The sequence below is a fragment of the Garra rufa genome, chromosome 1, assembly GCF_049309525.1.
Source record: "Garra rufa chromosome 1, GarRuf1.0, whole genome shotgun sequence".
Classification (NCBI taxonomy): domain Eukaryota; kingdom Metazoa; phylum Chordata; class Actinopteri; order Cypriniformes; family Cyprinidae; genus Garra; species Garra rufa.
In genome coordinates, this window is record NC_133361.1 from 11,222,879 (window position 1) to 11,293,987 (window position 71,109).

At 37.4% G+C, this 71,109-nt stretch overlaps 3 protein-coding genes across 3 annotated transcripts; all 3 read left to right on the top strand.

Moving 5' to 3' along the window:
* The first annotated feature begins 33,817 nt into the window (after window positions 1-33,817).
* LOC141347130 (uncharacterized) lies at window positions 33,818-35,809 on the top strand. The gene is made up of 3 exons (XM_073852157.1): window positions 33,818-34,076; window positions 34,784-34,842; window positions 34,972-35,809. The coding sequence occupies exons 1-3, from the start codon at window positions 33,818-33,820 to the stop codon at window positions 35,659-35,661; spliced, it is 1,008 nt and encodes a 335-aa protein (XP_073708258.1). The 3' UTR covers window positions 35,662-35,809.
* Window positions 35,810-38,205: 2,396 nt separating this feature from the next.
* Window positions 38,206-53,991, top strand: LOC141347225 (uncharacterized). Its single transcript, XM_073852265.1, has 8 exons — window positions 38,206-38,648; window positions 39,658-40,274; window positions 40,332-40,845; window positions 40,918-41,249; window positions 48,508-48,682; window positions 51,014-51,199; window positions 52,209-53,679; window positions 53,904-53,991. The coding sequence occupies exons 1-8, from the start codon at window positions 38,441-38,443 to the stop codon at window positions 53,989-53,991; spliced, it is 3,591 nt and encodes a 1,196-aa protein (XP_073708366.1). The 5' UTR covers window positions 38,206-38,440.
* A 594-nt stretch (window positions 53,992-54,585) lies between these two features.
* LOC141330689 (uncharacterized) lies at window positions 54,586-60,574 on the top strand. Its single transcript, XM_073835541.1, has 2 exons — window positions 54,586-55,100; window positions 57,776-60,574. The coding sequence occupies exons 1-2, from the start codon at window positions 54,785-54,787 to the stop codon at window positions 59,725-59,727; spliced, it is 2,268 nt and encodes a 755-aa protein (XP_073691642.1). The 5' UTR covers window positions 54,586-54,784; the 3' UTR covers window positions 59,728-60,574.
* The last annotated feature ends 10,535 nt before the right edge of the window (window positions 60,575-71,109 follow it).

Consider the following 71,109-nt stretch of genomic DNA (forward strand, 5'->3'; position numbering starts at 1 on the left):
ATTGAAAATCTGTGGGGTGATCTGAAGAGGGCTGTGCACAGGAGATGCCCTTGCAATCTGACAGATTTGGAGCGTTTTTAGAAAGAAGAGTGGGCAAATATTGCCATGTCAAGCTAGACCATGCCATGCTATGCTGATAGACTCATACCCAAAAACACTGAGTGCTGTAATATAATCAGAAGGTGCATCAACAAAGTATTAGTTTAAAGGTGTGCACACTTATGCAACCACATTATTTTTTTTATTTTTATTTTTTCAAAACTAAAAAATGTGAGTTTGTTTTTTTTATAAAATTTTACAGCTTATAGTTTTCATTAAAGGTTTTTTAATGATTTTTTTCAACACATAAACCTTGCATTTTAACAGAGGTTTGAACTTTTTAATACACTGTGTATACATACATTATATATATATATATATATATAAAATATTTTACACACATACTACTTAGCTTTAAGAGAAAAAAAAAGTACTATACAGATTTTTTTTAAGGTCTTGAGGACTTGAGAAAGTCTAGTCTTAAAGAGTTAATAGCTTTATGCCTATTTGCTTTATTCGCAGACAGATTTCCAAAATCTGAAGTAAAAAAAAAAAAAAAAAAAAAATGGATCACAGCCAAATTGGTAGTTATTGTGGTCGGCAATTAGTTTGATATTTTTTGCACAGATCACTTAAAACAGCAAATTTATCATTACCCTCCATTTCTGGTAGATTATCATATTCACTCTAATTTCTTGTGGAAATTAATGTGCAAACATTTTCCCACTGTTGATTGAGACTGCATCTTCACCAGATATCAGTGCATGCAAAAACAAATTAATCTGCATTACATGCTTAAAGTAACTTTTTTGCAACAAAATTGTAGCTGTATAATGCATAATTTATAATGTATAATTTATCTATGCTGGAGCAGCTGTAGTGACAAGAATGTCTGGTAAGCAGTTGAAGTGTTTTATTGAATGTAAGCGTAAACAAAACAGTCATTATTTACTCTGACATCTAAGCTGCAGAAGATGCAGTGGGTTCATTTAATTTTGTAAAAGAATGCACCACTGATCTTACATGCTGTTAACATTCACAGAAATAACCAGATGTGCCTATGTGAACTTTGTGTGTTTTTGACAGTTTAAGCACAACAATAAAACATGAAAGAGAAGTTTAATGCTCTCAAGATGTGCCATCTGACAGCTTATGGTGTGTGTCCTTCAGATGAGTGCACCAGTGGCATAGGCAGAATTTTATTTCAATCCAGCCCTTGGCAAAACTGAATGCACACTTTCTTTTAGGGTGCTATGGCATACATATTTCTTATAGCCAAAAGTATATTTTTATTTTTAAAATAAACTACAGTAGAAAACATATACAGTTTAAATCATGCATAGGGCAGTTTTTATAAAAGTTTTTAATATCAGTTATTTAAAAAAAAAAAAACTTAAATATCATTTATTTTATTAATTAATTAATCAAATTAATTAATAAACATTCAAACAAAACATTTAACAAACATTTAGATCACATAAGGCAGTTTTCATATCAAGTTTTCGGTAACACTTTACAATAAGGTTCATTAGTTAACCACATTAGTTAACATGAACTAATAATGAACTGCACTTATACAGCATCTATTAATCTTTGTTAATGTTAATTTCAACATTTACTTATACATTATTAAAATTTTGTTAACATTAATGCAGTGTGAACTAACATGAACAAACAATGAACAACTGTATTTCTGTTAACATCTCAGGTTACGTATGTAACCCTAGTTCCCGGACAAGAATGAGACGCTGCGTCGAAACGCTTTGGGAACGCCCCCAGTGTGACCACGCTGTGAATCACATGTGTAACTCGTCCAATGGAATCGCATGACGTCACCGGCATGATGACGTCACCAACCAGGAAGCTTAAAAGCACGTTCTGTGAGAACAATGCTAGCTTTCAAATGAAGCAAGCGCTGCAGGGATGCCGGAAGTATGGCCTCAAGACGCAGCATCTCGTTCCCTTCAGGGAACTAGGGTTACATACGTAACCTGAGACGTTCCCTTCCAGGTAACTCGAGCTGCGTCGAAACGCTTTGGAAACGAGAATGCCCACGCCGCCATACTAAAGAAGTGTCCCTGCCAATTAGAGTGAGAGAACGATGGAGCCAAGAGAGGCTCGGAGATCTAGGGCATAGAACCTAGCGAAGGTAGGGGCGTGGACCAACCCGCCGCATTAAAAATCTCTTCAGAAAGAACCGAGAAGAAAGCTTCGAGGCAGATACTGAACGGGTAGAGTGAGCCTTGATTCCCAAAGTGAGGGGAGACCAGAGGACTCAAGGCTAACGAAATGGCATCTACAATCCACCGGCTAAGGAAGGCTTAGTAGCAGAGTGGCCTCTCCTTGGAGGGCCGAACAGACCAAAGTTGGTCAGCCTTCCTCCACAGAGCAGTTCTGTGGACGTATGTGTCCAGTGCTCATAACCAGTGCGTGTCTACCCACTGAAGTGCTACGAGAGGGGCGTGGTAAGCAGCTATGGCCGCCACGGAAACCTTCAGGGTGGAGTGGTTTAACCCGGCGGAGAGACGGGCCTGTAAGAACTCCAGCACTGTACCAACTGGGCAGTTAACTGGGTCAAAACTGGCGGTCTCCGCACCAAGAAGTGAAGTTGCCTCCACTTCAAGGCATACAGTGTCCTCATAGAGGGAGATCTGGACTGGAGGATGGTCTCAACAACCTCAGTTGAGAGACCCGGAAGCTAAGAACTGTGCCCCCTCAGAGGCCACAGCACAACTTCCTTCCTGTGAGAGGAGATCCGTCCTGACAGGAATCTCCGTGGAGATCCATCAAGAAGGGATTTCAGGTCCGAGAAGAAACTCAGCCTGGCCAGTACGGGGCCGTAGACCTAAGTCGGACCCCGTCCCGGCACACTCTAGCCAGAACTCCCAGGAGCAGAACGATCAGAGAGGTTGTACAGATGTAGCCTCAGCCACATCTGTACCAAGGCATCCAGTCCCAGGGGGGCTGGATGACGCCGAGAGACAAAGTGCTCTCCAAATCTGCTTCACCGCATCAGGGTGTAGCATCAGTTCCCCGGGCCTCGGCCCCTGCCTCAACAGGATGTCAGCTCCTAAATTGAGATGCCCAGGGAAGTGAACTGCTCTCGGTGGAGGAGTTCCCCTGGAACCACACAGGAATCTGGTGTGCCACTATGCCAGGGGCGCAGACACAGACCTCCGTGAGAGACCACCGCTGTGTTGTCGGTGCTCTCCAACACATGGTGATCCCTTAGGTCTGGTAGAACATGTCTCAGAGCCTGAAACATGTCCAGCATCTCCAGGCTAAACAGTGCCACATGAGATGATGACCCCTCCGTAGACCAAAGGCTGAGCGGCCACTCATGACCGCTCATCAGCCAGTTTCCTCGCAACGCGGAGGAAACGTGTCGCTAATGGGTGTCTGCCCACTAAAGTGCCACCAAGAGAGGTGTGGTAAGCTGATATGGCCCCCAGGTAAACCTTCAGGGTGGAGTGGATTAACCCGGCTGAGAGACAGACCTGTAAGAACTCCAGCACTGTACCAACTGGGCAGTTAACTGGGTCAAACTGGCGGTCTCCGCACCAAGAAGTGAAGAGCCTCCACTTCAAGGCGTACAGTTTCCTCGTGGAGGGAGCTCTGGATTGGAGAATGGTCTCAACAGCCTCGATTGAGAGACTGGAAGCTATGAACTGTGCCCCGTCTGGGGCCACACCCACAACTTCCACAACTCTGGGCGGGGGTGGCAGAAAGACCTCCCGCCTGTTAGAGGAGATCCCTCCTGACCGGAATCTCCCAGGAGAAAATCAACAGCAGTACAGAGTATGAAAAGACAATGCAGAAAAGCTGAGCGGATGTGGCGGAAGACAAAACATTCGAAATTCACTATGACATCTATAAAGACAGCCTTCATGCTTTCAATGCTGAACTAGGTAAAGCTAGACAAACGTTCTTCTCAAACCTTATAAACAGGAACTTAAACAACAATCGCACTATTTTTTGCTACCGTTGAGAGACTAACAAACCCCCCTAGTCAGATCCCTAGTGAACTGCTCTCTGACAGCAAGTGCGATGAGTTTGCTTCCTTCTTTTCTGAGAAGATCAATAATATCAGAAAGACAATTAGCACACCCTCAAGTTATGCAGAGGTCAGACAGATTCGACCGCAATTTCAAAAAGAAGTCACTATGTCTACTTTTGAAGCAATCGATAGCAACATTTTGGAAGAAACAGTACAGCACCTCAAATCGTCAACCTGCCACCTTGACACACTTCCCACATCTTCTTTCAAAAGTGTGCTTAACTGTTTAGAAGCAGATCTCTTAGAAGTGGTGAACACCTCACTTCTTTCTGGAACTTTTCCAAACTCCCTGAAAACTGCAGCTGTTAAGCCCCTTCTGAAAAAGAAAAATCTCGATAACACCATATTGAGCAACTATAGACCAATATCAAATCTTCCTTTCATAGGCAAGATTATTGAAAAGGTTGTTTTCAATCAGCTGAACCACTACATAAACTCAAATGGATACCTGGACCATTTCCAATCTGGCTTCAGACAACATCTTAGCACAGAGACAGCACTCATAAAGATAATAAATGATATTCGCCTAAATTTAGATTCTGGCAAAATATTAGGAGAACATAAGTCTAAGTGGACGTCCATGACATGCGGAGTCCCACCAGGCTCAATTCTAGCGCCGCTGTTGTTCAGCCTGTATATGCTCCCACTAAGTCAAATAATGAGAAAGAACCAAATAGCATATCACAGCTATGCAGATGATACCCAGATCTACCTAGCCTTATCGCCAAATGACTACAGCCCCATTGACTCTCTCTGCCAATGCATTGATGAAATTAACAGTTGGATGTGCCAAAACTTTTTACAGTTAAACAAGGAGAAAACAGAAGTCATTGCATTTTGGAAACAAAGATGAAGTTCATAAGGTAAATATGTACCTTGACGCTAGGGGTCAAAAAACAAAAAAACAAGTCAAGAATCTTGGTGTGATTCTGGAGTCAGACCTCAGTTTCAGTAGCCATGTCAAAGCAGTAACTAAATCAGCATACTATCATCTTAAAAACATTGCAAGAATTAGATGGTTTGTTTCCCGTCAAGATTTGGAGAAATTTGTTCATGCCTTTATCACCAGCAGGTAGACTATTGTAATGGTCTCCTCACTGGCCTTCCCAAGAAGACCATTAGACAGCTGCAGCTCATACAGAATGCTGCTGCCAGGATTCTGACTAGAACCAGAAAATCAGAGCATATTACACCAGTCCTCAGGTCCTTACACTGGCTTCCATTTATGTTTAGGATAGATTTTAAAGTACTTTTACTTGTTTATAAAGCACTCAATGGCCTAGGACCTACATACATTGCAAATATGCTCACTTTATACAAACCTAACAGACAACTCAGATCACTAGGATCGAGTCAGTTAGTAATATCAAGGGTTCACACAAAACAAGGGGAATCCGCTTTTAGCTATTATGCCGCCCGCAGTTGGAATCAGCTTCCAGAAGAGATCAGATGTGCTAATACATTAGCCACATTTAAATGCAGACTCAAAACTCATCTGTTCAGTTGTGCATTTATTGAATGAGCACTGTGCTACGTCCGAACGTTTGCATTATTTTATGTATAATCATTTTACTGTATTAATTAATTTGAAATCATTTATTTATTTATTTTAAATCATCTTAAATGTTCTTAATTTTGTTTTTATTGTTGTGATTATTATTTTAAATTTTTATGATTTTTATGCTATTGTGATTTAAATTCCTTTTTATGTACAGCACTTTGAATTACCATTGTGTATGAAATGTGCTATATAAATAAACTTGCCTTGCCTTGCCTTGCCTTGCCTTGCCTTGCCTAGTAGTTCTTGGCTGCCAAATACCATGGATCCTGACAGACTCGCAGCAGATGTTTACATGATGCTATATGTGTTCATCTATAATCGATTGTTCATCTCTGAAATCTGTGCATTCAAAAAATGTTCCAGATCTGTCTGAGATCCATGTAACTTTTAACACGTGGAGTCTTCCCTGGTGTGCTACAGAATCTGAAAACTTATTGGTCAACATTAGCATACACAATGATGAGACATCCCACTCTGAAATGTCATGCTTGGTCATTAGTTTTCCAGAAAAGGTCATGACTGTTTTAAAAAGTTTTACAATTTCAGTTACTGAACCTGCTCTGGGGCTCCATTCTGAATTTCCAGAAAGATAGCATGTCTCTGAGTAGTGAATGTTTGCAGAGAGTTTAAAATGAAAAACAAAAAGTTATTAAATGTCCAGGTGGCTACCATGCTCAAAACCAGATTTAGTCTGTGAGAGCAGCAATGCACATGGATGGCAGGTCATATTTTGACAATTAATACATTTCTAGAACATTCCCTTTAATAAGGGAGTGTTTTTTTTTTGTTGTTGTTGTTGTTTGTTCTCTGACAGAAATATCTTAGTCTGTTTGTCTGTTTGTTCAGCTCCTTGCAATTCATTCAAAATCATCCCTTGGCTAATTGGCATGTTGCTTTCTCTGTATGCATCTGATGTACTCAGTACAACTGTGTGTTTTTCCACTAACATAACGTAGACATGAATTTCAGGACTGAAAGACCTTCAACGAGCATGTCTCATGAAGAAGTACTCAATTTGGCTACCAGCAAAGTGTCAGCACACCTTGCAAAATATTGCATCCCTGTCCTGGAATTTTTTGAGATGCAGTTGGATTGCCTTTTGATGTATTTCAGACAGATCTGAAGGCATGCCTTGTGACAGTGACCCACTTGCAGAGTCTTGTTGTTGGCTAAATATTGTGTACTAATTGATGGCTCAGAATCTAAGAATAGGTCTGTTGTGGTTGCTTCATCATCTTGCAAAAAGGGGCATACTCATACAAAAAGCCACAAAACATATTGTTTTGATTTAATTTTCCTTTTTAACTTCACAATCTGCTCTCATACCAAATCTTTTTTTTATGTTTTGTCTCTGTGTAGTTTTGACCATGGAGGACATTTCAGAATAACACCAGGACTGACAAAATGTAAGTCCTCTCATACACACTCTCCATATTTAATAATGTCATAGTTGTTCTGGGGTGCATCTCTAAAAGCATCTTTAGCCACCTACGGTTTACAAGTTCTTTTGAACTCTGTTGTTAACAACAGAACTTGCAACCATATTGCTTTTGGGAAATACACCCCTTTTCTGTTATTCTGTGTTCAGATGCCTGTGATCTCACACTGGATCCAAACACGACACACACACAACTCATTTTGTCAGAGGAAAACAAAAAGATCACCAAAGTGAAAGAGCATCAGCCGTATCCTGATCATCCAGAGAGATTTCAGAAACGGGAGCAGGTTCTGTGTAAAGAGAGTCTGACCGGACGCTGTTACTGGGAGGTTAAATGGAGTGGCTCAGGCAATGTAGCAGTGGCATATAAAGAAATTAGCAGGAAAAGTGGGACTGACTGTTGGTTTGGACTCAATGAAAAGTCCTGGAGTATGTTCTGTTCTGATATGAATTACACACTCTGGCACAACAATAAGAGAACTGAGATATCTGGACCTTCAGCTCGCTTAAACAGAGTAGGAGTGTATGTGGATGTGTCGGCCGGCATTCTGTCCTTCTACAGCGTCTCTGACACACGCACAATTACACACATATACACATTCAACACCACATTCACTGAACCACTCTATCCTGGATTCAGAGTGTATCAGTCCTCAATGTCTCTGTGTTAGATTAAACAACATGCTGTGTTGAGCCGCCGAGACACATATGGAAGCATATTTCCAGTTCAGAGTATGAAAAAAAGGTAATTGTTACGTGTCCCAGTGAGTGCTGGCCCTGTGTTTTTTTTTTGTTTTTTTTTGCATTTATTTTGGTTATGGGCGGGGGGGGGGGGTCATTATGGGCACGATTGAATACAAAACACACAGTGTGACCACACTGGCCTGAACTGCTGCTTTACTGTTTTGTTTTGCTGTTACAGTCCACTGCTATGCACACTTTCATTACTGACTAACACTGACTACTGGCTGTTTAAATACATTTGTTAATTGTGTTTTTTGTAAATAAACTACTTTTCTTTGCTACTTGCACATTCCGTGTTGATTATTATTTGTTACAACCAGCTAAAAAATTGCTAATAGTTGGTACATTGCTTATTGTATTCATCAGTTTGCACTTTGGATAAAAGCATCTGCCAATTGAAAAAATCTGACCTGTGCTGGCAAAATAAGTTACAATGAGTAAATTTTCAAAAATTTGATATTTTTATGTTCAAAATGATGTATGATTTGTTGGGGAAAAAAAAAACAAAACATATATATATATGTGACCCTGGACCACAAAACCACAAAACATAAGGTTTATACATCGTATGAAAGCTCAGTAAATAAGCTTTCTATTGATGTATGGTTTGTTAGGATAGGACAATATTTGACTGAGATACATCTATTTGAAATCAGAAATCTGAGGATGCAAAAAAAATCAAAAAGACTGAGAAAATCACCTTTAAAGTTGTCCAAATTAGGTTCTTAACAATGCATACTACAAATCAAAAATTACATTTTGATATGTTTACAGTAGGAATTTTACAAAAAAATCTTCATGGAACATGAGCTTTACTTAATTTCCTAATGATTTTTGGCATAAAAGAAAAATCAAAAATTTTGACCCATGCAATGTATTTTTGGCTATTGCTACAAATATACCCCAGCGACTTAAGACTGGTTTTGTGGTCCAGGGTCACACACACATCACAAATCACTCAGTTTCATATTTGCTATTGTCTTTTTTTTTTTTTTCATGAACTGTTTTGTAATTTCTGTGCCAATATCTATGAGCAGAACTAGATCAAATGTATGTGTTTTTTTTTTTTTCTTGCGGTTTTCTCACATTCGTCGTCCTTTACTATCAAAATGCCTGTTACGGATGCAAAAATGCAAAAAATTTAACCTTATCCGATTTTTTTTCGGAAGCAGTTTCTTTCGAAATTTTCGCAGATTAAAAAATAAATACAAATACAAAAATTAATTTTGCACATTTTATAACTGATTTAAAAATATAAAAATTGAGTTGCCTAAATAATCTATGTACTGTATTATATTATTATTATTAATTGAGGATTTTATCGACATGTATTAGGCATTAAACAAAATAAGTACCTTCGAAATTGTACAATACAATATCATATATTGAATATATTGCACTGGAAACACAAAGCCAAAGTCCCGCTACATGTTTAAACAAGACTGGAACTGATTAAACAAATGACCAATCACAGGTGGGAAGACAAAAGTCATTGCCCCGCCCTCAAAGTGTCAAAAGTCAACTTGAGCGAGCGAGCGCTCAAGTGCAGTTGTGCACGCTAGGCAGCAGGAGCTTGCGCCAGTATTCATTTCCGTTCCTAAATACTGTTCTGCGCGCTCGCGCGTTGTTTTTTTTCCTCTCGTGGGCCTGTTTTGCGCGCTTGCTTCATTCGCGTGCTCCTGGTTTTCGTGCGTGCGACTTTTGACTCTATTTAAACGCCATAAATTTCAGTAGGCCTATCCTGCATATTGATAGCGTGGAAAGTATATACAATATTAGAATGTTTGCGGGTGCGAGCGGAAAGAAAAAAATACGGAGCTCAACTGAATATCGCACCAATTTTGTGACTGGCTGTTAGGCTATGTAGTGTGGGGCTCGGGTGGGCCAAGCTTCTGATTGTGTGGGCCAGGCCTGTGTTGATAACGAAAGCAAACTTGACAGGAACTGCAGATAAGACTTAAAAACTAACATAAACATCACATTAAGGTAAGTTTAGTTATGTTCGTATTATTGTAGATGTGTTTTTCATTCGCGTCTCTGTTAATTACGATCTTAAAACATTAACACCATTAATGGAGTTGTGACGCATGTAAAGAAGCTGCACAAATTCATCCTCAGGACTATAATGATATCGAGCTCTAGAGATTCTGCATTTAGTTTAGATTTAGAATTTGAGGATTCATTACAATCGGAAATGTAGGCTATCAGAGGAGGAAATACACATTTAACGTTAAACAGAAAACAGAAGCGCTGTAGGCCGCGGTCTTTGGCAGACGATCAGCTTTAGTGAGAGTTGGGTTTTGACATACAGTGATCCGTGCTGGTAATTAGTCTGAATTCACACGATTAGTACAGTAAGCTAAGCTAACACGGGCTACAGGCAATACTAGGGAAACCAGTGTGGGTCAAATTCACAAAAATGAATTCATTAAGCCCCCGTCTAGCGATCTCAATGCTCAACACAGTGATTAAAAGTCTGAAATTATCTTTATTTGCATGCCCAGCAAGCAATTTTGTGTTAAAAAGACGTCTATTAGCCGTTCAAACACAGCCCTGACGTCTAGGCTAAAACAAGGCCAAATGTGCGGGCTGTCAGTGAAAATGTAATAAAGCTCAAGAATAGACTAGACATCAGTTAGACCATTATTGAACGACTACATGTATACGTCTAATAGACAGTGAATATGAGTCTAGGCTAAAACAAGACTGAATTTGGGCTGTCAGTGAAAATTTAATCGACATGTAAACAAAGCCCAAAAATAGACTAGTCATCAAATAGGCAGCTGATAAATGCCTACATACATCTCATTAGATATATATTTTTTTATCACCATTCAGTGTGTAAAAAAAGAAAGAAGCTCTCTGGTAAATGTTGTGTGTTGTATATACATACCTGTAATGACCGAGAACAGTGCAGTCTTTTAGAATGCCTACTTCTGCAACAGACCTCCCCCTTCATGTTGAATCTGGGCATGAGTGAATTTTTTAAAACCCTAAAATATAATACAGATTGAGGTGGTTAACAATTGTACATTTCTGATTTGTGTTGTAATTTATTAAGTATTGACGCAACAATATTTGATTAATGTTACATGTTTTGAAGGCTTTACCAGTCCAGCATCCTTCTGGCACTGTCTCTGGCACATGCCAATGTCAGGCAGGTAGTATTATATGCGTCAGTGTACAAATCTCCAAAATTGTCTGGTACAACTGTTTTCATAACAACACAGCTGCTGTAACTAAAAAGTACACAAATTAACCTCAAATGTATATGGCATAATAAGTTAACCCCTACCATATTTATTACATTGTTTTCTGATAGTAGCATTTAAGTAGGTTTTAATGCTGAGCCTTTTGCATTATTTTAATACTGCCGCAAACATTTTAGAATTTAATATTATATATTGCCATTTTTAATCATTTGCATTTTTTAAGATTTTGTATCAATTTGGATTACTGTGAAATTTACAGCAGCTTGCTGGCAGCAATTGGCTGTAATATATTCCACAGTATGCTGACTGCAAGTTTAATCACAGTAACTTACTGTACTACTGTAATTTTTATACAGTGAATATCACAGTACCATAATTGCATTCAGATTAACAGAATGCTCTTTTTTAATGAATTAATTCATGAATAAATTATGTTTTAACAAATAGTAATTAGTATACTGTACTATAATGAACATCACTGGTTTAATTGTGTGTAGTCTAAAAAGAAGACACTGTTTTTGTCACAAAAATAACATTTATTGACTTTAAAATAGCATAGCATACAATACATTTCAATTTTGCATTTTTCAGTGTGTAAACATTTTTTTAATTTTGTATAAACCTAAGAATATATAGATTCTAACTATAAAATCTTCAGTTCCAGTAAAGGGTATATATATCAAACATTACATGACAAACCATAAAACAGTTTTCATTACTGCTTGTCAGAGAAAGTTTTAACAGCATTATAAAATAACACCAATATCAATTGATTTTATTTTGAGTTAAGAAGCTATAATTTTCTAATATCAGTGAAAATGAACAGTTAACAAACAATTAACATTTATACAGTGGTGGCCAAATTTATTAGAACCCTGGTTTTTTCACCAGCTAAAATCTCACAAATTCCACTGGATTATCACAATTAAGGGCAAAAATGAATGTTTGGAAATGTAAACTGATATTTCCTACTGACGCTACAGCAAAATATATAAATAACTGACTTAAACCCATGTTTAGCTGGTAAAAACACTAGTGTTCTAATAATTTTGGCCACCACTATATATATATATATATATATCAGTCTTCATATATTACAGACATCAATTAAGCTTATCTTTTAGTATCTTTTCTTCAAAGCATTTTAAGTAAAACAGCTCTATATGTAACAAGTGTGAACAGAAGACCAAAAATGGGATGCAATAATTCTGGTTTCTGCATGTGATGTTCAGCATGAATCCCTTTTTCTTTCCTGAGATGGACATGAGCTGGCATCATTGTCCTGGGCTGGAGTCTTCTTCCCTGCAGTAAATCAATTATTTTTTTTATTAATGTTGAAGTTTATAAGCAAAACTGACAGCTTCATTATATTTTAAAATATAGAAAATCAGATAGGGGTCTACATATCATCAAAAATATTTTCAGTACACAAATATCAAAAAATATCAAGGAAGGAATTTTATTTCACTATTCACAGGGTATCTGCAGAATATTTTCAATATCAATTTATTGGCAATTTATGATCATTTTTAAGAGCTGCACAAGTAAAATAAACAGTATGAGTGGTGTTGGACAACGTACGGTAACATATTAAGCCATAAAATGACACAGTTTAGATAAAGGTTTTCACACACAAAAAAAAAAATCTTATACAACGGTATTTCAGCCTTTATACCATTAAAAGAGATAAATCAAGTATATAATTTAATATATTTATTTAAAATCTAAATGTTACTGTCTTAATTGTTTAGATATTTAGAAGGCATTAACTTTTCACATTTACAACTCTGTGTTTTCTGCATAAAAACATGGGTCAATAACTAATAATTTGACCATAAACAGCTGAAAAAAATGTATTGGAATTAAAAATTAATTCTATGTCACGAGGGGGCGCTTTAGGAGCACTGAAATACTACGGTTTCCCTAGTAACGGCTCTATACAAAGCAGCACCGAACTCATTAATGCTGTTTTATCAGGCATTGTATGTTTAATTTAAGGTTTAGGTTTAAGATTAAAATGAAAATGCCATCGACACGATTCTGAGGTCAGTCGGTTCCCTTCAGACACATTCAAATAAAGACATCCGTGCTGCATGACTTTGAAACATACAGCACGCATATATCATTGCCTTTTGAAGTTTAATCCAGCCCTATCGCGATTCTTGTCTTTTTGTCCCTAACTGTAAGAGACCTTATAAAATTATAATTAAGACTTTTCTTATACTGTTTAACGTATTAAAAACTTTGTACGGTCTTAAATGTGAAACAACTGAATTGAGGAGTTTTAAGGACCTACAGTATGGGATTATTTTTGTGCCTATAAAACTGAACGTAACTTTCCAAGAAACGATCAAAAATATGCCACTGCAAAAGAAGAAAAACACAATGAAAATGAAAAAATGAACTCAGTCGCACGAATTTAACATGCTCTTCAAATATGATTCATTCTTTGTTAATGATTTTCAAAGAATCGTTTTCGTGAATCATGGATTCTGAATGCGTTGCCACAGCTTTCGCTTACGCTTCGCAAATTTTCGTTTGCTGTTTTGGCACAAACCTCTCGTGGGGGCGGGCTTAACAGTGATCTACTCTGATTGGCTAATGAGCTTTTGATGGACAGTTGCTCTCTGACCTGGAAGCACAGGATATGTCTCTGTTAGATTTGTTGAATTTGTAATACATTGTCAGCACAGCTGTAATTTCCCCAGTTTCATACAATAAAAATCACAGATGAACATGTTTATTTAAAATCAAGTAACATAAGTAATAAACAATATCTTAAATATATAGCCTTGTGTTTTATTTTATTTAAAGGAATGTATTTGCATTTTACTTAAAGGGATAGTTAACGAAAATCAAGAACTTCAAAACCAAGTAATCACTATAGGCTAATCATTTTAATTTCATTTCAGTCCTATTGTTATTTTCTTTCTTCTGTGAAACAATAAAGTTATTGTTTTTGTTTTTAAAATCTCATCACCTGAGGTCCGTTCTTCGTACCTCGCTAACTAAGTTAGCTGGATTTGATTGTTGACGATTTGGCATGATCTTGGATTGTTTGGTTCTTCGAAGCTCATCCTGGACTTGCTGTCATAGCAACAGCTCTGCAAGCTTAAACCTCCTCTGGAGCAGGTTTATTTCATGTAAACAGGATTTAGGCTGCGCTCCTGGCGGGTTATGATTGGTTGAAATGGCGAGGTCACATCTGATTGGTTAAAGAGCACGACTGACGCGGACTGACTCACGTGGGGAAAGAAAAGTATCTTGCAAGAAAGTGTATATATATATGACAGGTTCCAAAAAATATTTGCAGCACAACTGTTGATATTATCCAACATTGATCATTCTAATAATAAATCAGCATATTAGAATGATTCCTGAAGGATCGTGTGACACTTAAGACTGGAGTAACAGCTGATAAAAATTCAGCTTTTCATCACAGGAATAAATTCTATTTTAAAGTATGTTAAAATAATAATTAAAAAAAAACATTATTTTATATTGTAAAAACATTTTGCACTATTACTGTTTTTTCTGTATTTTTAACCAAATAAATGCAGCCTTGATGAGTATAAGAGACTTCTTTAAAGACTATTACAAGTCTTACTGACCCCAAACTTTTGAACAGTAGTGTATAAAAAAATAAAAATATAAATAAAATAACATATCAAGGAAAAAACATGTAACATGGGCAGCATTAACGCATTTAATGTGTTCACAACTTTTTGCCAGCCCTCTCTCCTTGCTTTTCCAGCCTTTGCAGTGTTCCCTTTCATTTTAAATAAACTCTGAAACTCCTGAAATCCCTCAATCAAGAGTTCTTGCTCTGCTGCAGAAAAATACTGAGCGCGCTCCTTCGTCATGTTCGCCGACCAATCACAGAGTTGCCGATCAATGTTTCTACTATCGATACGTAGCCCCTTTTAAGCCACCCAGTGATCTCAAATAACTTCATCCAGCTACACTAATCATCAACAACAGGTGCGTTCGGAGAACCGGAATAGCGAGCTCATAGTTAGCGCGATGATTTGATCTTAGATGTGTCATTTGATCTTGGATGTAGTAAGCGAGGTACGAAGAACGGACCCCTGAAGGCACTGTTCGTACTCTCCTTGCACATGGAATAAAGCTAAGAATGAAATCATAAGTTTTGGATTGTCAGAATACTAGATCAATAGAAAAAAATCTTAAGAATAAAAATCAAACTACACTTTCATATTATTATCCAATTATTTTGATGACTAAAAAATACAAAATAGACACAATGTTTTTTAAATAATTAACACATTTTCCAGCATGAATAAAAATCACAAGAACAATACGTAATGTTTCAGATAAATGTTTAACCATTTAATAATAAATTGTAAAATGCAATACAAATCAGGAATCTGTAAATTTGATCATTCTCTTTAACTTTTATTTAATTGACAAAAGTACAAAGAAAAGATTTTCAAAGTTTCACTGACCAACTTAAATATATTTTGTAAATATAAACAAATTTTGATTTTGATGGCTACACCACACACAAAAAAAGTTGTGACAGAGGCAAAATACAAAAGGGTTATAGAATATCCAAATAAGCTGTTTTGGAACAGTTTGTGAGCAGGGTAAATTAGTAATAGGTAAGGTTATCAGGTTTGACTCATCAGAAAGCTATATATCAAGTGATACTGCTGGTTCACTGGGCCAGAGCTCATCTCAGATAGTCAAAGAGACCTGTGTCCTGTGGCCAGATGAGTTCACTGGGAAAAATTGATGTCGAGCTGTCAGTCCCACTGATCGAAGGGAACTCGAAAAATATTAGGCCTAGAAGATTCCTTATCCTGTGGCTCCATCTAGTGGACAACATCAATATCACCGCCTTCATCTTTCAGTTAAAATGGCTGATTAGCGTCCTAAACATGATCAATTCGTGAAACTAAAGCTACAGGACTGTCATGAATGGAATTTGGTCTTGAGGACGAATAGTGCCCAGTAGGTCTGGGTCTGTTCATGGCAAAAAAAAGTGCCAGACTGTGTCTAAAGATAATAATCTTAGAATCCAATAACCAGTCATTGCCATTCGTTTTCACAAAGATTTTTAAAATATTTAATATTTGTCACTGATACCAAGTGCAGCTATAGCGGAGAAGTGTTCCCTGTCATATATCATTCAGCATTAATTTTGTAATTTTATCAAACGTTTTTCTTGATAGGAAAAATCTCTATTGTTGTGATTTATTTCTTGGCTTTTTCAATTCATAAGTTTACGCTGCAAATTTAAATAGTTTCTTTTTTATGCAGTCAATAGCCTAAATTATGTCAGTGATTCTCTCATTTTTAAAGATGATCAAGTATTATTTTATTTCGATCGGCAGTCTAACACAAGTAAAAAAAAACCTTATTGCCCCATCTATTGAATACAGGCTAATTCCTTAATTTTTAACTTCTTAAAAGTAGGTTGCTTGTATCCTTATATTTTGGATTTGGATACACAGCAGACGAATTTCAAGAATTTAGTTTTTTTATTATTATTTTTTTTTTTTTTTTTTTGCTCTTTAATGGATTGATGCATGAACAAATAATTTTATTTCATCATATTCGTGATTTATGAATTTATGTAAGCTTCGTTTTGAAGTAGGCTATTCGTTATGAAGAAAATTTCGTTAGGCTAGCATAAAGTTCATTTAATAGTCTTCATAATACATTTTATTTGTTTTTTATTATACTGCAGATCAAAATAAAATAATTTTAGATGCTCTTTAAAAATGAGAATCACTGACATAATTTAGGCTATTTTTTGACTGGGGAAAAACGATTTAAATTATCATTACTATTTGTTTTGCTCTTTAATGGATTCTATTATTGACTTGAAATCGTGTTACATGTGAATGGTCTAAATGAGATATATTATTGCTCAAATAAATGTTTTTAAAAACGTGCTAGAAATGTTATAATTAAGAGAATTTAACATAGAACTACGCATTTTAAAAGACATGATAAAATGTGTCTACTCATAATTACAAAAAGAAAAAGAAGCATCGGACTTAATGCAAAACATAATATAACAGAACAGAACATGAAATATCATTATTACATCATCATCATACATGAAATAGACTTTATTACACGGACTGACAGCAACGGAAAGGTAGACTGCGCCTTGGTCTTCTTCTGAAAAGGCATTAAAAATTCGCCATACTTTAATACTTAATATATACAAAGCACGATGTATTGCACACCGCAACAACTTTCCAATATGCGCGCCACTGACGTCACCGTCTGTGCTTCCAGGTCAGAGAGCAACTGTCCATCAAAAGCTCATTAGCCAATCAGAGTAGATCACTGTTAAGCCCGCCCCCACGAGAGGTTTGTGCCAAAACAGCAAACGAAAATTTGCGAAGCGTAAGCGAAAGCTGTGGCAACGCATTCAGAATCCATTATTCACGAAAACGATTCTTTGAAAATCATTAACAAAGAATGAATCATATTTGAAGAGCATGTTAAATTCGTGCGACTGAGTTCATTTTTTCATTTTCATTGTGTTTTTCTTCTTTTGCAGTGGCATATTTTTGATCGTTTCTTGGAAAGTTACGTTCAGTTTTATAAAGTTACGTTCAGTTTTATAGGCACAAAAATAATCCCATACTACAGGAGCCCTCTCCTTTAAGATAGCCCGAGCAGGCTGGTGAAACATTTGCCAGCCCGACTGGAAAACATAGTAGCCCCGGGACATTGGGCTAGCGATTTTGCGAGCCCTGTATTGTAATGTATTATAATACCCGAAAGACAATCGATGCATTGTGACAGCGGATATGTAAATAACATGTAACCATTAAATAACAAGCATTAATTATTTAATAGACGGAGGCTTACGAGATCTCAGATGTCTTTTAGTCTGAGGCCGTTTCGCCTTTAGCCCTTTAGTTCTGAGTGACGCAGTTTTGCTGGCAATAGCGTTTAGTTTGTGGCGCGAAGCCATTTTAACTCATATACGAGGACTGACGCAGCTCGAGTAAAAAACACAAAGTCCTATGAAAAATGTCTGGCAGTTTTAATGCCTTACCTGTTTCTGCATTTTCGTCCGTTTTAATGCAATATCCATCGCGCAGTATCTAGCAAGAGAAAAACACATGTGGCTTCAAACGGCTAATCCACAAACACACAGACGCACTTCCAGATTAAATGTATACAGCCATGTCAGTTCTTTACCGAAATAATGGCTTTAGCAATAAAATGTTGCCATGCCTGAAAATATATCAAAATTTAATGCTTTTTGCAATAATATGCGAACACTTACCGGTTAATGTGGATGTCCGCCCAGTTCCACGCTCCCTCTCACGGTCGACTCTCTCTGTCTCACGCTCTCTGAAAGTTAAACACGCATAACGTCTCGAGTGAAAACTGTAAATATAACAATAATGACAAAAAATATGGAAAAATAAAGAGCAACTTTACCTTTCTGAGGTCAAATTGGAAAAAATACGCCCATTATGTTGGTTAATCCAGCTGAGAGAAAAATGCCAATCACTACTAGCTGTACTGTGATATTCACAGGAAAATATAATTTTACTGTATAATTTCCCGCGGTTGTATTTTCACCCATGATGCATTGCCGATTTACAGCAACATACTGTATACATATTCTACAGTATGGATTTGTTCATTTTACAGTAATAATGCTGTGAAAACTACAGAAATTTGTTACAGTGTATGTTCTGTGAAGAGCCATCGCTTCTGTAATTGTTGGGTATTATTGTGCCTAATTTGTGCATTTTAATTCACAGAAATCCCTATAACACATCCATAATGCTGGATTTGCCTTCTCAATGTACCAAAGTGATAATTTATATATTTTTTTATTCAACAATAAATTGATGATAACTCATGCATCGGTTAGTCTTGCTGCGTTATTCAAATTAGCTCATGTCTATTCCACACTACGATCAAATGTTTTGAACAGAACCGATGCGTCTAGACGAAGAAAAAGAGGAAGCGTCTAGAAGAAGTGAAATATAGCAACATCATTGAACTGTTCATGACTTAAGATTCAGGTCACTTTAATCAGAAAATACTCTAAAGAGTTTTGTCTTAACATAGTTGAGTAATAAACTGCTAGCACCTGTTAGGCAATCCATAGCACACCATTATTGTCATTATTCAGAATACTGTGCTAAAAGACATCATTATCGATTGTAAATTTACATTTTCAAAAAAAAAAAAATTAGCAGAGACAGATATTCACATGGGTTTATTGTACAGGGAGAGAGGGAGAGCAGACAGCAAAACAAAAATAATCACTGTCAGCTTAATAATTCAATAGTGAGTTCGGTATTAGACATTTTCAACGAATATGTTGTAATTATTTTGACATTTAGGCACTTTAGAAAATGTGTTTTGATACACAGCCAGTCAAAAGATTTTGATCAGTGACATTTATTTATCTATTTTTTGCATCTATTTTTGCATTTATCCGATCCAAACTACAGCAACAACAGGAATATCGTCAAATTTCTATTTGAAAATGTAATTTAATCCTGGGATAACGTGATCCTTCAGAAACCATTCTAACAGGCTGATTTTTCGTGCAAATTATTATTAGGCTATTATTATGTTAAAAACAGGTTTTCAGGTTTCTTTGATGAAACGAAAGTTCAGAAAAACAGCATTTATCTCAAATGTAAGTCTTTTCCAGCAGTATACATGTCTTTAACATCACCTTTGACCTATTTAAAGTTATAATTTCTGTTATTTCTATTTCAGATAAATGCTTATTTTTGGATCTTTCTATTCGTCAAAGAATACTACAGGGCTACTGCTTAAGCTGTTGTACCCCAAAAGGTACAATTTTGGCCATTTATTTCCCCCTGTGTGGCCTGGATGAGTGTTTCCTGGCTTGAAATTGCACCCCAGTCCCTAACAGAAAGCAAAAATGAATGCAGATTGAATACCAACCTCTGTGTTTCTCATGTTTTATTTTCAAAGATTCTGGTTCCTCATGTTTTATTCTCCAGGGTTCTGGTTGACTCATGCTCTCCTCACTCTCCTCTTTAACAAACACCATCTTCACAGCAGAAAATCTCAGTTCAGCTGATACCTACTCCTCCAGATATTCCTGCTCGCTTCAAAACTTAGCTAAGATTATGAGGATGAGAACATTACAGGCATTTGTTGAATTACAGAAACGTCTAATCGTTTGTTTTTAAACCAGCATACCGACAAAACAAGAACAGCGGACGGTGAAACTAATCTACTTCCTCTGAGGTTTAATGGTGTTTGGCAAAAAAAAAAACGTATGTGTTTTAGCGCCATGATGGAAATAATGCTTCTACAAGGTGCACTGATTTTTACAAATAAATGCTTTGTATATATATACATGCACTATATTGCCAAAAGTATTTGTAGGCCAGTCAAGTTCATCTACAGCTAGGGTTCCCAGATAGCACACGTATGTCTGCAAGATGTCTGTTAAAGATCTCTTGATTTGGAAAGCATCTGCTGTGTACAAATGTCTGGCAGACATCTGTAAGATGTCAGTTTAACATATATTCTAAATCATAAACATCTTAAAAACATCTAATAGACGTCTATTTGACATCTGATAGGAAACGTCCAATAGATGTATTGCAGATGAGCAAACTACATCTTGCAGATGTAAATGCATACGTCAAATAGATGTCTCAGAGATGTACGTGTGCTTTCAGGTTTGCCACCCGTCCCTTAAAATATGGAATCGTCCCGTATTTGAGATCGAAATTGCGCGTCCCATTTTGAATCAATACGGGACGGCTTTTGTCCCGTATTTTAAAAAAATTAAAGCGGAGTCTCATGCAAATCATCCCACACGCATTTTATGAAGATGCCTCCATTCCTACTTTTGATTGGGTAATACTTGATGTCATCGTTAATTTGATTTGTCTTTTTAACTGTCCAGTGAGGAGGGCGGGTCATTTAAGCAGAGAGTGTTAGCGGAAATTGTTATCAAGCCAATTAAATGTTAACAATATTTAGGTTAATTGCTAAATAATGTTAACAATGTGACCCAGCCTGTGATAACCTACATGGAGTCTTTTTTTTTTTTTTTTTTTTTTTTTAACCGTTTTCTACATGAAATAAAGAACAGTCTGTGAAAAATAATAAAACATATATGTATTTAATATTAACTGAGTAAAACCATGTCAACAACTGAAATCACAGTGAAATGAATGGCTAAAATCAAACTTTATCTGAGAATTAGATTTGGCCTGGTTTTCACACACTGGGTCACAAATTGTAATTTGTAGAAATTCTGTAAATACAATGTAAGTGTATCACATTCCAATGTAATATAATGATTTGTTAAGGTTAAGTCAGACACATATGCATTAATTTATTACATGAAACATTACATTTAATACATTAATAAACAACATAATACCCATGTAAAGAAAATAAACTAGTAAATTGCAACTTTAATAATCTAATAAATTTTAGATTATTTGTATTTTATTTACAACTCAGAACAAACAAAACTCACTTCAGTCCAGTTTTCTGAGCGCCTCTCACAGAGGACACAAGTAAGTTACTCTTTAGCATCTCGTAAACGGGGAAATACACAAAAAATTAGGCTGAATTGTCCGCTTTGATGAATATTTACGTAAACTCACTCCCTTATGTCTGATGTCTTATGTCTAGGTGACTGTAATCAGTCAGGAGAACGTCACCATATTGGATGTGTATCAGTACATGGCATCCATTCATCCAGTTTTAAAGGAACACCCCACTTTTTTTGGAAGTAGGCTCATTCTCCAACTCCCCCCGAGTTAATAAGTTGATTTTTACCGTTTTGAAATCCATTCAGCCGTTTTCCTGTTCTGGCGATATCACTTTTAGCATAGCTTAGCATAGATCATTGAATCCTATTAGACCAATAGCATCGCGTTCAAAAATGACCAACGAGTTTTGATATTTGTCCTATTTAAAACTTGACTCTTCTGTAGTTATATCGTGTACTAAGACCGGTGGAAATGCAAAGCTGCGAGTTTCTAGGCTGAATGGATTCCTTAAGAAATCATGGAGGAAAAAAATCATGGGGCGAACCCGCAGGCTTAATATGACTAACCACATCCCATAAGGTGGCGAGAGTCAGAGGTGCAAGAGACAAAAACAGAGGAATCAAAAGCCTTTTACCCAGCATGACTTAACATGTGATTCTTCAGGATTCTTCCTTTACATATGAAACTCTTTCCACACTGAGAGCAGATAAAAAAGCTTTTCTGAAGTGGGAGTAAGCAAATGATACTCAAGGTGTCCTTTCTGTGCAAAAGTCTTTCCACACTGAGAGCAGCTGAAAGACTTTATCCCAGTATGAATTAACATGTGGTTCTGAAGGTGTGATTTACGTGCAAAAGTCTTTCCACACTCAGAGCAGCTGAAAGGCTTTATTCCAGCGTGAATTTTCATATGATTCATCAGGCTTCCTTTACGTGTGAAAGTGTTTCCGCACTGAGAGCAGCTGAAAGGCATTTTGGCGTCTGTTTTTTTTATTTTTGCAACTCACTGATTTTTCTCCATTTACATTATGATCTTTCTGATCCTGATGTTTCTCCTCTACCTCATTCAGATCTTGTCTTTCTTCTTTCACTTTCATCAGATCTAAAATGAAATCATTAAAAAGATTTAATTTAAATTGGAACATTTGGAAAATAAAATAATTAAATATTCAGTGATTCTGAGATTTTCCGAACACATCTTGATTCTTTCTCAAATTGATTCTGAGCTTAGATTTCAACAGCAGATGGCACTGCTTGCTTTAGAAAAAGCCGTACTCTGCTTGTTTCCAAATCCTTACATGCACTTAAACCTAAAATAATCATTCATGCAATTTGGAAAATTTGAAGCGAATTACAAGGGTGTTCACAGTGGGCTGTGTTTACATTAAGTTTGCGTCATAACCACATGCTGAGCCGAGGTGAAATTGCATGTGCTCTTCAACACTCTTCTTCGCATTTGAGTGGGCAGATAAAAACTAGATTAGAGCGCCATCTGCTGTTAAACTCTAGGCTCAGAATTTGTTCCAAACATGCATTCAGAAGATCTCAGAATCGATGTATTGTCCCATTTCTAAAATATTTGTGTACAGATGAAAACACTGTCAAAACGATCCCTGTTCACTCAGATTTATGAAAATGACTAAAAAACTGCATTATGCTGAAAGACCAGTAGTTGTCACTTTGTAAAGAAACACTATGCACCTCTAGACTAAATACATAATACACAATATTGTCTGTATGCAAACCTTAATTTGTTTTAGAATAGTGTAGAGAATTTTGGTTAGCTCAAAGAATTTAAGATGATCAATATATGTGTGTATATGTATGAGACTGTTCCTCTCATCACATATACACTGCAAACTCCACCAGGTCTTACGACCAATGAATAGGATGAAATGAGTTATTTAAAACATACATTTCAGTCAGGGAAAGTAGTTTAACTCACAGGAAATCGTGTATAATAATCGTCATTAAATATACGCAATTTCCAGTTTCTGATCAGTAACAGTAATAACGATATCGACTGGTTTCTTTGTCCAGCAAATTATTCAGCGATACCCATTACTCTGACGTTGGCCCGTCGTCACGGCAACGCGTTTTTACTAACCAGAACGGAGTTAAAACAATTGAACAGAATAGGGCTTAAGGTAGCAATATGAGATCGAAACAGTTTAAGTGACTCTGTAATGTAAGCATTCAGCACCGAGAATCATTATATGTGAATATATGGTTGTTTATTAAACTATTCTACTTACAAACGATCGCACATAGACAAACGTACATAAAACACAAATAGACAGAGAACGCGTGAGAGAGAGAGAGAGTAAGAGAGAGAGAGAGAGAGAGTAAGAGAGAGAGAGAGACAGAAAGTGAGTTTGCAAAGGGACAGGAATGAAACGGTTCTGAACATCCTGAAATCGTTTCTTTTATAAAACGCCTTAAACGCAGCTATCTACGTTTGTAGGAAGGACGGATACTTGCAAGCTTGTTGTTGTTGTGCATTGTTCCGTTTGTGTTCGGTTCAGAAAGTCCTTTCCAGTTCCTTGAGAGTATCGCAGGCCTCATCATCTCCTCCGCTAGGTGAGACCCCCCCCCCCCCATGCATCTGGGGGGAGGTGCGGGTGACGTGTCTTTGTGTCCCGAAGGCAAGAGCAAAAAGGTGAGAGAGATGAGGGAAGGTTTATAAACCTGTAGGTCGTTCACGCCCACAGTTGGACCTTGACCAATCCGGTTGATCTGAGTTTTGGAGGGAAGATTGAAAGTCTTTGTCTCTCACAATGGGGTTTCGCATGTGGAAGCTGATTGGTTGTTTGGCCACAAAACTTTCAAAAGTTCAATAATACATATAAAGCAAGGAGTTATTAAGATGCCACAAACATTAACATTTAGGGAATAATAAATGCTGCTCATAGACACCAAACATGATCTATGTATCTTCTCGTTTGACTGAGTGATTCTAAATGTGAGTCTTAGCATGCACAATAATTCACCTATTGCGGATTAATGTTTGAGGCCGACATACATAACAGAAACAACAATATAAGAAAAGGTAACACATTGATACGTGTACATTTCTATATAACTGTATGTGGGACTGCATGTCTGAATAAGGAAAGTCTATCTTTCCCTGCATTTCTGGTAGGAGTCTTATCTTGATGGTGGGGGGATGAGCTGGATAGTGAACAAAGGACTGGCTCATAGCACATAGGTGTTAATCATGGGGGAGAAGTCATTTAAGGAATATAACTAGTTATTTCATGTCTGATTGGCTCCAGGCACTACATATCCCCTCTTTCGAACGTTGTTGTCCGTCCAACAGACAACAGCGAGCGACGTCAAAGGTGCGGAACAATCAGGCATGCACCCGGCACTCATGGCTGGAAGAGAGAGGTGGCTCTCTGGAGGTTGGTGCTTCAAGGAGTGGCTGTGGTGCCGTGGTCGACGTTATCAGGTGTGATAATGTAGACAGTGGCAAGGTATGGGTCCTCGAGCTTTGTGCAACAGGTGTCGAGGCACTGTCACTTGTCATCCTGACCCAGGTTGGTCTGTGTCAGGTGGTTGTTATCTAGTATCTGTGGTCCCTGCAGTCTGGAATCGCTGGTTGGACTCTCACTTGTGAGAGGGCAGGTAGTTCCAGGGTTCGCAGAGAATTGTCGTAAAGATTTTGTAGTGTAAAGAAGTTTCCGACGGACCCGGTTAGGGTGCAGGAGGGCAGCAGGTGTCTGTTATCCCGCTGTTTTGCTCAAATGTCATCAGGCGTCTGATGTTGGGGGTGTCGACACTGACTTGAGCGGGTCTGAGTGGTGTTGGTAGGGGTTTTGCTGTTGGGCCTGTGGGCCCGTTGCTCCATTCAACATTGTCTGGCTGCTCCTGAGGTGTCGGCTGGTCTTATGGGATGCTTTTTCCTTTTAGGAAGTCTAATGCGGTGTTGCGTTGGGCAAGGAGTCAGAAGTTGATCTTTCAGTACTTCTCAGTGGAGTTTCATTCAAGGAGCTCTTTGTTGGCATCAGAAACTCTGTTCTGGAAAAGCAGGCGTGTCCAGCTGTCCTTGTGGGTGTCGGTTAACTTTGGTACTCGGAGACTTGCAGGTTCAGTTCATTTACCTCCTGTCTGAGGCCCTTGAGGGTGTGGGCCAAGGAGAAGACGATGCTGCTCAGCTCCTGGTTGTCCAGGCTGGATGTGAGTTGTCCATTTGTCGCAGTCCTGCTGTTCCTTTCTCTGCCATTGCAGGCCGTTGGCTGCTTTAGGCTGAAGGATGCCGTTCTCTGTACTCTGCTGAGTCTCCAGTTGGTCCTGGTGAGTGGCAGGGCTGGATGTCCGAGACACGCTGGTTCACAGTTCCTATTGTGAATCTCGCTGGCTGCGGCATGCTTTTGGCTTCCTGCGCTCTTTGGATGCAGGTGTCGCACTCGGGCATGTTTCACTGAAGTACTGGTGAGCAATGTAGGTGGTGACACGGGTGGTCTCTTAGTTGACACGGGTGTCGTTTCTGGTGCCATCTGGTGGTAAACGTTCACAGATGTTTCTCGTTGACTGACTGCTTTGCATCGTAGAGAGACTGTGTAGTTTGAAATCCGCTGGTTTCGAGCTGGCATCAAACTTAGCATATTCTGATGTCCTCTGTCACTGCATGCTTGGCAGTGCGCCACTTCTGCGTTGGTAGTGGCTTTGGTACTCTGGTGTATTCTGCACGGTGCATCTTGGGTATACATCAGCAATGACCCCCCTTTGTTCCTGGAAAGCTGGGAGCTGTGGCGGTGTTTGGTTATCAGGAACAAATGTGAGGATGTGTCATCTAGATGCGGCATGTGTGTGACATCACTGAGTTGTTTTCGGCTTAGTGCCTTAGTGTGGTCGGACAGTGCAAAGTGTCAGCATTGCTTGGGAGCAGTGGAGGCTGCTTTAGCAGAGCTATTTTGTAGGTGGAGCCAGTGTGCATGGGTGTGATGCAGGCGGCGTAGCAGCGTGAGGGGTTTGCTTGTGGCTTAGAAGCGATGCTTGGGTTGGGTGGGTGGGTTTTTTATTGTTGAAAACCTTAGGCAGCCACAAAATCCCTCAGTTTTTTTCTGGGCCTTTCACTGTTTTTCCACGAATAGCATGTAAATGTTCTTATTGTGATGGCACTGCTTGTCTGGAACAGTTGTTGATGCTCGTCTGTTTCAAACTGAGTGGTGTTGTTTGAAACTGAGCTTAGCCTACTTTGAGTCTATGCAGGTTAGTAATTTTCAGAGGGAGTTCTTGCGACTTGCTGTGACACAAGGGTTGATCCGATTGCCGTCACTCGTGCTGTGATGTCAGGTGGCCCGGCTTAAGGTGTTGCAGTGGGACAGGCTTGTCGTTTTCCACTAGGTACCTGCTCTGGGCGTGTCTTGCCTCGCTCTTGGGTCTATGAGCACATGGGTTTGTGTGCGTGGGATCCTTGGTCTGCAGGCATTGACAGTTATAAACATCACACAGTGGTGGCAGGTCTCTGTGATTCCCTTTGTCTTCTGGTGTGCTTGGCACATCGCTGGATGGCTTGTGCAGCGCAGCTGTTGTCATCTGGGTGCTGGGCTCTGCTGAGAGCCTTGTACATGACATTAGTTCTGCATCATCGTCATATGTGGAGAGCAGCTTGGCACCATTTCTGAGTGGCCATTTTCCTTTAGGCTCTTCATGACGGAATTGTTTAAAGTCTTTGAAATACCTGAATGGTATGTACACTGCAAAAGATTACTTTTCAGAAAGGGGGTGTGGCTTCTAGAGTGGGCACTGCTTCACGTATTCCATTGAATGTGTGTGCAGCATTAGGGTTTTAGCCACACTGTGTTTTGAGCCGAACAGTGACCCCTTTTGGTGAATGCAGGTAGTTCGTTCGCCAGAGTGTAAACATCTGGGAGTAATCTTATCTAGCAAGGCTTTCTCGCAGTTGAGGGAGTATCGTAGGGCTGTGAGAAACAGGAAGTAGCAGGTTTTGCATTGTCTATTCCAGGTTAAGTTCAGAGCACAGGTGTCCTCAGTGTTGGCCTGCACTGATCTCAGATCACTCCCACACAGTGATGTCGCTGCGTGTTCAGCTCCCATACACCACTGTATGTTTGTTCACCTTGGTCAGTCAGACGTCCCCCCTTGGCATGGGGCAGCTGGACAATCACTTTGCTAATCTTTATTGCCTTCTGGTGCTTGGCTGTTTTCCGGCGGTCTGTAGAGTCCGCTGAATCGAGCGATCGCTGTACGGAAGAAGGCTGTAGCATTTGGGTGGTGACTCACAGTGTGATGTGGATATCTGAGGGGAAAGATTTTCTGGCGTTGATGCCATCTTCCCTTGGTGCCTGTCGCGTTGTCTCACGTAGGCTCAGATGCTGGTCGTAGCAGTCGTGTTCTTAGCTGCTGTATTCAGTTTTGACAGTTTTGACTGCTGGTACAAATGGCTGGGGTCCTGTTAGCTGGAGGTGGAGCTAAGCAGATCTGTCTCGTGGTCACACTGGGCAAATGTTCTTGCTTAAGAGTCAATGTTTTGCAGACAGGCGTGTGTTGTAGCCTACTGCAGTGTTCAGGAAGACAGCGTTTTGTGGTGACAGCTGTCAGATTCCCGGCCAGCTTGCTGGCGTGTGAGGTGTGAACGGTGGGCTGTTAGGCCCGGGAGAGATTTTGTGTTGAGCTCTCCTGTTTGTTCATATTGTTATCTGCAAGCATTTGAGTTCTTTAAGGTGTGCTGGGTTCAGCTCACTTTGTGTTTCTTTGCGGAGTCGTTACTTGAACTTCGGCGTAGGCTGCTTGCAGGAGGCCTTAAAAGGCTTTGGCCGTGGCATGAGTGTTGCTGTCTGCCTGGGGCCATTGTAAAGAGAGCTTCCGCTGTTTAGGAGTGTTCTCCTGTACTGCTCTCTGCGCTCAGTCTGTGGGGGTGTTGCAGGCGTGTCTTGAAGCTTTTCTCCTCTCTCCTCGTGTAGGTCCTTGTCCTCTTCATCCGCTATCTCTGAACATCCAGATGGTCTAGGCGGTTCTGCGCGCTGTCCTGGTTCCGTCGTGGGTGAAGCTTTCTCCGCTGCGGCTTTAGTCAGACGATCTTGTTGAGGGCGTGGTCACTGATGGTCCGGGCTGTAGATGAGTCGATTGGTTCTCTGCAGCCGTAGCTCTTGACTGGATCGTGATCCATTCGCCTGTGTGCGTGGTCGACCGGCTGTTCTCCGCTCAGGGGCTGTAGTCACTAGACCCAGGGCAGGATGGCATCTTTGCCTTGTCTGGACTGGATGGCGAGACTGGATGGTGACATGTTGACACAAATAGAGAGGGAGAGACAAAGCACAACGAGCCAATGCAAGTCCGTACAGAACTAATGAGCTAAAATGTTGTTATGTGTTGCGCACTTAACTGATGTCATCAGATGGTGACGCAAACTAAACGCTTATTATCCTAGCTGTAAAGAAGGGGTCAGATAGTTTGTGTGGGTAAACACAGGAAACTATGAGTAAACTTAATGATGAGCGATTAACTTTAGAGCTATTCAGTTCATCGGTGTAGTTACCAAAAGATTTCACTGATGTTCAGACAGGTTCAGTCTCTAATAGGGAGAGAAATAAAAACAAAATCCATCAGAAAGAGAGGTATAAAGGGTTAAAGCAAAAGAGAGAAAGTGAGCTGACTGCCAGCCCTGAGGTCAGTGACGGGGCCCACCGGGTGGGGGCGCTATGGAGTCGTCACACCTGGGAAATGGCAGAGCTGAGAGAGCAAAAGAGAGAAAGGCCCCCCTGGGATGGGCCAAATTACCCGGGGTAGTGAGAGTGCAACTTGATCGATTTGGTCAAAGTTTAAATTTAAATCAAGACTGTTTAATCAAAAATTTAAAATGAGCAAATACAATTATAATTGCTAAAGGGAGAGTTGAATCTAAGGCGGTGAAATAATTAAAATTAAATCACACACACAAAAAAAAACATACATTATGTTAATTATCATTATGGTTTAAATAACAATAATTAATAATGTAACATCAAAAGGAAAAGAGAAGGGAGAGACTGACTGGGACTATCTATAAGCGTTGTTGCTCAAAGAAAAAAAAAAATAAAAAAATAAAATAAAATAAAATAAATAATATGAAATCAGGCATAGGTATTGGAAGAGGTTTTAGACAGACTTCTATCTTTTAATAGAAGGAAATACCTTTTATGCGGGATTTCAGATTCCACCTTGTGTGGATTTAAACGCGCATCTAAGCGCAGTTGCATGGCGATGCGTTATCGCGGGTGTATCTTTCTTGTGTCCGTTTTACTGAACACAGGTACATGTGTTTTGCAAACTTTAACTTAATAGGATGGTTACACTATTAAAAGGTTGCTTAGTTACGATGCGTGCACCTTGATCTTGAGTCAGCCTGCTGACACAAGACTTGTGTGTGCTTTGCACAAAACAAATAAATAACACTCGATCAAGATTTGTACAGTAATAACGCGAAGTTGTTTACTATATTAAATCTATTCGACGAGCAAACGGGGTCAACCCAATCAGTTAGCTAAGCTGAGGTTTTAACCCAAAGGAGCAAGATAGCTGATTAGCATTGGAGTGCACATCAATGGCTAATCTATCTACACTCAAAATATAAAGATATGGCCTTTGTAAGGTGAAAGAGGAACATCGCTCAATCAGCTTCTTCACGCAAAAATAGAGGTTTTCTTCGCTCAATTTAGGGTGGCTTTAAGACGCGCTATAAAAGATTGCTTCGTTTTATAGGGTCAATATATAAACTGCAGTTAAGTTACATCTTCAACAGCGGTTTAGTTTCTCTGTGCGAGAGGCTCAAACATCTGTGAAGGTGTTAAAGGTGGGCTTGGCCACACCGTTCTAACACACACACACACAAACAAAAGAGACGCGAGTCGCGAGCCGAGTTTGAATAAACAAGCATGCAGACACACAAATTATTCCTGAGCCGCTCACATCACATAGTTTAAAACTGCCCCGCATTCTAACGCCAATTAATGTAGAGAATTTTGGTTAGCTCAAAGAATTTAAGATGATCAATATATGTGTGTATATGTATGAGACTGTTCCTCTCATCACATATACACTGCAAACTCCACCAGGTCTTACGACCAATGAATAGGATGAAATGAGTTATTTAAAACATACATTTCAGTCAGGGAAAGTAGTTTAACTCACAGGAAATCGTGTATAATAATCGTCATTAAATATACGCAATTTCCAGTTTCTGATCAGTAACAGTAATAACGATATCGACTGGTTTCTTTGTCCAGCAAATTATTCAGCGATGCCCATTACTCTGACGTTGGCCCGTCGTCACGGCAACGCGTTTTTACTAACCAGAACGGAGTTAAAACAATTGAACAGAATAGGGCTTAAGGTAGCAATATGAGATCGAAACAGTTTAAGTGACTCTGTAATGTAAGCATTCAGCACCGAGAATCATTATATGTGAATATATGGTTGTTTATTAAACTATTCTACTTACAAACGATCGCACATAGACAAACGTACATAAAACACAAATAGACAGAGAACGCGTGAGAGAGAGAGAGTAAGAGAGAGAGAGAGAGAGAGAGAGAGAGAGAGAGTAAGAGAGAGAGAGAGACAGAAAGTGAGTTTGCAAAGGGACAGGAATGAAACGGTTCTGAACATCCTGAAATCGTTTCTTTTATAAAACGCCTTAAACGCAGCTATCTACGTTTGTAGGAAGGACGGATACTTGCAAGCTTGTTGTTGTTGTGCATTGTTCCGTTTGTGTTCGGTTCAGAAAGTCCTTTCCAGTTCCTTGAGAGTATCGCAGGCCTCATCATCTCCTCCGCTAGGTGAGACCCCCCCCCCCCCCCATGCATCTGGGGGGAGGTGCGGGTGACGTGTCTTTGTGTCCCGAAGGCAAGAGCAAAAAGGTGAGAGAGATGAGGGAAGGTTTATAAACCTGTAGGTCGTTCACGCCCACAGTTGGACCTTGACCAATCCGGTTGATCTGAGTTTTGGAGGGAAGATTGAAAGTCTTTGTCTCTCACAATGGGGTTTCGCATGTGGAAGCTGATTGGTTGTTTGGCCACAAAACTTTCAAAAGTTCAATAATACATATAAAGCAAGGAGTTATTAAGATGCCACAAACATTAACATTTAGGGAATAATAAATGCTGCTCATAGACACCAAACATGATCTATGTATCTTCTCGTTTGACTGAGTGATTCTAAATGTGAGTCTTAGCATGCACAATAATTCACCTATTGCGGATTAATGTTTGAGGCCAACATACATAACAGAAACAACAATATAAGAAAAGGTAACACATTGATATGTGTACATTTCTATATAACTGTATGTGGGACTGCATGTCTGAATAAGGAAAGTCTATCTTTCCCTGCATTTCTGGTAGGAGTCTTATCTTGATGGTGGGGGGATGAGCTGGATAGTGAACAAAGGACTGGCTCATAGCACATAGGTGTTAATCATGGGGGAGAAGTCATTTAAGGAATATAACTAGTTATTTCATGTCTGATTGGCTCCAGGCACTACAATAGTTTTGTCGTGTGAATATACCTCAAACAGTCACTAAAGATGAATGAAGAATAAACACCAACCTCCTTGTTCTTCATGGTTTATTCTCCAGGGTTCTGGTTCCTCATGCTTTATTCTCGAGGCTTCTGGTTCCTCATGTTTTACTCTCCAGGGTTCTGGTTCCTCATGTTTTACTCTCCAGGGTTCTGGTTCCTCTTGTTTTATTCTCCAGGGTTCTGGTTCCTCGTGTTTTATTCTTCTGGGTTCTGGTTCTTCATGTTTTTTTTTTTTTTTTTCTCCTGGGTTCTGGTTCCTCATATTTTGTTATCCAGGTTTCTGGTTCCTCATATTTTGTTATCCAGGTTTCTGGTTCCTATTGTTTTATTCTCCAGGGTTCTTTTGACTCGTGTTCTCCTCACTCTCCTCTTTAATATGCACCATCTTCACAGCAGCAGTTCAGATGATACTTCTCCAGATATTCCTCCTTGCTTTAAAACTTAGTCACGACTGTGAGGATTAGATCATTATAGGTATTTATTGACCTGATTCACAAACTGCGTTTTTACATTTATAGAAACGTTTTTAACAGTTTGTATTAAGCCAGCATCACGACAAAACAATAGAGAGCGTGTGGTGAAACTATTCTTTTTCCTCTGAGGTTTAATGGTGTTTGACAAACAAACGTTATTGTTTTAGCGGCACCCGCTGAACTGGAGAAGCGTCGAGAAGAGGGAAAATCAGTGCGTGAATAATGTACACAGATTTGTTTTACATTAAAATAAGTGAATCTGCACAATTAAAATAAAATAAACAAATAGGAATAAAAAGACCCGACTGGTATTCGATCAAAATGAACGAGAGAAGTCAAATATTTCAGTGAAAATAACAAAGGGTTCTCTTATGGTCAAGGGCTATTCCATTGAATGGTTGATATTTGCTAATAATAAAATAAGATTGAATCTATTAATACACATTAACTATTCAAAATATGTTCTGGTGAATCTCAGGTTAATTTATTAAATTTTTTATTCAGTTTTTAAATGACTGATGGATGTACTTTTCTCAGTCCTGTTACCAAAACATATGTTTTTTTAAAAGGTATGTTTCAAAATATGTCTTTATTTCATGCATTTTCTCATGTCTTTTACTATACGCCATCTGCTGAGAAATATTAAGGGCATAATTTAAGACAGTTATACCGTTATCACCATGTGTTAAAGTAGATTTATCTCTCGTTCTCTCTAAGAGAATTATTTATTTATTTATTTATTTATTTACCTTATTATTATTATTATTATTATTATTATTATTATTATTATTATTATTATTTTACTTTCACTTTCTCTGTTGTGAATTGACTAAGGTTCATCAGACTAACTCTTGGGCAAAGTTGCTTTCTTTTGTTGCATGACAGGAAATCATTTGGAAATCATTTGGAAATCCTTTGGGTTTGTTGGATTGGGATGGGGGGTAGTGGGACGGGCGAGCTAGGTTTGAAAAATCCACTCCCGTGTCAGTCTCTACTTCACACTCCAGTCCAGCGGGTGGCGCTAAAACACAAACGTTTGTTTGACAAACACCATTAAACCTCAGAGGAAGAGGATTAGTTTCACAGCGCTCTCTGTTGTTTTATCGCGATGCTGTTAGAAATGTTGCTTCTGTAAATAGAAAAATACAGTATTTGAATCAGGTATTACACCTGTAATATTCTCATTCTCACAGTCGTGACTAAATTTTGAAGCAAGCAGGAATATCTTTCAGCTGAACTAAGATCTGACGCTGTGAAAATGGTGTTTGTTAAAGAGGAGAGTGAAGAGGACATGAGTGAACCAGAACCCCGGAGAATAAAACAAGAGGAACCAGAACCCTTGAAAATAAAACAAGAGGAACCAGAACCCTTGAGAATAAAACAAGAGGAACCCGAACCCCGGAGAATAAAACAAGAGGAACCAGAACCCTTGAGAATAAAACACGAGGAATTGGAATCTTCGAGATTAAAACATGAGGAACAAGTTACATGGATAATAAAACCGGAGGAACAAGGAGGTTGGTGTTTATACTTAATTTATCTTTAATTACTTTTTCTGGAATGTTTGGCTTACAAAGCATTCGACTTCTGCACAGAATTCTGTTATGAACAGGTCAAACAATGCTGATACAGAAACCCAGAAACAGTAACATTAACTTTAACCATGGTGTTGTGGCAGAAATAGTCCAATGTTATTACATCATTAATTTAAGGGTTTGAACAACATTTTAAGACAGAATTTCAAGCACATTTCAATGACGTTTTAACTATTTTCCAGCACTTCAAAGCTCTAGAAATATCCAGTTTAAATATTATTTTTTAAGGGACAAAACACAATGTATATCAAAATATGGTTTTGTGGTAAACAAACACTAATTTCAAATTTAATCATATCAAATTACGATTATAACCAGTAGATGGCAGCAGAGGCTTATTAATCATTAATTTATAATTTTTGCTTTATATTTTGTCAAGCATGTATATCATAGGTGCACGCACACCTAAGTCAATTTCAGTGTATGAATAGCACACCAAATACAAACAGAAAATCGTATAGAAAATCGCTACTGAATTTTCATGAAACCAGGCTCTCAAATTACTAGTACATTACATATATCACGTTCAAGTTAGTGGTTCTGCTCTCAAATGTTAGGCTGGAGCCCTGCACTTTTACATCAATGTTCACTTTTGTGTTCACATTTCACTATTTTTACTTTTATTTCAGAGTTGATTGAAGAAAAAGAGAAGAATGAAGAATCAAGTGAAGCTGAGGAGAAAAAACATGTCAACACAGGAGAAAAACATTTGAGTTGCTCTCAAACCAAACAGAAAGATTTTAAGAAAAGAAGAGCCGGGAAATCTTTCACCTGCACTCAATGTGGAAAGAGTTTCATACGCAAAACCAGTCTAAAGAATCACATGAGAATTCATACTGGAGAGAATCTACACACATGCGATCAATGTGGTAAAATATTTTTATGGGCTTCAGTTCTGAAGAAACACCTAAAAATTCATTCACATGAGAAGACACATTCATGCTATTTGTGTGGGAACAGTTTTTCGCATCAACAAATGTGTCAGAAAATACATAATGGTGTGGGACGGTACATGTGCCTTGAGTGTGAAAAGACTTTTACTTCAGCGACCTGTACAAACCAGCATGAAAGGATCCACACTGGAGTGAAACCTTTTATGTGTTTACACTGTAACAAGAGATTCAGTCTGTCAGCGAATCTGAAAAGACACAATAGGATCCACACTGGAGAGAAACCATATACTTGTTCACACTGCGGCACGAGATTAAGTAATTCATCAAATCTGAAAAGACATGAAATGATCCACACTGGTATAAAACCTTTTAAGTGTTCACACTGTGACAAGAGATTCAGTCAGTCAGTACATCTGAACAATCACAATATGATCCACAATGGAGAGAAACCTTATGTGTGTTCACACTGTGATAAGAGATGCAGTCGGTTAGCAGATTTGAAAACACATGAGAGGATCCACACAGGAGAGAAACCTTATAAGTGTTCACACTGTGACAAGAGATTAAGTAATTTATCAAATCTGAAAAAACATGAGAGGATCCATACTGGATAATAGCCGTATCACTGCACTGCATGTGGGAAGTGTTTCAATCATTCATTTGCTCAACACAGACATACAAAAAAACAGTAACACAGTAAGGCCCCGTACACATGGAGAGGCATTGAGCTATATATGTGTAAAAATGTTGTATCATGTTGGCGTTTCGTCCAGACAGTTCCGCCGTATGAAATCGTTATTTTTGTGTACCTGGGTTCTAGAGCGGGTAAATCTTACATTCTGAGTTCTATCTTTTATAGGGTCTTTCATCTACATGTCCAATGAGTTAACATTTATGCATGTTAGAAAAAAATTTGAATATGGATTTAGTTTGCCTTTTTACTCTCTTAGAAGCTACTCTCTTTGTGTGTGTTAACCATATTTGATCAAATCCAGGGCAGTGGCAGGCAACCTTGAAGTACAGATAAGTAATATGGGTGTGTATGTCTGTTTTTGCAACAAGAAGTAGGGAGAGCCTAGAGGGAAAAAGGTAATTTGCCATTTGAATCCCACCCACTATGAGCTTCAGAATCGCTCTTCAGAAACCTACTGTTGACGTCACGGACACTACTTCCATATTTTTTTAAAGTCTATGGTTTTCAGTCATTTTCATAGATCTGCGTGGAATGGGACATTTTTGACAAAAATTTCATCTGTACACGAATATATTATCCTTTTTATTTCTCAAAGGTCCCAATTAATTTTCATCTTTACAAAGATTTCATTTTAGACCTGATGAAAACGAAAGAAGAAAGAGAAGATCTGAATGGGGTGAAGGGGAAACAACAGGATCAGAAAGATCATGGTGTCAATGGAGAAAAATCATTGAGTTGCAGCTTTCAGAAAACAAGTCAAAAGGCCATTTCAGCTGCTCTCAGTGAGATCTCAGGAGTTTTACACTGTAAGAAAAAAAGCCATAATATTTACAGTAAAAAACTGGCAGCTGTAGTTGCTTGAATTTTTCCGCCAAAAAGTATGGTAGCAATGTTTTACATTTTACGTTTTTGCACTTAAATTTAGAGGTAAATACTGTAATTTCAACTGGTATCATGGTAACGTACCAACATTTGGAAGTACTGAAATCTGTTTTGTACCTTAGTAAAACACTGATAACCACCAAAAGCAGGTGGTGATGACAACATCACATGATGAACCAAAGCCCATCACAAGGAGGTTTTAAACAATAACATACACAGAAGGTGCACATTGTCATTCACACAAACACTAAATACCATCATGGTAACACACATGAAACTGAAACAGTGCAAAACACATTAATTCAACAACATTAGATCTAACATATAGCCCTGATGTATATAACTGCCAAAAAAAGAAGAAAGTTATTAAAAAAAAAAAAAAAAAAAACATCAAATAAAAAAAAATGAAACTGGGAATGTCCATTTGTGGTTATTCACTGTAAATTTTACATTCTTTTTCAACATAGTTTTCACCTTAGAAGGGGAACTTATCGTTTACCATTTCACAGGTTTTTACCATAACATTTTTACATTTTTTTTAACCGGTTACATTGGTTAAATAACATGACTTTTAACAAAATATTCGATTTTAAAAAATTGGTATTTTATTTTTACAGACATTAAAAATGAATAACAATTATTTGACTTCAACATCACATTCGTTTCTTACCACTAAAATAATGATCCAATGACCAAATAATGACCAAGACGTTAATAATAATAAATAAAATAATGACCAAGACGTTTTCGTTTACTGACAAAAAGAGGGATGCACCTCTTTCAATCAATCAACGAATGTCAGTCAGTAGGTAAAACAAAATAAACCGTTATTTTTATTTTATTTTTATTAGGCGAGGCAGTGGCTTTATGTAGAAGACTTGAGAAAGCTTGTGTTGGAGAAGCGCGTGCAGATCAAAGGCGTGCAGTAAAGAAATAAACCCAGTGTTTATAATGTTATTTTCATATGCTCAACATTGCTTCTCTTAGCTATAAAATTAAAATTATATTATTATAATGCGATTTGACCACTTTGATGTCTGTACTTTATTGAAAGCTTTATGATAAAAATAAATATATACATTTCAGTATTAGAGTAGCCTAGTCAGAGTCATCTGCAACGTTTTAGTTTTACATGGTTGTGACTACTAAAAATAACCTGCAGGTAACTTTCTCTAGGTAAAAAAAAAAAAATATATATATATATATATATATATATATATATATATATATATATATATATAAACCTGCAGGGAATGCTCTGGAAACGTTATCTGTAGGTTATAAAAATAAAACCTAAAAATAACCTGCACATCATGCATTTTCAGAAACAACTTGTTTTACGCGAAATTCTTCTCATATTCTTCTAATGTTTTTACTATTGGGGCCACAAGATAAATATTAAGGGCACAATTTAAGACTATTAAGACAATTTAAGTTATACTGTGATCAGCATCCATGAAAATTCACTCCTGTGTCAGCAGCATCTACTTCACACTCCATTCCAGCGGATGGCGCTGAAACACATATGTTTGTTTGACATGACAAAACACCATTAAACCTCAGAGGAAGAAGTTTAGTTTTGGTTGCCAGCCGCCGTTAAAAACCAAGAAGAAGTTTAGTTTAATCGCGCTCTCTGTTGTTTTTTCGCGATGCTGTTTTGATACAAACTGTTGGAAATGTAGTTTTAGTAAATAAAGTTTTTGAATCAGGCCAATAAATACATGTAATATTCTCATTATCACAGTCGTGACTCAGTTTTGAAGTAAGCAGGAATATCTGGAGGAGTTTCAGCTGAACTAAGATCTGCTGCTGTGAAGATGGTGTTAGTTAAAGAGGAGAGTAAGGAGGACACGAGTGAACCAGAACCCTTGAGAATAGAGGAACCAGAGCCCTTGAAAATAAAACACGAGGAACTAGAACCCTGCAGAATAAAACAAGAGCAACCAGAACCCTTAAAAATAGAACACTGGAGAACAAAACATGAGGAACTGGAATCTTTGAGAATAAAACAGGAGGAACAAGGAGGTTGGTGTTTATACTTCATTCATATTTAATGAATGTTTATGGAATGTTAGGCTTACAAAGCATTCAAATTCTGCACAGAATTCTATTATGAACAGGTCAAACAATGCTAATACAGAAACCCAGAAACAGTAATGCTAACAATAACCATGGTGTTGTGGTAGAAATAGTCTTATATTATTACATCATTAATTTAAGGGTTTGAACAACCTTTTGAGAGAGAATTTCAATGATTTTCGAGTATTTCACACAACTGTTTCCAGCACTTCAAAAATATCCAGTTTAAATATTATTTTTAAGGGACAAAACATGTATATCGAAAATATGGATTTGTGGTAAACGAACACTAAAGTCAAATTAAAACATATATTAAATTACGATTATAACCAGTAGATGGCAGCAGAATTTTTGCTTTATATTTTGTCAAACATGCTAAGTCAATTTCAGTGTGTGAATAGCACACTAAATACAAACATAAAATCTTGCTACTGATGACTAATTGTCAAGAAATCGGGCTCTCGATTTACTACATTATAATAAAAATGATACCTAAAAATTAAAAGAAGTAAGGTTTTGCAATCACATAATTTTAAACCGGTAAACTCCTAGAAAGTCTGTAAAGATCTAGTAAGCAAACACATTCAAACAGTAAGTTCAACATGGTGTTAACTAACCACTGATCTATTATATATTTATACAGTCATTTGGAAAAAGTTAGGACACCCTATTGAATTTATTTTAAACTTTATTAGTGTCATGTTGTTATGAAGGAATTTTGGCCCATTCCTTTTTACTGTTTTGCTTTAGTTTATTGAGGTTTGTGTGAATTTGTTTATACACAGCTCTTACCACAGCATTTAATTTAGGATGAGTTCTGGACTTTGACTCGGTTGTTGCAACCACTTGATTCCTTTGTTTTCAGCCATTCTGTTGTAGATTTATTGGTTTGCGCAACTCAAGCTGTTGAATGGACTTTTGTGTACACATTTCACTATTTTTACTTTTATTTCAGAGTTGATTGAAGAAAAAGAGAAGAATGTAGAATCGAGTGAAGCTGAGGAGAAAAAACTTGTCAACACAGGAGAAAAACCTTTAAGTGGCTCTCAAACCAAACAGAAAATTTTAAAGAAAAGAAGAGCCAGGAGATCTTTCACCTGCACTCAATGTGGAAAGAGTTTCACATGCAAAACCAGTCTAAAGAATCACATGAGAATTCATACTGGAGAGAATATACACACATGCGATCAATGCGGTAAAATGTTTTTATGGGCTTCAGATCTGAAGAAACACCTAAAAGTTCATTCAAAGGAGAAGACACAATCATGCCATTTGTGTGGTAACAGTTTTTTGCGTCTACAAATGTGTCCGAAAATACTTACTGGTGTGGTGATGTGCTTTGAGTGTGAAAAGACTTTTACATCAGCAACCTGTTCAAACCAGCATGAGAGGATCCACACTGGAGAGAAACCTTATCCTTGTTCACACTGCAGCAATAGATTCAGTAATTTAGAAGACTTAAATAGACATGAGATGATCCACACTGGAGTGAAACCTTATAAGTGTTTACACTGTGAAAAGAGTTTCAGTCAGTCAGTACATCTGAAAAGTCACAATAGGATCCACACCAGAGTGAAACCTTCTAAGCATTCACACTGTGACAACAGAAATGGTGTGAAAACACATGAGAGGATCCACACAGGAAAGCCTTATAAATGTTCACATTGTGACAAGATATTAAGTAATTCATCAAATCTGAAAAGACATGAAATGATCCACACTGGAATAAAACCTTTTAAGTGTTCACACTGTGACAAGAGATTCAGTCAGTCAGTACATCTGAACAGTCACAATCTGATCCACAATGGAGAGAAACCTTATCCTTGTTCACACTGCAGCAATAGATTCAGTAATTTAGAAGACCTAAATAGACATAAGAGGATCCACACTGGAGTGAAACCATATAAGTGTTCACACTGTAACAAGAGATTCACTCTGTCAACGAATCTGAAAAGACACAATAGGATCCACACTGGAGAGAAATCTTATATGTGTTCACACTGCACCAAGAGATTCTTTGATTTAGGAGACCTAACTAGACATGAGAGGATCCACAATGGAGTGAAACCTTATAAGTGTTTACACTGTGAAAAGAGATTCAGTCAGTCAGTACATCTGAAAAGTCACAACAGGATCCACACCAGTCTGAAACCTTCTAAGCATTCACGCTGTGACAACAGAAATGGTGTGAAAACACATGAGAGGATCCACACAGGAAAGCCTTATAAGTGTTCACATTGTGACAAGATTTTAAGTAATTCATCAAATCTGAAAAGACATGAAATGATCCACACTGGAATAAAACCTTTTGAGTGTTCACACTGTGACAAGAGATTCAGTCAGTCAGTACATCTGAACAGTCACAATCTGATCCACAATAGAGAGAAACCTTATAAGTGTTCACACTGTGATAAGAGATTCAGTCGGTCAGCAGATTTGAAAACACATGAGATGATCCACACTGGAGAGAAACCTTATAAGTGTTCACATTGTGACAAGAGATTAAGTAATTTATCAAATCTGAAAAGACATGAGAGGATCCACACTGCATAATAACCTAGGTTCTAGAGCAGATAAATCTGAAATGTGTATTGCCAATCCATATATTTTGTGAAATGACAATGTCATTAGCCTGCATCTCAATCCATAGTCAGATACCGCTTTGTTACGTAACAGCAACAACAACAATGGTGGACTACAGACTTGTGTTCGTGCTGCAGAAGCTACAGAACCCATAAACGTTACTAAATTACAGTGCGCAAGGTTTATGCACATACTCTAAGTCATTATCTCCATTTTAGTGGCAGAATTACAGCACCACAAACTAGTGAAGGAATGGAATCCTGGAGCCATTACGTACGACCTCTGATTGCTTGCCACCTAAAAAAAATCACTGAAGGATATATGTCCATGTCTGGAGATTTCCTAACTTTATCTATGCTTCGACCAACCAGAAACTTTTTTACCCAAGTATTGCCATGGTTGGTGACCTCTGTTCGAGTATGAGTACTGTTGTATTGTGTGTAGTGTTGAAGCTGACTTCTGCTGATGGAACTATTTTCTTCATTAAATTTTTCTATTGATTGCATCTCTGGTCTTTGTTCATCATATCTGGTCCTTGAGTTTTAACTGTAAACTCTCCTACACTACACTCTTAAGAATAAAGGTGCTTCAAAAGGTTCTTCACACCGATGCCATAGAAGAACCATTTTTGTTTGCACAAAGAACCATTTCTTTTCTTACCTTTTTATAATCTGAAGAATCTTCTTTCACCACAAAGAACCTTTTGTGAAACAAAAAGGTTCTTCAGATGTTAAAGGTTCTTTATGGAATATTTAGACAAAAAAAGGTTTTTCTGTGGCATCATAAAATAATTAACAAGAAATGATAATTGACAAAAAAATTAGGAAATGTTAAAATAAATTTCTAATTGTCCTAATTTTGTAAAGTGTTAGCGTAATATGAGAATGTGAAGCTGCATTGACACCATGTCCAGCTATAGACAGGCTATAAAAGCTGCAGAGCCGAGTACATCCACCAACTCATAGAAATAAAGCAAAACAGCCCAAGGTTTTTGTTTTGCACAGTGGCTAGATTAACAAATAACCAAACGCCACCTGACCTAAATATTCCTGTACAGTTAAGTAATGACTTTATGAATTTCTTTACTGATAAAATAACAAATATAGATACTACAGCAACTGATACTTCAACATTAATCATTGCACCCAAAGAAAAACTGCAGTGCTTTACAACTATAGAACAAAAAGAATTAAATAAACTTATCACCGCATCTAACTTATCATTATCTTTAGGTCACGTCCCAAAATCATATGGCCCCACCATAGCACAGAAACTGCACTTGTAAAAATCGTAAATTGAAAATAGCAGATGACCTAGAACAGATCCTTGTGGCACTCCATACTTCACTGGATATAATTGAGATGACTCCCCGTTTAAATAAATATAGTGGTAGCTTTTAACAAGACCAGATGAAACTTCTATCTTATCAAAGCGAACAGAGTTCGTTACAAAGGGTAACATTTAATCAATAATTACTCCTGCTGACTTAAAGGTGGGATGGGTATCTGTAAGGGAACAATTGAATACAATATTAAACCCATAAGTAAGCACAATGATAACATGTACTGTATGTCATGACTCATAAAGCAAAATTATATACACAAATAATGTTTTGACATATGCAAGATGAAATGAAAATGCCATCAAAACTTTTCTGATGGCAGGCAGTTTATTCAGAGATACTTTTACACCTGCGCTGCGTTTTGACTTTGTTTTATGTGTTTATTCAATGAAATCATAACCTTATGACAGTTTAATATTTACATTAAGCCATATCATTACTCTTGTCTTTCCGTCCTCAGTTTTTAATAAAGTCTTTTCTTGAACCATTTAAGTATTTTTATGTCCTTACATTTGATGTGGCAATTACGATTAATGCCGATTTAGTTTTTGTGTGGGGAAAACGACACCTCATATTAATGACATTCTTCACATTGCTTATTTTAGTAACATGAAAAACAAAAGTTATTCAATTTGAGATTAAAACATACAGAAAACGAGCAGGCACAAGCTCACTGAATTCATTTTTCTTTTTGTAATGACTGTTTCAATGACTGTTTATCCTTCAATGATACTCCTCCAGGTATTCCTCCTTGCTTTAAAACTTAGTCACGACTGTGAGGATGAGATTCAAAACTGCGTTTTTACATTTACAGAATCATTTCTAACTGTTTGTATTAAGCCAGCATAACGACACAACAGAGAGCCTTTGTGGTGAAACTTTTCTTCTTCCTCTGAGGTTTAATGGTGTTTGACACACAAACGTTATTGTTTTAGCGCCACCCGCTGGACTGGAGAGTGAAGCGTCGAGAAGAGGGAAATCAGTGCGTGTATAATGTGCACTGATTTGTTTTACTTTAAAAAAAAATGAATCTGCACAATTAAAATAAAATAAACAAATAGTAATAAATAGACCCGAATGGTACTTGATCAACACCAATGATCTTCGTGAATGAGGATTAGAAGAGAAAAACGAGAGAAGTCAAATATTAAAGTGAAAATAACACAGGGTTCTCTAATGGTCAAGGGCTTTTCCATTGAATGGTTGCTATTTGCTTCGAAAACTCTTCCAAAAATAATAATAATAAAATAAGACTGATTCTATTCATACACATATTTAACTATTCAAAATATGTACTGGTCAATCTCAATTCAGTTCTTAAATGACTGATGGATGTACTTTTCTCAGTCCAGGTACCAAAACATGTATGTTTTTTTTTAAAGGTATGTTTCAAAATATGTCTTTATTTCATGTATTTTCTCATGTCTTTTACTATACGGGCCACAAGAAAAATATTAAGGGCATAATTTAAGACAGTTATAGCCTACCGTTATCAGCATATGCTAAGGTAGATTTGTCTCTTGTTCTCTCTGAGAGATTTATTTATTTTTTACTTTCACTTTCACGTATAATTGACTAAGGTTCACCAGCATAACTCTTGGGCAAGTTTTTTTTTTTTTTTTTTTTGCAGGTTGGAAAATCCACTCCCGCTACTTCACACTCCAGTCCAGCGGGTGGCGCTAAAACACAAACGTTTGTTTGACACACACCTTTAAACCTCAGAGGAAGAAGATTAGTTTCACAGCGTTCTCTGTTGTTTTATCGCGATGCTGTTTTAATACAACCGGTTAAAAATGTTACTTCTGCAAATAGAAAAATACAGTATTTGAATCAGGTATTACACCTGTAATATTATTATTCTCAGAGTCGTGACTAAGTTTTGAAGCAAGCAGGAATATCTGGAGGAGTTTCAGCAGAACTAAAATCTGCTGCTGTGATGGTGTTTGTTAAAGTGGAGAGTGAGGAGGACATGAGTGAACCAGAACCCTGGAGAATAAAACACGAGGAACCAGAACCCTGGAGAATAAAACAAGAAGAACCAGAACCCTTGAAAATAAAACAAGAGGAACCAGAACCCTTGAAAATAAAACAAGAGGAACCAGAACCCTGGAGAATAAAACAAGAGGAACCAGAACCCTGGAGAATAAAACAAGAGGAACCAGAACCCTGCAGAATAAAACAAGAGGAACCAGAACCCTTGAGAATAGAACAAGAGGAACCAGAACCCTGCAGAATAAAACAAGAGGAACCAGAACCCTTGAGAATAGAACAAGAGGAACCAGAACCCTGCAGAATAAAACACGAGGAATTGGAATCTTTGAGAATAAAACAGGAGGAACCAGAACCCTGGAGAATAAAACAAGAGGAACCAGAACCCTGGAGAATAAAACAAGAGGAACCAGAACCCTGCAGAATAAAACAAGAGGAACCAGAACCCTTGAGAATAGAACAAGAGGAACCAGAACCCTGCAGAATAAAACAAGAGGAACCAGAACCCTTGAGAATAGAACAAGAGGAACCAGAACCCTGCAGAATAAAACACGAGGAATTGGAATCTTTGAGAATAAAACAGGACGAACAAGGAGGTTGGTGTTTATGCTTCATTCATCTTTAATGACTGTTTATGGAATGTTTGGCTTACAAAGCATTCGACTTCTGCACAGAATTCTGTTGTGAACAGACCTAACAATGCTGATACAGAAACCCAGAAACAGTAACATTAACTTTAACCATGGTGTTGTGGCAGAAATAGTCCTATGTTATTACATCATTAATTTAAGGTTTTGAACAACCTTTTAAGAGAGAATTTCAAGCACATTTCAATGGTTTTCGAGTATTGCACACAACTATTTCCAGAACTTCAAAGCTCTAAAAATGATCCAGCTTAAATATTATTATTTAAGGGACAAAACACAATGTATATCAAAATGTGGTTTTGTGGTAAACAAACACTAATGCCAAATTAAAACATAAATCAAATTACGATTATAACCAGTAGATGGCAGCAGAGGCGTATTAATCATTAATTTATAATTTTTGCTTTATATTTTGTCAAACATGCTAAGTCAATTTCAGTGTGTGAATAGCACACCAAATACAAACAGAAAATCATGCTACTGATGACTAATTTTCCTGAAATGGGCTCTCGATTTACTACATTATAAAGAAAACAATACCTTACAAATTTCATGAGTTCACGCTTACATATAATTAGCCGGAGAATAGTAGTGCATGTTTGGCGTGTTGTCCGGTGAAGTGCTCCGAGCTCGGGAATGGCCCGAACCCAGAGTACCCCCCAATAGGAGTAGTGAGAACTCGGAGTGAGGAGATGGGGTGGTTGAGGTTTACTGATAAACCGTCAAGTGAATGGAGGTGAGTCAGCTGTATTTAAACCTATGGCGCTGATTGACTTGAGTGGACTCCTCTTGCGATGTTTACGCTAAGTATCTGACGCGCTTCTCCCGAACTTTGTTAATGAAACATCATGAAAAGTAGTAAGGTTTTGCAATCACATCATTTTAAACCAGTAAACTCCTAGAAAGTCTGGAAAGATCCAGTAAGCAAACACATTCAAAAAGTAATTTCAAAACAGTGTTAACTAACCACTGATCTATAATATATGTATACAGTCCATGGGCGTCGGAACCATTGAACGTGGGTGGGACAGGACCCACCCACTTTTGAAGACCAATGATATTGGACCCAACCACTTCTACCGTCTCTAATTCAGCGAGTATGTCTTGCACTTTTCAGAGCGCCGTCAGACTCAGTCAAATCCATTGTATGAGGTACGCCTTAATAAATTAAACTCCATTTAGATAAAGCTTTGAATTACATGCTGTGGTTTCCTCAAATTTATTCCACTTGGCTTATTCAGAGACATCAATTAAACTCATTCCGGGTTTTCACTAGTCGGTCGTGCCTGCTGCACTCCCGAGACACAGCAAAGTAAAACAGCGTAACTTCTGCTCAGATACACCTAACCCTAGTTGATACTTTATTTCAACTTTTCAATTATTTCATTAATTTACAAATAAACAAATGCCTTTCCGACGTGATATAAGTGAAAAGGGAGACGATTTCGAAAATGATTTCACCAAAAGGCGGACGCGAACTCGGGTCTCCCGCGTCAAAAACGATACATCACTCGTTTTATCACTTGCGCCACTGAAAATGTTAATGAATAGCTGTCTTTTGTAATATTTGTAAATATGGCCCATTTGCATTGTGTAAAAACACATTAAATAAAAGGCACCAGCCTACAGAAAATGGCATATACAGTAATTTTTTTTCAGGACCCACCCACATTTATTTTGCTTCCGACGCCCATGATACAGTCACATGGAAAAAGTTAGGACACCCTACTGAATTTGTTTTAAACTTTATGGCCCGGTTTCGCAGACAAGGCTTAAGCCTAGTCCTAGACTAAAATGTAAGTCTGAGTTGTTTCAACTGAAATAAAATTGCACTGATTGATTGTAAAATATATCAGTGCCTTTGTTTTGTCTCAAGATGCACACCAGTAATGTTTTTTTCTAAGCATGTTTATTAAAAATTACTTAAATGTCCTAATTGAACTATATGGTCTAATCCTGGCTTAGTCTAAGCCCTGTCTGGGAAACCGGGCCTATTAGTCTTTAGGCCCATTTCTTTTTACCGTTTTGCTTTAGTTTATTGAGGTTTGTAGGCATTTGTTTATGTACAGCTCTTATAACAGCATTTCATTTAGGATGAGTTCTGGACTTTGACTGGGCTATTGCAACCACTTGATTAATTTGTTTCCAGCCATTCTGTTGTAGGTTTAATGGTGTGCTTGGGATCATTGTCCTGTTGCATGACATAATTTTGGCCCAAATCAAGCTGTTGAATAGATGTCCTCACATTTGATTCTAGAATACGTTGATGGTCAGAATAGGGCTGCGCATTTTGTCATTGAAATGGTTCTGTGGTTATTTATAAATCTCCAGCACCAGCTTTCAGATTTATCAGCATTTAGTACACAGAGCTGTAGTTCACTGACAAGCTACGCTATATCACAGTCAAGTAATTCGTGCTGCTGTCAAATGTTAGGCTGGAGCCCTGCACTGTTACATCAATGTTCACTTTTGTTTACATTTCACTATCTTTACTTTTATTTCAGAGTTGATTGAAGAAATAGAGAAGAATGAAGAATCAAGTGAAGCTGAGGAGAAAAAACATGTCAACACAGGAGAAAAACATTTGAGTTGCTCTCAAACCAAACAGAAAGATTTTAAGAAAAGAAGAGCCAGGAAATCTTTCACCTGCACTCAGTGTGGAAAGAGTTTCATACGCAAAACCAGTCTAAAGCATCACATGAGAATTCATACTGGAGAGAATCTACACACATGTGATCAGTGTGGTACAATATTTTTATGGGCTTCAGTTCTGAAGAAACACCTAAAAGTTCATTCACAGGAGAAGACACATTCATGCTATTTGTGTGGGAACAGTTTTTTGCATCAACAAATGTGTCAGAAAATACATAATGGTGTGGGACGGTACATATGCTTTGAGTGTGAAAAGACTTTAACTTCAGCGACCTGTACAAACCAGCATGAGAGGATCCACACTGAAGTGAAACCTTTTATGTGTTTACACTGTAACAAGAGATTCAGTCTGTCAGCGAATCTGAAAAGACACAATAGGATCCACACTGGAGAGAAACCATTTGCTTGTGCACACTGCAGCACAAGATTCAGTAATTTAGAAGACCTAAATAGACATAAGAGGATCCACACTGGAGTGAAACCATTTAAGTGTTCACACTGTAACAAGAGATTCAGTCTGTCAATGAATCTGAAACGACACAATAGGATCCACACCGGAGAGAAACCTTATATGTGTTCACACTGCAACAAGAGATTCAGTGATTTAGGAGACCTAAATAGACATGAGAGGGTCCACACTGGAGTGAAACCTTATAAGTGTTCACACTGTGAAAAGAGTTTCAGTCAGTCAGTACATCTGAAAAGACACAATAGGATCCACACCAAAGTGATACCTTCTAAGCATTCACACTGTGACAAGAGAAACGGTGTGAAAACACATGAGATGATCCACACAGGAGAGAAACTTTATAAGTGTTCACATTGTGACAAGAGATTAAGTAATTCATCAAATCTGAAAAGACATGAAATGATCCACACTGGAATAAAACCTTTTAACTGTTCACACTGTGACAAGAGATTCAGTCAGTCAGTACACCTGAACAGTCACAATCTGATCCACAATGGAGAGAAACCTTATGTGTGTTCACACTGTGAAAAGAGATTCAGTCGGTCAGCAGATTTGAAAACACATGAGAGGATCCACACAGGAGAGAAACCTTATAAGTGTTCACATTGTGACAAGAGATTAAGTAATTTATCAAATCTGAAAAGACATGAGAGGATCCATACTGGATAATAACCGTATCACTGCACTGCATGTGGGAAGAATTTCAATCATTCATATGCTCTACACAGATATACAAAAAAACTATCACAGTAAGGCCCCGGACACATGAAGAGGCATTGAGCTATATATGTGTAAAAATGTTGTATCGTGTTGGCGTTTCGTCCAGACAATTCCGCCGTATGAAATCGTTATTTTTGTGAACCTGGGTTCTAGAGCGGGTAAATCTTACATTCTGAGTTCTGTCTTTTATTAGGGTCTTTCATCTACATGTCAAATGAGTTAACATGTTAGAAAAAAAGTTGAATATGGATTTAGTCTGCCTTTTTACTCTCTTAGAATTTACTCTAATTGTTAAATTAAAACACATTAATTCAACAACATTAGATGTAACATACAGCCCTGATGTATATAACTGCCAAAAAAAGAAGAAAGTTATTTAAAAAAAAAAAAAAAAAACATCAAATAAAAAAAATGAAACTGGGAATGTCAATTTGTGGTTCTTCACTGTTAATTTTACATTCTTTTTCAACATAGTTTTCACCTTAGAAGGGGAACTTACCGTTTACCATTTCACAGGTTTTTACCATAACATTTTTACAGTTTTTACAGTTACATTTTTTTTTTTTTACCGTTAAATAGTCATTTTTTACAGTGTATAACGGACGTGCCGCTCCACAAATCCCATATAATAACCCATTTTCATTGGTTAAAAAACATGACTTTTAACAAAATATTCGATTTAAAAAAAATTGTATTTTATTTTTACAGACATTAAAAATTAATAACATTTGTTTGACTTTAACATAACATTCGTTTCTTACCACTAAAATAATGATGTGCTTCCCTCTTTTTGTCAGTAAACGAAAACGTCTTAACATCATGTTCTCTTCAGTTAGACCTGAAATAACATTTACTCTCGTGCGGATGTATATTTAATATAAGTAATTGTCCATTAAAGAAATCAATCAACGAATGTCAGTCAGTAGGTAAAACAAAATAACCGTTATTTTTTTATTTTATTTTTTTTATTACGCGAGGGCGTGGCTTTATGTTGAAGACTTGAGAAAGCGCGCGTGCTGGAGAAGCGCGTGCAGATCAAAGGAGTGCAGTAAAGAAATAAACCCAGTGTTTATGATGTTATTTTCAGACGCTCAACATTGATTCTTTTAGCTATAAAATTAAAATTATATTATTATAATGCGATTTGACCACTTTGATGTCTGTACTTTATTGAAAGCTTTATGATAAAAAATAAATATATACATTTCAGTGTTAGAGTAGCCTAGTCAGAGTCATCTGCAAAGTTTTAATTAGTTTACATGGTTGTGACTACTATAACCTGCAGGTAAAGTTCTCTATCGGTTAAAAAAAAATAGATATTAAAAATAACCTGCAGGGAATGCTCTAGAAACGGTATCTGTAGGTTATAAAAATAAAACCTAAAAATAACCTGCACATCATGCATTTTCAGAAACAACTTGTTTTACGCGAAATTCTTCTCATTTTCTTCTAATGTTTTTACTATTGGGGCCACAAGATAAATATTAAGGGCACAATTTAAGACTATTAAGACAATTTAAGTTATACTGTGATCAACATCCATGAAAATTCACTCCTGTGTCAGCCTCTACTTCACACTCCATTCCAGCGGATGGCGCTGAAACATACGTTTGTTTGACAAAACACCATTAAACCTCAGAGGAAGAAGTTTAGTTTTGGTTGCCAGCCGCCGTTAAAAACCAAGAAGAAGTTTAGTTTAATCGCGCTCTCTGTTGTTTTTTCGCGATGCTGTTTTGATACAAACTGTTGGAAATGTAGTTTTAGTAAATAAAGTTTTTGAATCAGGCCAATAAATACATGTAATATTCTCATCATCACAGTCGTGACTCAGTTTTGAAGTAAGCAGGAATATCTGGAGGAGTTTCAGCTGAACTAAGATCTGCTGCTGTGAAGATGGTGTTTGTTAAAGAGGACACGAGTGAACCAGAACCCTTGAGAATAAAACAAGAGGAACCAGAATCCTTGAAAATAAAACACGAGGAACTAGAACCCTGCAGAATAAAACAAGAGCAACCAGAACCCTTAAAAATAGAACACTGGAGAACAAAACATGAGGAACTGGAATCTTTGAGAATAAAACAGGAGGAACAAGGAGGTTGGTGTTTATACTTCATTCATATTTAATGAATGTTTATGGAATGTTAGGCTTACAAAGCATTCAAATTCTGCACAGAATTCTATTATGAACAGGTCAAACAATGCTAATACAGAAACCCAGAAACAGTAATGCTAACAATAACCATGGTGTTGTGGTAGAAATAGTCTTATATTATTACATCATTAATTTAAGGGTTTGAACAACCTTTTGAGAGAGAATTTCAATGATTTTCGAGTATTTCACACAACTGTTTCCAGCACTTCAAAAATATCCAGTTTAAATATTATTTTTAAGGGACAAAACATGTATATCGAAAATATGGATTTGTGGTAAACGAACACTAAAGTCAAATTAAAACATATATTAAATTACGATTATAACCAGTAGATGGCAGCAGAATTTTTGCTTTATATTTTGTCAAACATGCTAAGTCAATTTCAGTGTGTGAATAGCACACTAAATACAAACATAAAATCTTGCTACTGATGACTAATTGTCATGAAACCGGGCTCTCGATTTACTACATTATAATAAAAATGATACCTAAAAATTAAAAGAAGTAAGGTTTTGCAATCACATAATTTTAAACCGGTAAACTCCTAGAAAGTCTGGAAAGATCTAGTAAGCAAACACATTCAAACAGTAAGTTCAACATGGTGTTAACTAACCACTGATCTATTATATATTTATACAGTCATTTGGAAAAAGTTAGGACACCCTATTGAATTTATTTTAAACTTTATTAGTGTCATGTTGTTATGAAGGAATTTTGGCCCATTTCTTTTTACCGTTTTGCTTTAGTTTATTGAGCTTTGTGTGCATTTGTTTATACACAGCTCTTACCACAGCATTTAATTTAGGATGAGTTCTGGACTTTGACTCGGTTGTTGCAACCACTTGATTCCTTTGTTTTCAGCCATTCTGTTGTAGATTTATTGGTTTGCGCAACTCAAGCTGTTGAATGGACTTTTGTGTACACATTTCACTATTTTTACTTTTATTTCAGAGTTGATTGAAGAAAAAGAGAAGAATGTAGAATCGAGTGAAGCTGAGGAGAAAAAACTTGTCAACACAGGAGAAAAACCTTTAAGTGGCTCTCAAACCAAACAGAAAATTTTAAAGAAAAGAAGAGCCAGGAGATCTTTCACCTGCACTCAATGTGGAAAGAGTTTCACATGCAAAACCAGTCTAAAGAATCACATGAGAATTCATACTGGAGAGAATGTACACACATGCGATCAATGTGGTAAAATGTTTTTATGGGCTTCAGATCTGAAGAAACACCTAAAAGTTCATTCAAAGGAGAAGACACAATCATGCCATTTGTGTGGTAACAGTTTTTTGCGTCTACAAATGTGTCAGAAAATACTTACTGGTGTGGTGATGTGCTTTGAGTGTGAAAAGACTTTTACATCAGCAACCTGTTCAAACCAGCATGAGAGGATCCACACTGGAGAGAAACCTTATCCTTGTTCACACTGCAGCAATAGATTCAGTAATTTAGAAGACCTAAATAGACATGAGATGATCCACACTGGAGTGAAACCTTATAAGTGTTTACACTGTGAAAAGAGTTTCAGTCAGTCAGTACATCTGAAAAGTCACAATAGGATCCACACCAGAGTGAAACCTTCTAAGCATTCACACTGTGACAACAGAAATGGTGTGAAAACACATGAGAGGATCCACACAGGAAAGCCTTATAAATGTTCACATTGTGACAAGATATTAAGTAATTCATCAAATCTGAAAAGACATGAAATGATCCACACTGGAATAAAACCTTTTAAGTGTTCACACTGTGACAAGAGATTCAGTCAGTCAGTACATCTGAACATTCACAATATGATCCACAATGGAGAGAAACCTTATCCTTGTTCACACTGCAGCAATAGATTCAGTAATTTAGAAGACCTAAATAGACATAAGATGATCCACACTGGAGTGAAACCATATAAGTGTTCACACTGTAACAAGAGATTCACTCTGTCAATGAATCTGAAAAGACACAATAGGATCCACACTGGAGAGAAACCTTATATGTGTTCACAGTGCAACAAGAGATTCTTTGATTTAGGAGACCTAACTAGACATGAGAGGATCCACAATGGAGTGAAACCTTATAATTGTTTACACTGTGAAAAGAGATTCAGTCAGTCAGCACATCTGAAAAGTCACAACAGGATCCACACCAGTCTGAAACCTTCTAAGCATTCACGCTGTGACAACAGAAATGGTGTGAAAACACATGAGAGGATCCACACAGGAAAGCCTTATAAATGTTCACATTGTGACAAGATTTTAAGTAATTCATCAAATCTGAAAAGACATGAAATGATCCACACTGGAATAAAACCTTTTGAGTGTTCACACTGTGACAAGAGATTCAGTCAGTCAGTACACCTGAACAGTCACAGTCTGATCCACAATAGAGAGAAACCTTATAAGTGTTCGCACTGTGATAAGAGATTCAGTCGGTCAGCAGATTTGAAAACACATGAGATGATCCACACTGGAGAGAAACCTTATAAGTGTTCACATTGTGACAAGAGATTAAGTAATTTATCAAATATGAAAAGACATGAGAGGATCCACACTGGATAATAACCTAGGTTCTAGAGCGGATAAATCTGAAATGTGTATTGCCAATCCATATATTTTGTGAAATGACAATGTCATTAACCTACATCTCAATCCCTAGTCAGATACCGCTTTGTTACGTAACAGCAACAACAACAATGGTGGACTACAGACTTGTGTTCGTGCTGCAGAAGCTACAGAACCCATAAACGTTACTAAATTACAGTGCGCAAGGTTTATACACATACTCAAGGCATGTCACTCGGCGGCCATCTTTGAAAAGCCTCTCGGGCAGGCAAGTGCAGCTCCTATCTGTTTGAATGGGGAAACATAAAATTCTCCAAAACGGTTCACCAATCTTATCATTAAATTTCATATTTTAAATCTCCAAAGAAATCATACAAAAACTGCCTCATAAATATGGTGCCTTGTGCTTATTTTTTTTATCTAGATGAGCCAGTGCGCCTGCAAAGTAGGCTACTGAGCGCACGTCTCAGAGCGCTGACTTTTTTTATAGCTACATAAAAATAACCTGCAGGGAATTCTCTGTCGGTTAAAAAAATAAAACCTAAAAAATAACCTGCACATCATGTATTTTCAGAAACAACCTGTTTTACACTAATTTTTTCTAGTGTACATATAAATATTAAGGGCACAATTTAAGACAGTTATAGCCTAATGTGATCAACATCCATGAAAATCCACTCCCGTGTCACTCTCTACTTCACACTCCAATCCAGCGGATGGCGCTGAAATACATACGTTTGTTCGACAAACACAGTTAAACCTCAGAGGAAGAAGTTTAGTTTCTCCGTGCTCTGTTGTTTTTTCGCGATGCTGTTTTGATACAAACTATTAGAAATGTAGTTTAAGTAAAAACTGTTTTTGAATCAGGCCTATCAATATATGTAATATTATCATCCTCACAGTCGTGACTCAGTTTTGAAGCAAGCAGGAATATCTGGAGGAATTTCAGCTAAACTGAGATCTGCTGCTAAGAAGATGGTGTTTGTTAAAGAGGAGAGTGAGGAGGACACGAGTGAACAAGAACCCTTGAGAATAAAACAAGAGGAACCAGAAACCTGGAGCACAAACCAAGAGGAACCAGAAACCTGGAGCACAAACCAAGAGGAACCAGAACCTTGGAGAATAAAACAAGAGGAACCAGAATCTTTGAAAATAAAACACGAGGATCTAGAACCCTGGAGAATAAAACATGAGGAACCAGAACCATTAAAAATACAAGAGGAACTAGAACCCAGCAGAATAAAACAAGAGGAACTGGAATCTTTGAGAATAAAACAGGAGGAACAAGGAGGTTGGTGTTTATGCTTCATTCATCTTTAATGACTGTTTATGGAATGTTAGGCTTACAAAGCATTCGAATTACGCACAGAATTCTGTTGTGAACAGATCAAACAATGCTGATGCAGAAACCCAGAAACAGTAACATTAACTTTAACCATGGTGTTGTGGCTTGAATAGTCCAATGTTATTACATCATTAATTTAAGGGTTTGAACAAACTTTTAAGACAGAATTTCAAGCACATTTCAATGAGCATTTCACACAACTATTTCCAGCACTTCAAAGCTCAAAAAATATCCAGTTTAAATATTATTATTTTTTTGAGGGACAAAACACAATGTATATCAAAAAATGGTTTTGTGGTAAACAAACACTAAGGTCAAATTAAAACATATATCAAATTACAAATTTAACCAGTAGATGGCAGCAGAGGCTTATTAATAATTAATTTATCATTTTTGCTTTATATTTTGTCAAACATGCTGAGTCAATTTCAGTGTGTGAATAGCACACCAAATACAAACAGAAAATCATGCTTCTGATGACTAATGTTCCTGAAACCGGGCTCTCAATTTACTACATTATAATGAAAACAATACCTTACAAATGAAAAGTAGTAAGGTTTTGCATTCACATAATTTTAAACCAGTAAACTCCTAGACAGTCTGGATAGATCCAGTAAGCAAACACATTCAAACTGTAAGTTCAAAACAGTGTTAACTAACCACTGATCTATTATATATTAAATACAGTCATGTGGAAAAAATAGTTAGGACATACTATTGAATTTATTTTACTTTTTTTTTTCACTCTCATGTTATTATGGAGGGATTTTGGCCCATTTCTTTTATCTGTTTTGCTTTAGTTTATTGAGGTTTGCCGGCATTTGTTTATACCCAGCTCTTACGAGAGCATTTCATTTAGGATGATGACTGGGCGATTGCACTGTAGACTTGCCACGATAGGCGGTGTTGACGGTGTTACCGGTTTTAAGACGCAACACCGGTGACATCACTTTTCCACCGTGACACCGTCCCCACATTTTTTTAAGTATTCGTTTTTTCTAATTGTTTATTTGAATTAAATGGATAATATAATTATAAATAATTTACTTAAGACGAGAGAATGCACTATAATTAAAAACTGAACATAACAATGCGTCATATTTCATTTATCACTTGAGGAGAACGAGAGGAGTGGAGTTTACAGAAAGACAATGGCGGACGATTTAGTGTCAAAGCTAATTAATTAAATTAATTTTCTGAAATGCACCAAGTGTTTTATGTCTATAGATCTTATTTAATGCAAGTCGTGTTGATTTGAGAAGGTTAAATTTATCAAACATGCTCAACTCATTGCCGCTGACCGCTTGGTCTTTAGGTCATTATTTAAAAAAAACAAAAACTTGAATTTAACAAATATAAAATGTTCCAAACATGTTTGTAAATTAACATAAAAAGGAAACAAAACGAAATCTAGCCACTTTGCCATTAAAATCCAAAACTGAACTATTTTAAGGCTGTAACACGATAAATCTGTTCTGATAAATTGCCGGACAAGGACGGGGTTTATGTCTGAAAGTCTCAGCCTGGGCTCGTGAAGGACTCTATTCGTTCCCTTGTTTCAATTAAATAAGATCTGAGCGGTTTTTAATGCTTAAAATGTCTATAGCGGCAGCTTTTATAGCAAAAGATAAACCGCCCTTTTCTGTGGTGGAAAACCCCGGGTTTCGCCACCTGTTAAATACACTGGAGCCGCGATATCATATAAGTTTCCCTCACGCAGACATTTTTCAAAAAAAGAATATGCCGGAACTCTAGAACGAAACCAAAGCCCAAGTATTTACTTTTGAGTATTTGTTCTAAATGTTGCTGTTGTCTTCTGTGCCCAGACTTTAGTTTTGTTTGATAAATGCAAGAAGTGTTTTCATTGAGAAGAAGATTAAAGTTTCAGTTCATATATCTGAACGTTTGTATTTATTAACACAATTGTATATATTTGTAGACCTAAAAAAATGTAAAAAAGGAGTATGCAGTGCATCGAGATATTGCATTGAACCGAATCGATGACATAATCGTAATCGAACTGAACCGTAAGACCACTGTATGTTCACACCCCTACTCAAAACGCAATGCAAAAGCGCCTGTTTGACAACATTTTGGGTTCAACGTTTTTTTTTTTTTTTTTGTAATTTCATTGTCATCCATTCAAACAATTCACGCCGAATTGCCAATTCCCGCAAAAGTGAAAGTATAATACGCACGCATTTATAAGCTATTTAAATGCATAAAAAAAGAGGGAAAGAGGATACCCCCACCCCCACGGTGATACCGGTATTACCGGTGTTGTCACACGCCGATTAACCGGTTTTCAACCATTGCATTTTTGCCCAACTCAAGTTAAATGGATGTCCTCACATTTGATTCTAGAACACATTGATGGCTGCCCGATTAATCGAAGGTGATTGAAATGCACATTTTGTCAGTGAAACGGTTCTGTGGTTATTTATAAATCTCCAGCACCAGCTTGATCCGTATTTAGTACACAGAGCTGTAGCTCACTGACAAGCTACGCTATATCGCATTCAATTTATTTGTGCTGCTGTCAAATGTTAGGCTGGAGCCCTGCACTGTTACATCAATGTCACTTTTGTGTTTACATTTCACTATTTTTACTTTTATTTCAGAGTTGATTGAAGAAAATGAGGATAATGAAGAGTCAAGTGAAGCTGGTGAGAAAAAACTTGTCAAAACCGGAGAAAAACATTTGAGTTGCTCTCAAACCAAACAGAAAAGGAGAGCCGGGGAATCTTTCGCCTGCACTCAGTGTGGAAAGAGTTTCACACGCAAAACAATTCTTAAGCAGCACATGAGTATTCATACTGGAGAGAATCTACACACATGCGATCATTGCAGTAAAATGTTTTTATGGGCTTCAAATCTGAAGAAACACTGGAAAGTTTGTTCAAAGGAGAAGACACATGCATGCTATTTGTGTGGGAAAAGTTTTTTGCATCAACAAAATTTTAAAGCATGTCAGAACATAATTACTGATGTGGGACAGTACATGTGCCTTGAATGTGAAAAGACTTTTAATTCAGCGACCCGTAGGATCCACACAGGAGATAAACCTCATAAGTGTTCACTCTGTAACAAGAGATTCAGTAGTTTAGGAGACCTAACTAGACATGAGAGGATCCACACTGGAGAGAAACCTTATAAGTGTTCACACTGTCACAAGAGATTCATTCAGAAAGCACATCTGAGAAGACATGAGAGGATCCACACTGGAGAGAAACCTTATAAGTGTTTGCACTGCAAGAAGAGATTCAGTGATTCAATGAATCTAAAAAAACACAATAGGATCCACACTGGAGAGAAACCGCATAAGTGTTCACACTGCAACAAGAGATTCAATGGTTCAGGAGACCTACATAGACATGTGAGGGTCCACACTGGAGAGAAACCACATAAGTGTTCACACTGCAACAAGAGATTCAATGGTTCAGGAGACCTACATAGACATGAGAGGATCCACACTGGAGAGAAACCACATAAGTGTTCACACTGCAACAAGAGATTCAATGGTTCAGGAAGCCTACATAGACATGAGAGGATCCACACTGGAGAGAAACCTTATACGTGTTCACACTGCAAGAAGAGATTTAGTGGTTTAGGAGACCTAAATAGACATGAGATGATCCACACAGGAGACAAACCTTATAAGTGTTCACGCTGTGATAAGAGATACAGTCAGTCAGCAGATTTGAAAACACATGAGAAGATCCACACAGGAGAGATACCTCATAAGTGTTCACACTGTGATAAGAGATTCAGTAGTTTAGGAGACCTAACTAGACATGAGAGGATCCACACTGGAGAGAAACCTTATAAGTGTTCACACTGTAATAAGAGATTCATTCAGAAAGCACATCTGAGAAGACATGTGAGGATCCACACTGGAGAGAAACCTTATAAGTGTTTGCACTGCAAGAAGAGATTCAGTGATTCAATGTATCTAAAAAAACACAATAGGATCCACACTGGAGAGAAACCGCATAAGTGTTCACTCTGCAACAAGAGATTCAATGGTTCAGGAGACCTACATAGACATGTGAGGGTCCACACTGGAGAGAAACCGCATAAGTGTTCATACTGCAACAAGAGATTCAATGGTTCAGGAGACCTACATAAACATGAGAGGATCCACACTGGAGAGAAACCTTATGCGTGTTCACACTGCAAGAAGAGATTTAGTGGTTTAGGAGACCTAAATAGACATGAGAGGATCCACACTGGAGATAAACCTCATAAGTGTTTACACTGTAACAAGAGTTTCAGTCAGTTAGCATATCTGAGAAGACACAATATGATCCACACCGGAGAGAAACCTTATAAGTGTTCACACTGTGATAAGAGATACAGTCGGTCAGCAGATTTGAAAACACATGAGAAGATCCACACAGGAGAGATACCTTATAAGTGTTCACACTGTGATAAGAGATACAGTCGGTCAGCAGATTTGAAAACACATGAGAAGATCCACACAGGAGAGATACCTTATAAGTGTTCACATTGTGACAAGATATTAAGTAATTTATCTAATCTGAAAAGACATGAGAGGATCCACACTGGATAATAACCGTATCACTGCACTGAATGTGGGAAGCATTTCAATCATTCATATGCTCTACACAGACATACAACAAACTATCACAGTAAGGCACCATACACATGGAGAGGCATTTATCTGTATATGTAAAACAAATTATATTGTGTTGGCGTTTCGTCAAGATGGATCCAGCAATTTAGGAGCCTGCAATCGTTATTAGTCTAAAACCGGAGTCCAGAGTGGATAAATCTGGAAACGACACCTTTGGATTTTCATGTGTATTGCAAATCCATATATTTTGCCTGTCCGTTGGTCAGTCTCAACTTTATTATTAACTGCATTAGTTTGCTATCAACGGCTCTAGCATCATTCCTAGGTCTAAAATGACATTTTGGAACTAGCAACGAAGGGTTGGATGAGCTGCTTAAGAAATTAATCCTACTCACAGTAGCATTTGTTTTGAAATATGGTAACCGTAGTATAAGCAGAGTAATTGACCTCGGGTGTGCATTATTTTTTAAGAATTCTACTGCCCGTCAATTATTCCTAAAAATTTTTTTCCCCATTACTCTGATGTCCAAGGTGCCACTTATAAGTCTCTGGAGAGACCCATTACGTCTGACCGCTGATTGCTTGTCACCTAAAATAAAAAATCACTGAAGATATGATATGTCCAAGTTGATCTATGCTTCGACCAACCATAAACTTTTTACCCGAGTATTGCCATAGTTCTTGACCTCTGTTAGAGTATGAGAACTGTTGTATTGAAAGTGTACGCAGGGTGGCCTACGAACTCCATTGAGAGTGTTGAAGCTGACTTGGTGATGAAACCGCAAACTATTTTCTTCATTAAATTTTTCTCCGATTTATGGCATCTCTGACTCCTATTCTTTGTTCATCATATCTGGTCCTTGGGTTTTGCCTACACTAGTCTGGTATGTATACTACATCGTTCACAACCAGTCGTTTTTAGTTGTTTCTTGTGTATGCAGATATTTCTTGAGACAGCACCATGCTTACGGAAGTACAATAAAATAAAAGATTGGGCAGGAAAAGCTCTCATTTTGTATGGATTCAGATCTGATGATGTGTCCATAAGTTGGACAAAATTACTAATTGGCCGGCACTGAGCATTAAGTCAAACACACATTTAAGTCTTTTTCAAGATGCATCGGCACTGTGACATCAAAGTATTGCAAAAGGAGTTTAAAAGCTTAAGAGTCGTCTGCTCTCAAATCGCTCTTACTGAAATTTGATGCCATAGGCCCCACCATATAGCACAGAAACTGCACTTGTAAAAGTCACAAATGACTTGCTTCTTGTGTCAGATCAAGGCTGTGTCTCATTGCTAGTTTTACTTTATCTTAGTGCTGCGTTCGACACTATAGATCATGAAATACTCATAGATCGATTACAAGCTATGCAGGAATACAAGGGCAGGCTTTAAGATGGTTCAGATCATACCTGTCCAATCTCTACCACGTTGTTTATCTAAATGGGGTGTCAATTATCAGTAAATAATGGAGAGCCACAAGGATCTGTTTTAGGTCCTCTGCTATTTTCAATTTTCATGTTACCCCTTGGTAATATTATTATGAAATATGGGATAAATTTCCATTGTTATGCATGCTGATGATACTCAACTATATATTTCAACAAGACCAGATGAAACTTCTCATTTATCAAAGAGTTTGTTAAAAATGTGAAAGAATGTATGACTAATAATTTTCTACTATTAAATTCAGATAAGACTGAGATATTACTTATTGGACCAAAAAACAGTACACAGAATCTCTTAAACTGCAACTTGCAACTAGATGGATGTACTGTTATTTCCTCTACAGTCAAAAATCTGAGTGTTATATTAGACAGCAACCTGTCTTTTGAAAATCATATTTCTCATGTTACAAAAACAGCATTCTTCGATCTTAGAAACATTTCCAAGCTACGGAACATGTTACCTGTTTCTGATGCAGAAAAGTTAGTTCATGCATTCATGACGTCTAGACTGGACTATTGTAATGCACTACTAGGTGGTTGTCCTGCATCTTCAATTAACAAGCTACAGGTAGTCCAAAATGCAGCTAGAGTCCTTACCAGATCAAGAAAATATGATCATATTACCCCTCTGCACTGGCTACCTATTAAATTCCATATCACTTACAAACAGTGTTGGGAGTAACGCATTTCAAAAGTAATAATATTACAGTAGTATATTACTTTTTGCAGTGACAAAGTAATATAACGCATTACTAATAAAATTTGGGTAATACTGTACTCGTTACCTTCTAAGTAACGCAAGTTACAATGATATATTTTAACTCAAAATTATGTGGTCAATTTACCAACACCACAAAACTGCACCAGAGAAACGGTCCGTGTACGTTTTATTCGTTTGATTTTTAATTTAAAATGAAATAAGCAGAAATAAGAAAACGGTTCCTTTATTTGTTTTTTCATTTGTTCAGAAAACGAAAAAACGTTATTTTGTGGGTCTCGGGTTGGAGAAGAGAAAGACAGCGGCGGACGAGCACAGACACACACACACACACACACACACACACACACACACACACACACACACACACACACTGGTTTACATGTTTTATGGGGACATTCCATAGGCGTAATGGTTTCTATACTGTACAAACCGTATTTTCTATCGCCCTAACCCTACCCTACACCTAAACCTAGCCCTCACAGGAGATTGTGCAAACTTTTACTTCCTCAAAAAAACTCATTGTGCATGATTTATAAGCCTGTTTCCTCATGGGGACCTGAGAAATGTCCCCACAAGGTCAAAATTTACTGGTATTCCTATCCTTGTGGGGACATTTGGTCCCCACAACGTGATGAATACCACACACACACACACACACACACACACACACACACACACACACAAACACACAAACAAACAAACAAACACAAAAGGTTTAACTAAATACAACATAATCTGTTTTATCATCGTCTATATAAAAAACTAATAAATACACATAATATATTTGACTTAAATAGCCTTATTAACAGATTAACCAAACGAAAGAAAAACAAATGAATCACATATGTTGCTAAAGTTATTTGGTTAATTAAAAGTGGCGCGCTCTACGAAAGTTAATGGAAAGGAAACCAAGATGACAGAAATAAAAGTAAACACATTGCAGTTTCAAATTATCCGTATGGCCAAAAATGATTTTGTTGTTGTTGTTGTTTGTTTTCGGTTTTTCGATCACGCCGGCGTGTCACGCACACACATACAGAATTGCAAACATTGCAGCCTGTTGAACATTTTGATAATTATATGCAACCAACCAAATATGATGTAGATAAACTTTTTTCCTTTAAAATAGTGCGTAGGCTACTGCGTAATACAATCTGTGCCATTCAACCTGAGCCATTGAGAAACACAGTATTTGCTCCTGTGAGAATATTTTTAAGCATGTTAATTACAAAGCCTGGTTTATACTGTTCTAATACATCGCGAATATAGTCACATTTAATTGGTTTCGTGCCGACTTAGAGGCTGCGTGAGAACATTACCGTTTGCGTTCAGTTTCGCTTTAAAGCAGCTTAATTCGTTTTGGCTTGTTTAGCAACTTATATTCTATATATTTGTCCTGTTAAAAATGTTTTAAATAGTCCAAATGCTAGGTATTGTGTTTATTGTTTGTACATTATAACATTTTGCTTTATTTACCAATGTTATTGATATGATTTTATTATTTAATTCTATATAGACCTACCAAATTACCCTCCACTTTAAGCATTTTAGAATGTCTGCCCATACTTCTGTGGATATTTTCAGTGAAAGTAACTCAAAAGTAACTAGAAGTAGTGTAAGTCATTAAAATTCAGAGACAGTAATATTGTAATGTAACTAATTACTTTTAAAAGACAGTAACTAGTATTATATAATGTATTACAGTTTGAAAGTAACTTGCCCAACACTTACAAAATATTACTTCTTATCTATAAGGCCCATAATTGTTTAGCTCCTGCATACATAAGTCTACCACGCTACAATCCATCACGTTTCCTAAGGTCAAAAAACTCTTTTGGTAGTATCTGGGATAGCAAAGTCCACTAAAGAAGGGAGAGCCTTTTCACATTTGGCTCCCAAACTCTGGAATAGCCTCCCTGACAAAAGACAAAGATGTCATTGTCTGAAACAGCAGAGAGTAGCCAGTGGTAAATTAAGGAATGGTCTTTATGCACCTCTGAAAGCATAGTTGTGTACATTATATTGCATTTCTGTCAGTAGATCCTCCTAAAAAATAAGACATTGCACCTTTAACATATTAAATGCCAAAGGATTTGAACATTTAATATTAAACATTAAATTACTGAAATATTACTTTAAATTTTAAATGGTTTGACTGACAAAAAAAAAAAAAAGAAAAAAAAAAGGAAAACCCTAGTTTGAGAACTTCTGGTCTAGGAGAATTTGAGGATAGAAGAATCAGTTTAAAAAAAAACACACACAATAAGTAGTTGATTTACTATAGAGAGAAAGGGGTCTCTATCGCCCTCTGGAGGAGAAAAGAAGAATGAGGAGGCAGAGATGCCCTCTTATCATGAGAAAACAAAATGAAAGAAAATAAATGAAGCAATCCGTTTAAAAATATAAAGGGAACAATCAACGATTCACGTGTAAGTGTATTAGCGTATAAGCGTAAGTGTATAAGAGTGTAGGAAAAGCAAAAGCTTACAGCACCTGGTATTCCCAGGCGGTCTCCCATCCAAGTACTAACCAGGCCCGACCCTGCTTAGCTTCCGAGATCGGACGAGATCGGGCGTGTTTTTTTTTTTTTTTTTTTTTTTTTTTTATTATCAAAAAGTACAAAATAATATTTACATAACTCATTTTTCATTCATTACACCTTTCAATCTTATTACATTTGAAGACAATTTAGCATATACAGCATGAGCTTTGAATTTAACCCTCCTTTATATCACTCAAACGAAACCAAAAACCCAAAACAAAAATACCTAACTTAAATATAACCATTTCTTTTCAAAATGTTAAACTAAACCTTTCTTTTGTACATATAAATCCACTTTCTTCTACAAATGCTTTTTCAAATTCTTCTTTGCTTAGGTATTTCCACATTATATACACATTCTTTCTAACAATACTCTTGAACATTTCAGTCACATCTACTTTCTTTCTCTCATAGTATGCCATATTCCTCCTCACCCATATTGCATACCTTGCATTACTTAGAATCAAATTCCAAAAGTTCACCTTCCTATCCTTATAATTTGTGCATTCACCAAACAAAAACAGTTTTTTCCACTCATCTTCTGCAACCCCTTTTCCCATTCCATCTTTTATCAGTTTTTTCATTTTTCCATGAAACTCCTCAAGTTCCTTGCACTCAAAGAAAATGTGCATCAAAGTTTCTGGCTCTGTCTCACATATATCACATTCTCTACTCACATTTTTATTCATTTGATGAATTACCACCTTTGTATAGATTCTATTGTGTCGTAGCTTGAAGTCCAAGTTCTCACAGTCTAGTCCGTTGTATTTTATATTTAAGTTTCTCCATATTGTTTTTACTTTCAAATCAGGAAACAATCTTGGCCATACCGCTTCTGATGCAGGCACTTTGATCTCCTTTCTGACCATCATTTTGTATACAGTTTTCACATTTATCTCCCACAAAAACTTTTTTCTCCCATTTTCCACAATGTACATTTCAGGCATTCCCCAATCTCCCACTTTAACAGTTTCCCTTTCAATCCTTTCTACCCACCTTTCAGGCAGGCTTTTTTTAATGTTTTCACATTCACCATCCACTTTTGCTTTCTCAATTTCATCATCCCACCCCACCACACAATCATATATTGCTCTATTCGGTAAAAAACCTTTTACATATTCGTAAGCCATATCCTTTACTTTCCTTACCCCCGCTCTCATGAACAGTCTGTTGTAAAGCATTTTCCCTCCCCTCCTTATTCTTGGGTTCAGGAAAATTGGCTGATTGTGTATTTGGTTTATGTTTTCACATTCATAGTTTACATTTATCACAAATTCAGCCCATGCAGTAAACACTTCTTGGTAAAACAAAGGCAACTTTTCAATCATTGGCTTTTTTAAAACCATAAACACTCCTTCTTCACCACACCCTCCTCCTTCATTTAAATATTTTCTCATATACCCCTTCCATCCATATTCTACTTTGCCACATAAATACTTTTTTATTGTCTTAACTCTTATTGCTTTCCTTTTCACATCTAAATCCATCAATTTCAAACCCCCCTCACTGTAATCTGCTATTAATGTTTTTGCTGATATTTTTACTCCTTTCCCACCCCACACAAAAATATTCACAGCCTCTTTTATTCCATTTAACACCCAGTCTGGTAAATCAATTGCTCCCATCACATAATTACATTTAGTTAACAATAAAGAATTAACCACTACCACTTTTCCTCTTAGTCTTAATTCCCTTAGTCTCCAAAACTGTAACACTTGCTTGATTTTGTTTAGCACTCCTGACCATGTTGCATCTCTTGCCTCTTTTGCATTCTCTCCTACGTTTACCCCTAAAATTTTTATAAAATCTTTCGTTATTTTAAATGGAACATCTGACCCTTCCACCCTTATTCCTCCTATACTCATTATTTCAGATTTTTCCACATTTATTTTAGCACCTGACGCTTTCCCATATTTTTCCATCTGTTTTCTAATTTTATTTATACTCTCTATATCCCTAACTGTAAAAGTTGTATCATCTGCATATTGATGTATTACACTCAATCCTCCATTTGGTATTTGAATACCTTTTATTTCCTTGTCATTTTTGATGAGTGTCGCCAGTGGCTCAGCTGTTATTGAATACAATATTGCAGACAACGGACAGCCTTGCCTTACTGACCTCTCTAACTGAAAGGGGTCAGTTAACACCCCATTAACCTTAACACAACTTTTAGCATTTACATATATTAATTTTATCCACTTTTGCATTCTCTCTCCAAACCCAAATCTCCCCATTGTCTGTTCTATAAAGCTATGTTCCACCCTATCAAAAGCCTTATTTAAGTCTATAGATAAAACCAATCCCCCTTTCCCATCTTTCCCCATCCCTTCTACTACGTCCCTTATTGTGCAAATTGTATCTGTAATGTCTCTTCCCTTTATGCTATAAGCTTGGCTTGGTGATACTATTGACCCTACCACCTCTTTTATCTTATTTGCCAGCACTTTTGTCAGTATTTTATAATCCGTGTTTAACAGACTCAACGGTCTATAATTTTCTAGCTTAAGTGGACTTCCTTTATTTTTATATAGTATTGTGATTACTCCTAGCCCCATAGACTCTGGCATTTCACCTCTCTCTTCCATACTTCTATAAACCTTCCACAATATTGGTGCTACAGTCTCTTCAAAAGTCTTGTAAAACTCATGCGTTAAGCCGTCTGAGCCCGGGCTTTTATTCTTCTTTGTCTGTTTTATTGCTTCTTTTATTTCTTCGATACCTATGTCACTTTCACATATATTTTTCTCACTTTCACTTAACCTCACACTCACAGAGTTCAAAACTTCCTCCACACACTCCTGTTTAACCCCTTCTTTCTTAAATAGCTTCTTATAAAATATTTCTACTTCTCTTATTATCTCCACATAATCAGTAATCTTATCTCCTTTTTCATTTTCCAACTCTGTTATATACTTTTTCATCTGCTTTTTCTTTTCTAAGTTTAGAAAGAACTTTGTGCTTCTTTCTCCCTCTAACGCATACTGCGCTCTACTCCTTATTATTGCACCCTTACTTTTTTCTTTTTCATACTCCTCTATTTCTGCATTTATCTGCATAAAGCGTTCTTTATCTTGCTCGGGATTAATTTCTATTTTTTCTGCTTCCCTCTTCAATTCATTTTGCATTACCTCAACTTTGCTCCTTCTCTTAAAATTCCTTTGTTTGGCATATCTAATACTTCTTTTTTTAATTATCCCTTTCATTTTTTCCCACCACTCACATACATTTTCATCAAATAAGATATTTTCCATTTCATAATCTATACATTTTCTGATATTTTCTTTATATGCCTCTTCTTTTAGCAAGTCTGCATTCAAACACCACATTCCTCCCCCCCTCTCCTCCTCGTTCACACCCATCTTTACCATCATCATAGCATGGTCACTTACTCCCACAAACTTATATCTCACATTTTTTATATATTTTAACATTTCCCTTTTAGTTAAACATAAATCTATACGGCTTTGTTTCAAGACTCCCATCACCAATTGTCTTCTAGAGAAGTCTTTTTTGTAGGGATTCTCATCCCTCCATACATCAACTATGTCCTCATTTTGCATCCATTCAGTTAAATATTTTCTGGATACATCTGACTTAAAGTTTGCGCTGCTTGACGCGTCCAGTCTTGTGCACCATACATTAAAGTCACCGACTATTATAAAGTTGCCTTTACACAGCGGCTTAATTTCTTTAAAGACTTCTTTTCTTTCATTTTCTGTGTTAGGTGCATAAATGTTTATCAGCCTGAACAGTTCATTGTGAAATACAAATTCAATCACTAACAATCTCCCATTTCCATCCTTGTATATTTGCTTCACATTGTTTAATCGATCTCCTTTTATCAGGGTTGCCACGCCACAGGATTTTGCAGTCCCATGATTAGAAATAATTTCACCTTCCCACCTCTTTCTTATGTTGTCCATTATTTCATCAGACCAGTGTGTCTCTTGCAAACAGAGTATATCCGCTTTTAACAAACCCTTCACCTTCTCAAACTTATTTTCATCTCTTAACCCATTGCTATTCAAACAGGCAATGTTCATAATGCCCCACATAGCAAGTATCATAATTTTGAAAAAAATCATACTCATTTTGCTCAATCCATGCACTTACTTTCTGCAGTGTGCTCCTCCATTTCTTTCTTCTTTCTTTTCTTCTGCACCCTTTTTCCTTCGCTTGTGTCCATGTCCTCGTCCTCGATTGTCTCTAGACTCTCTGGCACTCCTCCACATCCCTCCACCTGCAGCTTTTCGCCTTGCCCTTTTGCACTGTCACCCTCCTGACTCTCTCCATCACCTTTCGCTGTTTCCCCTTCTCCATTTTCACACTCCAAGCCCTTCATAGCCATCTCCTTTCCGGGTTCCGCTCTCCTTTCTTTCTTTTTTCTTTCTCTCTTTCTCTGCCTCTGCCCTGGAGCCTCCTCCTCTTGACTGCTCACATTCTCAATCGCTCTCCACTCCACTGTTCTTTCTTCTCCACTCCATGCATCCCTTCTTTCTTCTCCAGTCGCTTCACCTTCCTTTCCTTCGATCTCCACCTCTTCATCCACCTCATACAGATCCGAATCCTCCTCATTGCTGTTTTCCTCATCCATCTCCGGCAGTGTTTCACACACACATAATCCAGGTCGCATATTGCACATAATGCAGTTCACCTCCTTGCACTCTCTGGCGTAATGTCCCTGCTTGTCACATTTAAAACATCTGAAGCTTGGGCAGTCTCTTACAATGTGACCTGGCTGAATGCACAGGCGACAGACTTTCACTTGCCTGTCATGTATCACTCTGAAGTGCTCAGTCCCTCCTAGTGTCTCAAACTTTGTTGAATATGGCAGTGATTTTACCACATCATTGAATTTTACCTTTAAAAATCTTGTCCCATCAGCGATATCTGTCCCCGGCCACATTCTCCTTTTCACTCTTGAGACCGCTTTAACTCCCCATTCCGACAGCTTTCTCAGTATCTCCTCATCCTGAATATACATTGGTAGACCAAGAAATGAGACCACCATCTCCATACAGTCCACCTCTTTCGCCATAATCCGACTGTTCTTTATCTTTAGCCCATCCAACAACTTCTTCTTTCCTTTTTCCTCTTCCATTGTCAGCTCGTATTCTTTTGGTGTTTTGTATCTACAGCCGATCACCACTCCACACTCTTCTCTCACTTTCTTCAGTATCTCCATCATCGTTATTCTATCTTCTCCTTCTATTTCCACCAGCACTGTGAGCCTCTTTTCATAATTCCTTCTTCTTTGGTCCCGTTCTCCATCCATTTCCCTTGTGTTCCTTTTCTCCAGGCCTCTTCCCACCTCCATTTTGTCATCCAACATTGTAGCCATCTCAGCACAGAAAGTATCTATCCCCAAACAGCAATAGCCGTTTGGGGATTAAATAACTTGACTACCCACCAATTCCTCTTTTTCAAAAAGGTTGTTTTAAAAACACAGGCTTCAGTTTCCAGTTCTCAAAACTCAAAACACTCTCTGTTTGCTTTCTCCAACAAGCTGTACCACTTCCTGCTTCCACTAGAGGGCGCTCAGCGTGGTATGGCCGTAAGCGAGAGCTGAAGACAAGAGAGAGCCATTTAAAGAAGACACACCGACAGCAGCACTACACGGATCGACCCGGAATGACACACACCCCGGACTGTAGCTGCAACACAAACAGCACCTTTTTCCTCCGTCAATTATTCATAGGGTTTTTTTTTTTTCACGAAACATTTCCTTAATCAGTCTGTCCAAACTGACTGTCCAAAGAGTCATATCGCAACTGTTCAAATCCAATTTGCGTGTCCATAAGCGCTCTTTCGTTTTACGGAATGTGTGTTTCATATGGTAATGCCGTTGCGTTGTTATGCCAACGCTACAAACAACAATAACAGCAATGCAGTTTGCAATAGGCCTATAGATGCAGTCTTGCGCGGTATGACAACATCGCCGTATATTTCGTCTTCTAAAGCAGCAGCAGAAACGCAGAAAACTGGATTGTGCGACTTTATTCTGTGCTGCCGTCTACGCATAGAGGTGCGTATAGCTGTATATTGTTTTTCCCGCAACAAGCTTGTTTCTGCAAAGACGTTTGTTATGTTTTCCACAAAAACGTCTGATGTGTTTACATTTTATGTGGCTTGAAAACTTGAAAAAGCAGAAATCCTATTCAAATTGGATTTCTGCTTTTTCAAGTTTTCAAGCCACATAAAATGTAAACACATTTCCAAAACAGTAAAAACTGTTTTACTGGTTACTGAAAAACTGTTTTTACTGAAAAACTGTTTCACTGATTTTGATACTGACCGTTATTTAAAAAAATAACGGTCATTTTGATTTACTGACTGACCAGCATTCGTTGATGGTCAGTCCGAGAACCATTAAATGTAATCTTCTAATCCTCACTAATGAAGACTGGTGTTGATCAAATACTACGCGCGTCCATAATTTATTCATCATTTATTTGTTTAGATTGGACTTTTCAAAAGAAAACAAATCAGTGCACCTTATAGACACAAGGAGCGTAATATTCCCCATATTATCCTCTCCTCTCGACGCTTCACACTCCAGTCCAGCGGGTGGCGCTAAAATACATAGCCTACGTGTGTTTGCCAAACAATATAAAATATCAGAAGAAGAAGTTTAGATTCACCA

Coding starts and splice junctions, on each gene's coding strand:
- LOC141347225 (XM_073852265.1), top strand. CDS start 38,441: ATGGTGTTAGTTAAAGAGGAGAGTAAGGAGGACACGAGTGAACCAGAA. Junction 38,649..39,657: donor AAAACAGGAGGAACAAGGAG/GTTGGTGTTTAT, acceptor CTTTTATTTCAG/AGTTGATTGAAGAAAAAGAG. Junction 40,275..40,331: donor ACAATAGGATCCACACCAGA/GTGAAACCTTCT, acceptor AAAACACATGAG/AGGATCCACACAGGAAAGCC.
- LOC141330689 (XM_073835541.1), top strand. CDS start 54,785: ATGGTGTTTGTTAAAGAGGAGAGTGAGGAGGACACGAGTGAACAAGAA. Junction 55,101..57,775: donor AAAACAGGAGGAACAAGGAG/GTTGGTGTTTAT, acceptor CTTTTATTTCAG/AGTTGATTGAAGAAAATGAG.
- LOC141347130 (XM_073852157.1), top strand. CDS start 33,818: ATGGTGTTTGTTAAAGAGGAGAGTGAAGAGGACATGAGTGAACCAGAA. Junction 34,077..34,783: donor AAAACCGGAGGAACAAGGAG/GTTGGTGTTTAT, acceptor CTTTTATTTCAG/AGTTGATTGAAGAAAAAGAG. Junction 34,843..34,971: donor AAGCTGAGGAGAAAAAACAT/GTCAACACAGGA, acceptor ACCAGTCTAAAG/AATCACATGAGAATTCATAC.